Source organism: Bidens hawaiensis, unplaced genomic scaffold, assembly GCF_021521415.1.
Source record: "Bidens hawaiensis isolate Kalapana, Puna unplaced genomic scaffold, B.hawaiensis_p1.1 tig00007515_1, whole genome shotgun sequence".
Taxonomy (NCBI): Eukaryota; Viridiplantae; Streptophyta; class Magnoliopsida; order Asterales; family Asteraceae; genus Bidens; species Bidens hawaiensis.
Window position 1 is genome coordinate 451,359 of NW_027491526.1, and position 69,642 is coordinate 521,000.

At 35.2% G+C, this 69,642-nt stretch overlaps 9 protein-coding genes, 1 non-coding gene and 1 pseudogene across 11 annotated transcripts; 5 read left to right on the forward strand and 6 right to left on the reverse strand.

Annotated features, from left to right (window-relative positions):
* The first annotated feature begins 1,366 nt into the window (after nt 1-1,366).
* Nucleotides 1,367-7,468, forward strand: LOC143635485 (phospholipase A I-like). The gene is made up of 18 exons (XM_077103310.1): nt 1,367-2,060; nt 2,173-2,320; nt 2,397-2,475; nt 2,564-2,717; nt 2,787-2,996; nt 3,087-3,332; nt 3,416-3,578; nt 3,669-3,929; nt 4,017-4,138; nt 4,229-4,390; nt 4,472-4,664; nt 4,747-4,883; nt 4,962-5,100; nt 5,188-5,391; nt 5,475-5,958; nt 6,049-6,265; nt 6,358-6,447; nt 6,527-7,468. The coding sequence occupies exons 1-18, from the start codon at nt 1,530-1,532 to the stop codon at nt 6,974-6,976; spliced, it is 3,990 nt and encodes a 1,329-aa protein (XP_076959425.1). The 5' UTR covers nt 1,367-1,529; the 3' UTR covers nt 6,977-7,468.
* A 3,965-nt stretch (nt 7,469-11,433) lies between these two features.
* Nucleotides 11,434-11,505, reverse strand: TRNAW-CCA (transfer RNA tryptophan (anticodon CCA)). The gene has a single exon. It is a non-coding gene; the product is annotated as a tRNA-Trp (tRNA).
* Nucleotides 11,506-12,313: 808 nt separating this feature from the next.
* Nucleotides 12,314-13,939, reverse strand: LOC143635431 (scopoletin 8-hydroxylase-like). Its single transcript, XM_077103269.1, has 3 exons — nt 13,405-13,939; nt 12,721-13,063; nt 12,314-12,650 (listed from the first exon to the last, which is right to left on the reverse strand). Exons 1-3 carry the CDS (start codon nt 13,920-13,922, stop codon nt 12,408-12,410), a joined length of 1,104 nt encoding a protein of 367 aa, XP_076959384.1. The 5' UTR covers nt 13,923-13,939; the 3' UTR covers nt 12,314-12,407.
* A 459-nt stretch (nt 13,940-14,398) lies between these two features.
* LOC143635432 (scopoletin 8-hydroxylase-like) lies at nt 14,399-16,010 on the reverse strand. Its single transcript, XM_077103270.1, has 3 exons — nt 15,493-16,010; nt 14,883-15,225; nt 14,399-14,790 (listed from the first exon to the last, which is right to left on the reverse strand). Exons 1-3 carry the CDS (start codon nt 15,999-16,001, stop codon nt 14,548-14,550), a joined length of 1,095 nt encoding a protein of 364 aa, XP_076959385.1. The 5' UTR covers nt 16,002-16,010; the 3' UTR covers nt 14,399-14,547.
* Nucleotides 16,011-20,832: 4,822 nt separating this feature from the next.
* Nucleotides 20,833-23,697, forward strand: LOC143635487 (tobamovirus multiplication protein 1-like). The gene is made up of 10 exons (XM_077103312.1): nt 20,833-21,229; nt 21,915-22,005; nt 22,095-22,147; nt 22,240-22,404; nt 22,501-22,573; nt 22,661-22,706; nt 22,827-22,890; nt 22,987-23,040; nt 23,170-23,247; nt 23,353-23,697. The coding sequence occupies exons 1-10, from the start codon at nt 21,068-21,070 to the stop codon at nt 23,443-23,445; spliced, it is 879 nt and encodes a 292-aa protein (XP_076959427.1). The 5' UTR covers nt 20,833-21,067; the 3' UTR covers nt 23,446-23,697.
* Nucleotides 23,698-23,744: 47 nt separating this feature from the next.
* LOC143635489 (derlin-2.2-like) lies at nt 23,745-26,652 on the reverse strand. The gene is made up of 6 exons (XM_077103313.1): nt 26,455-26,652; nt 24,837-24,936; nt 24,470-24,684; nt 24,284-24,367; nt 24,126-24,179; nt 23,745-24,048 (listed from the first exon to the last, which is right to left on the reverse strand). Exons 1-6 carry the CDS (start codon nt 26,551-26,553, stop codon nt 23,869-23,871), a joined length of 732 nt encoding a protein of 243 aa, XP_076959428.1. The 5' UTR covers nt 26,554-26,652; the 3' UTR covers nt 23,745-23,868.
* A 1,658-nt stretch (nt 26,653-28,310) lies between these two features.
* On the reverse strand, nt 28,311-30,431 carry LOC143635486 (polyubiquitin-like). Its single transcript, XM_077103311.1, has one exon. It carries the CDS (start codon nt 30,054-30,056, stop codon nt 28,449-28,451), a length of 1,608 nt encoding a protein of 535 aa, XP_076959426.1. The 5' UTR covers nt 30,057-30,431; the 3' UTR covers nt 28,311-28,448.
* Nucleotides 30,432-49,603: 19,172 nt separating this feature from the next.
* LOC143635490 (uncharacterized) lies at nt 49,604-57,591 on the forward strand. The gene is made up of 21 exons (XM_077103314.1): nt 49,604-49,988; nt 50,879-51,206; nt 51,302-51,776; nt 51,860-51,945; nt 52,031-52,144; nt 52,271-52,459; nt 52,583-52,648; nt 52,763-52,813; nt 52,908-53,030; nt 53,113-53,226; nt 53,387-53,494; nt 53,596-53,719; nt 53,823-53,957; nt 54,103-54,279; nt 54,351-55,525; nt 55,823-56,000; nt 56,112-56,314; nt 56,384-56,573; nt 56,656-56,881; nt 56,976-57,131; nt 57,286-57,591. The coding sequence occupies exons 1-21, from the start codon at nt 49,627-49,629 to the stop codon at nt 57,395-57,397; spliced, it is 4,692 nt and encodes a 1,563-aa protein (XP_076959429.1). The 5' UTR covers nt 49,604-49,626; the 3' UTR covers nt 57,398-57,591.
* A 208-nt stretch (nt 57,592-57,799) lies between these two features.
* On the reverse strand, nt 57,800-59,709 carry LOC143635433 (uncharacterized). The gene has a single exon (XM_077103271.1). It carries the CDS (start codon nt 59,707-59,709, stop codon nt 57,832-57,834), a length of 1,878 nt encoding a protein of 625 aa, XP_076959386.1. The 3' UTR covers nt 57,800-57,831.
* A 1,471-nt stretch (nt 59,710-61,180) lies between these two features.
* On the forward strand, nt 61,181-65,954 carry LOC143635493 (polyadenylate-binding protein RBP45-like). Of its 2 annotated transcripts, none has more exons than XM_077103316.1 (7): nt 61,181-61,439; nt 63,025-63,499; nt 64,948-65,003; nt 65,082-65,212; nt 65,287-65,383; nt 65,476-65,655; nt 65,742-65,954. In XM_077103316.1, the coding sequence occupies exons 1-6, from the start codon at nt 61,224-61,226 to the stop codon at nt 65,653-65,655; spliced, it is 1,155 nt and encodes a 384-aa protein (XP_076959431.1). In that variant the 5' UTR covers nt 61,181-61,223; the 3' UTR covers nt 65,742-65,954. The 2 variants fall into 2 exon arrangements, with proteins under 2 accessions (XP_076959431.1, XP_076959430.1); XM_077103315.1 differs by having other exon boundaries at nt 61,182-61,439; nt 65,753-65,954.
* Nucleotides 65,955-67,283: 1,329 nt separating this feature from the next.
* LOC143635434 (heat shock 70 kDa protein 16 pseudogene) lies at nt 67,284-68,740 on the forward strand (annotated as a pseudogene).
* The last annotated feature ends 902 nt before the right edge of the window (nt 68,741-69,642 follow it).

Below are 69,642 nucleotides of genomic sequence, written 5' to 3' on the forward strand. Positions count from 1 at the left end.
CGCACTCCTCGAATTCACAAAGATGAACTCACGTGAAAGTTTGAATTGTGTTTACATGACTGTACGATAACAATAGTTTGAATTGTGTTTTCATGTGGAATGTAGTTGCTCAATGTTTGTGAAGTTCCCAAACATCCCGAAAGCTAAACATAAAGAAAGTAGGCAACTTACACCATTGAATAACTACACTCCACATGGTATGGGGTAGACCACACGAAACTAACAAATACTCATCTGACTCTTCCACGTCCCCGCATATTGGACAAAGTGATTAACTAATCGGAACGTTTCGTTTAGTCAAAGCATCGAAGGTTGGAAGCCCCAAACCCAACCTTTTTCGGCACTAACTTATTCCAATAAAAAATGAAACCTGGGACGGGAATCGAGTTACTTCGTAGCTTATCTCTCACCTCTTTAACCGATAATTCCCTCAAACCACTGAAATCACTCATCCTTCCCCGACGATAAACAGACCCTTCACAAACTTGGAGTAAACTCTTCAACACCTCTATTTTCAACTGTTCCATTAGGCTCCCTAACCCATTCCCTATACCCACAAATCCAACCATCTAGCATAAAGAGACGATCCGCTACCGAACATCCTTTTGCTTTCTCAAGACAAAACAGATATGGGAAACGAACTCGCATTCCCGACCCGTTCCATATATCCAACCAAAACCAAGTCTTCCTCAGTGCCTTTTACTTTTACTAATGCCTTGTTCTTGAGTTTTTTAACCAAGGAAAGAAAAGGAAAGGAGAGGAAAGGATAAGAAAGGGAAGGGAAGAGAAAGAATTTTTTTTTAATTAGGTGTGTTCTTGAGTTGGAAGGAAATTAGAGGAAAGAAAAGAATAACTATGTTAAAAAATAGTTATACTTAATAATCATCCATTTTTGGGAGGATAACTTATTGGAAAAATACATTAATTTAATCCTTCCTAACTCCTCATACTCCTTTCCTTTTCATCCTAAAAAACTCAAGAACACCAATTTTTTTAACTATCTTTAATTTTCCTTTCCTTTCTCTGCTTTAAAAAAACGTAAATGACAAAAACTCAAAGTTAGATCTCTCCCCCACGTCTTTTAGAACCGAGCTAACTTTTACAATCCGGCTCCAAGCTCCCACGCTCAAAAACTTTGCCGGAGTTGTTTCTAAACGTTACTATTATTATTATTATTATTATTTAATAAATAAAAGTCATGAAATGAAACAAGAAACCAAAGTCGGTAGGCAAAACGTCGTCGTATCACCCGTCATCTTCCTTGAACCAACCCCAAATTAAAAACCTCATTTTTATTTTATTTTCACAATAACATCGTCAACAATTCTCCAGATCCATGAATACATATTATAATTAATGTATATAATATATCCGTTTATTATTCTATACACGCAATCACCTCATTTAATTTCCCCCAATTTTGTTCCAATCGTATAACCCTACATTGCACCAATACCTTCCTTAAACCCTAATTCCTTCAATTCAACTTCCAATTCGTTTAAAAATCCGATGATCAACTGTTAATTGTAATGTCGTGGGGATTAGGCTGGAAACGCCCCTCTGATGTCTTTCATTTATCCCTCTATTACGGTTCCGATGAAGCACTAGATGATCAAGACACCAACAATAATAATAATAATAGTAATCATCACAATAATAAGAATGTGAATAATAATAATAATAATAATAATCCGGAGCTAGGGTTTCGGATTGATCTCGAATGGAACGCTGGCGACGATGAGGATCAGGTCACTCTGAGGCTGCAGTCTCAGGTTATGGTGGCGTTACCGTTGCCGCAGGACACGGTTGTGATTCGGTTGGTGTCGGTTGAGGAAAATGGGAATGGGAATGATGTGGCGGTGGAAATGAAGGTTGTGAAGCAGAGGGAGCCGCTTAAGGCGGTGGCGATGTCGAGGGTTGGGGTGTCGGGTCCCGGGAATGATGGGATGGGAGTGCTGGCGAAGCTGTTGAAGTCGGATTTTGCTGCGGAGTTGGGTCCCGGGGGTGGTGATCATTGGATGAATGTTACTGTTGTTAGTCTTAATAACTGTGGATTATTAGTAAGTTTTTTTTTATAATGTTGCTTGTGTTGAATACTTAAATGCCATAGGAATAGTTGTTGCAATACGTACGGTTGAATGAATCTATATGTAATATTGAACGTATGTGCAGACGCTTCCAGTAGAGTTAACCAAACTGCCATCTCTCGAAAAACTATATCTTGATAACAATAAGCTAACAGCCTTGCCGGCTGAGCTTGGTGCTTTGAAAAACCTGAAAGTGCTCACAGTTGACTACAACATGTTGGTTTCAGTACCAGGTATGAGACGACACTTGCTGTTTGATTATGTACAGCTTGTGCCTCATCTTTTGTGTCTTGTCTGAACATTACACAGTTGAACTGAAGCAGTGTGTTGGACTTGTGGAATTATCGCTTGAACATAATAAGCTAATTCGCCCTCTTCTTGATTTCAGGTTATTCACTTTTTACATAAATTGTAACTTATTTTCCTTGGTAGTTGGTTGTTATCAAAGTTATTGTTTTTTATAATCTTTCATGCAGGGCCATGGCTGAATTACGGATTCTTAGGCTATTTGGTAATCCGCTGGAGTTTCTTCCTGACATTTTGCCTTTGCATCAACTTCGCCATCTTTCTCTTGCAAATATCCGTATTGTGTCAGATGACCATCTTAGATCAGTCAATGTTCAGATTGAGGTACCGAGTAATGATGATATTCTTCATGTGTTACTCAATTTTTAACAACTCTTTTTCATGAAATTGCAGATGGAGAATAGTTCTTACTTTGTTGCATCTAGGCACAAGTTGAGTGCGTTTTTTTCTCTTATATTTCGTTTCTCTTCATGTCACCATCCTTTGCTAGCATCTGCTTTAGCAAAGATCATGCAGGATGAAGGAAACCGTGTAGTTATTGGTAAAGATGAAAACGCTGTCAGACAGCTCATAAGCATGATAAGCAGTGAAGACCAGCATGTGGTAAATGAGGCTTTTAATGATTTAATATATTTGCTTGTCTTGTTAAATTCTTATTCCATGTAGTTAAATTTTTTTATTTTTTTTATTAAGGTTGTGGAGGCTTGCTCTGCGCTCACTTCTCTTGGCTCAGATGTATCCGTGGCCCTTCAGTTGATGAAATGTGACATCATGCAGCCAATTAAAAGAGTACTTACTTCTGTTGGTCCTCAAGAACTAAAATCGGTTTTGCAAGTTGTGGGCAAGTTGGGTTTTGTCTCTGATACAGTGGCCCAAAAAATGCATAGCAAAGATGTGATGAAATCTTTAAAACTATTATGTGCCCATAAGGATCCAGAGGTATGTATGCCTGATATGTTCCAATTAACGTTACCTCTTTATCTATATAAAGGACATGACAAAATCATTACAATTATTATTAGGTACAAAGATTAGCTTTATTAGCAGTTGGGAATTTAGCCTTTTGTCTGGAGAATCGGCGAGTCCTTGTTACTTCTGAAAGTTTAAGAGATCTTCTTTTGAGGCTTACACTTTCGTCTGAGCAACGTGTGAGCAAAGCTGCAGCTCGTGCTCTAGCAATTCTTGGTTGGTTCTGAGTGATAAAAATTTCTAAAATAAAAAGGTTTTAAGTATATATAATTTGTTGAATACGGGCAAAACTTTGTTCTAATATAGGAGAGAATGAAAGTCTAAGGCGTGCTATCAAAGGAAGACAGGTCCCTAAACAAGGTTTAAGGATACTTGCAATGGATGGTGGTGGGATGAAAGGTCTTGCTACTGTTAGGATTCTTAAAGAAATTGAAAATGGTACGGGGAAACGGATACATGAGATGTTCGACTTAATATGTGGCACATCAACTGGCGGCATGCTGGCGGTTGCTCTTGGAATAAAGCTTATGTCTTTGGAACAATGTGAAGATATATACAAAAATCTTGGTAATTCAAATGTGTTGTATCTACAGAAATTTTATAAAAGATGTTTTAAAAGGTATTTGTGTAATATATTACTTTACAATTCTACAGGAAAACTTGTTTTTGCTGAACCTGTTCCTAAGGATAATGAAGCAGCGACTTGGAGAGAAAAGCTGGATCAGCTTTACAAGAGCTCGTCACAAAGCTTTAGAGTCGTTGTACATGGATCTAAAGTACTTTGTTTTACATTATTATATTCACTTTAAATTTACTAATTTTCAAAGAAAATAAACCCTAAAACTACCGGTTTTAAATTTGTCCAGCACAGCGCAGATCAGTTTGAGAGGTTGTTAAAGGAGATATGTGCTGACGAGGATGGAGATTTGTTAATAGATTCATCAGTAAAACGGATTCCCAAAGTTTTTGTGGTATCAACATTGGTCAATGTGGCACCAGCACAGCCGTTTATATTTCGTAATTATCAGGTTTGTGTTTCCCCTTGTTATTATTACATTCATGTGTTTTCTTTGTTAATGTGATTTATGATTTAAGTGTTCATATTATAGTATCCAGCAGGCACACCAGAAGTCCCTTTGATGATGTCAGAAAATATGACTATGAATGGACCAGGAACGGCAACTACCGGTGCTCAAATCGGGTATAAAAGGAGTGCTTATATGGGAAGTTGTAGACATGATTTATGGCAAGCTATAAGAGCATCATCTGCAGCTCCATATTATCTTGATGATTACTCTGATGGTACTATATAGTTATTTTTGGCACAATAAATTTGTACTTTTATTTATTTTTTTGTAATTAAACCTTATCTATCTCTATGCAGGTGTTCTTCGCTGGCAAGATGGTGCTATCGTTGCAAATAACCCTACTATATTTGCAATAAGAGAAGCTCAGCTTCTTTGGCCTGATGCAAAAATTGACACTTTGGTTTCAGTTGGTTGTTGTTCTGTTCCAACAAAGGTAAATTGCACGTGAATTGAAAATCTTTTAGTTATACAAGCATATGAAAACTTAAATATCATCTACTTTTGAATCTAGGCTCGTAAAGGTGGGTGGCGATATTTGGACACCGGTCAAGTGCTGATTGAGAGTGCATGCTCAGTTGAACGTGTTGAAGAAGCATTGAGCACATTGTTACCGATGGTTCCTGAAATACACTATTTTCGATTCAATCCAGGTGGAATATTAAATATTATTCTCATTCCTGATATCACAATTAGTTTATTTAAGTACTTTTAAAAAAAAATACAAATGACTTTTACAGTTGATGATCGGTGTGATATGGAGTTGGATGAAACGGACCCCACAGTCTGGCTAAAGTTAGAGGCAGCGACAGATGAATATATCCAAAATAATTCTCCTGCATTTAAAAAGGCCTGTGAGAGACTGCTGCTGAATCACATTGATGAAAAGCTACTAGATAATCTCAACTCTCAGCAATTTTTCAAGGCAAATGGGCCCAATACTGGTACAGTTTCTACTTTCTAAGTCTGATAAACTTCCATTTTTTAACCTCCATTTTTTATATTTCATTTCATATTAAATTCACAGGTGAAAACAGTCCATCGTTAGGGTGGAGACGTAATGTTTTATTAGTGGAAGCTTCTCAGAATCCAGATTCTGGAAGAGTTTATAACCATGCTCGTGCACTTCAAACATATTGTTCTGATCACAATATAAGATTATCACTTCTGAATGCTGCATCACGACCACTTAACAATAATAAGCCCGGCACAGGGGCATCATCTTTCCCAACACCCTTCACATCACCATTATTCACCGGAAGCTTTCCATCAAGCCCACTTCTTTACAGTCCCGATCTTGGGCTTCATAGGCCTGGCAGAATTGAATCAGTACCTCATTTAAGCCTTGATGGATTCCATTCCGGTAGAACTGCTTCCCCTCCAGAATCACCAACAGTACCCCGACAGCTGTCGGCTCCTGTTCGATTATTACACGAAAAGCTACAGAATTCGCCACAAGTTGGAGTCGTACACTTGTCTCTCCAAAACGATACCACCGGGTCTATTTTAAGGTCACTTTGATGAAAATGATTACTATAAGTATTTAAAAGTTAAAACCATGTCACCTGTTAATCTAAGTTGGTGTGTTTTTGTTTTTACAGTTGGCAAAATGATGTATTTGTAGTGGCGGAACCAGGAGAATTGGCTGAGAAGTTTCTACAGAATGTCAAATACAGTCTGCTATCATTATTAAAAGGCCGACGTAGAAAGTACACGTCAGCAATCACCAACATCTCTAGCGTTTCTGAATTGGTTGCGTGCCGGCCTTATTTCCAGATAGGTGGTGTTGTACATCGTTATATAGGACGCCAGACACAAGTATGTTTATATAATATATAGCTTTTGTTTGTTTATTTATTTATTCTATAATCTATATTCTGTTAAAATGATTTAATAACCGTTTTATGAAGGTGATGGAAGATGACCAAGAAATTGGGGCCTACATGTTTCGCAGGACAGTCCCTTCTTTGCACTTAACGCCTGAAGACGTGCGTTGGATGGTATGTTTTTAGATAATCATACTTGGTTTATAATTTTTTTCTAAAATTAGGTTTAATTTGATTGTAATAAATTTTGCAGGTTGGTGCTTGGAGGGATAGGATAATAATATGCACATGTTTATACGGTCCTTCACCGGCTCTAATAAAGGCATTCCTAGACTCGGGTGCTAAAGCCGTCATATGTCCATCGTCAGAACCTCAAGAAATGCAGTTGACTACATTTCACGGGTCAACTGAATTGAACGATTTGGGAAACGGGAAGTTTGAGATCGGGGTAGATGAAGGAGACGATGAGTATACAGAACAACCCATAAGCCCGGCAAGTGATTGGGAAGATAGTGAGACGGATAAAGGTACAGATAAAGGGATGTTAGTTTGGGATGATGACGAGGATGAGCTGTCAAGATTCGTGTGCCAGCTGTATGATTCGATATTTGCGAGTGGAGCTCGAGTTAATGTTGCGTTACAACAAGCTCTTGCATCTCACCCGAGCATAAGGTATTCGTGTCATTTGCCTCATGTACCTTAACCTTGTAACACAATTATACAAATACAAGACATAAGTTGAGAAAAGAACATTATAGAGGAAAAATAGATAAAAGGATTGCCCTTATAAAGAAGAGACTGTTTTTGTGGCTTGGGTATATAGAGAATAGAATAATAATAAAAAGGTACATTACAATTTTGAGGGTTGTACTGCAAATGTGAGTTGTAAACTTGTACTTATCTTGTTTATTTACACCTTCAAAGGTGTATTTTCTTAATGATAGTAATACCTCATGCATTATATTTTTTGTACTTAATATTTACATTATGGTCACTTGTCATCGACACACCTTTGTTTAAAAAGGAACGGTCAAGGCACGTGGCGTGGAAACCATGAAAGATTTCCTTGATAATCAGGTTGATACGTAAATATAAGATAAGCAGATTTTGGTTGTATAAACATGTGTCTTACGTACGTGAAAGGCGTCTTGAGCCTTGGCCATTCGGACCAAAACTCTCAGAAGCTCTCTAGCTTTCTTAAAACCAAGAAACTTAGATACACCTCTTCAGTTTCTTTCTTGTAGTTAATATCTAGGTTCTGATTGGAGTTTTGACATTAATAGTCAACTTGCTTTCTAAATGAGTAATTATTAGAACATGAGAAAAAGTATGAAAAAGAATTGATTGTCATGATTAAAAGCAGTTTCATGAGTGATAGGTTATATTTTTTTTATAGAAACATCACTTTTGGTAAACCTTAATTACCCTTCTATATCTTATTTGACTTTAGTATTATGAACATTAGTTTTATATGAATAATAGATTAATATAGATCATAGAGCATATTATTATCCACTTTTATTATCTTATTTAGAAGTTTTCATATTTTTATAAGAAGTTAGAAAGTGAAGGAATACTAGAACTTGCATAGACAAGAATATGACATCATACAAAAAGCATACTTTATGCCAAAAGGGAAAAACCATCCCATTATGCTCTTTATCAAGGGCATGTCTACTTTAATAGAGATGGAATAAATTGCATCTTATGTACAAAGCATACACCAAAAGCAACTTTTTTCCCACACCTACACAACCACCATGACCACCACAACCACCACCATCTTGCCAAAAAAGGCAGCCGGTGGCGATCATGTTCCAATTGAGATAGGCACACGAGGTACGGTGGGACACCTTGTGATGAAGGAGATAGAGTATTTCAAAAGACTCGAGACTAGCGGTGGTGATGCATATGGTGATCACAAGTGTTCTACAAAAAATTCTCCTGACAAGAAGCATCGCGGTGATGGAAATGGTTCGAACTTTTGGCATGGTTTTGGATTCTTGACCATTTCGTGGCGGAGGGGGAAGAGGAAAGGTGGCATTAGTGGTAGGTTTTTGCCTACCATGGTAGACGTTGCCGACAGCCGCCACCATAGGCTGACCAAGATTCCTAGCTTCAATTACCGGAACCTTAAAGATGACATTAACCAATTTGAGGTTTAAACAAAGGTTTAGAAAGAGATGGCATAATGTGACATGCCTCACATGTATTTTTGGTTTCAAAACCTATGTTTGCAAATATTCAACTTGTTTTTATATGTTTCAGTCTTTGCCTCAAAGGGAAACAAAAAGGTAAATTCTTCTTTTAACTAAACTATGCTACATTAAACTGTACTTTTTACGTCAAAAATTGTACATTTATATCGTTCATGGTTGGTTTAGCTCCCAATGACTATTCATTAACGTTACTTGGTTCTTAGTCATCTTGAACCATGGCTAGGTACTCAAGAGCCACCACGACGTCACTCATGTATGGCCTCGTGACTGGTTCTTCTTGTAGACACATTGATGCAATCGCAACGGCTTGATGTAAACACTTTATCGGGTAATTCCCCTTTAGCAACGGATCAGCCACCATTGGAATCTTACTATGTTCTTTAAACAAAGGTTTTGCCTACAATCGAGAAATATCATACGAGTCATATTATAGTTTTATTAGATATAAAACCGACAAATACAAAAACAAAACCCACTTTAGTGGACCCCACATGTATGCGCGTTTCCTATTATAACATATATAAAATTTACCCATGTAATGAGGTTTTGCTCTTCGGTGGGTCTTTTGTTATCAATCACTCTTCTCCCCGATATTAACTCCAGGAATACAACCCCGAAGCTATAAACATCTGACTTTGTTGTTAATTCTCCAGCCATTGCATACTCGGGAGAAGAATAACCATAAGCACCTATCACTCTAGTTGTGATATGACCATCCCCTTTGTTCCGACCAAACTTAGCTGGACCAAAATCTGATATCTTAGGATTCATATCATCGTCAAGTAATACATTTATCGATCTTAGATCTTGATAAATGATCGGAGGGTTGGCCACGTCATGCAAGTGTACGAGCCCTTTGGCTACCCCTTTAGCTATCGCCATCCTTGTATGCCAATCGAGAGGCGTTTTCTTCTCATCCAAATCTTCAGATAAATGATTATAAATCAAATGACACAAAAGTTACTTAGAAGACATACATTCTAAATGAAATTGAATATACCAAGCAAGTGTTCTTCCAATGAACCATTTTTCATGTATTCGTAGACCAATAACCTTTGATGACCATTCACACAATATCCGACAAGATTGACTAGGTTCGGGTGGTGAATGCGACCGAATGTTAGAACCTCGGCTAAGAATTCACGATTCCCTCCTTGTACTCCGATCATGTCTAGTTGTTTCACCGCAACAACCTACACAAAAAACCACATCATGAGCACGTGAGCCGCAATTTGGTACAAGCAAATTCCAAAAAAAAGTAAAGAAATTAAATTTTATAACTGGGTGACTTCGCTTCACATGCGAATGAAATTGGTGAAACTTGCATGAAATCGGTTGTAACATAAGCGAGTTGCCTAGTTTTACAAAAGGTATCAAAAAACTAAACCACATGGTCATAAAATAATAGGGATAATGACCAAAATGCACATTTGACCAGTTAATGCCAACAAAATATCCATTTGACCAACCAATTCTCATAATTAATATTCACCCTAAATTGTTAACTTGGTCGCTTTTTAAACATTAATCGACATACTTTTTAACCAGCTAGATTCTTCTACGCGTTTAAAAAAACTTGTCAGAGCCGACAAGTTTATTTAGGCGCATGGCGAGATTTTTATGGCTTTCGACGAGATTTTTAGGACAAACGGCATAATCTTATTGGTTAAAAATCCCGTCAAGTAACATTTAGAAAGTGACTAGGTTGACTTATTTTAGGAATTGGTTGGTCAAATGAACATTTTATCGACATTAACCGGTCAAATGGACATCTGGGTCATTTTCTGGAAACATATAAGATCTGCAAATGATCATTTAACGCTTACTTGGTTTTTGTTTCGGAGACTGCCCTTGTAGACTCTCCCAAACCCGCCTTTGCCCACAAGCAAGTCGGGGTTAAAGTTTTCGGTTGCGTGGGCGAGGTCCTGGAACGTGTAGACCTCGGCAACGATTTTTGAGTCACCGCGTTTGCGTGTCTCATCGGCCACCATCTTTAGTTTGCTATTATTTCCCGTTGGCATTTCATTCTGGACCTGTTGAGTCATCTTGTAATGTTGCTTATAATTAATCCGACACACATAATATCATCATGTCTTTGACGTTGTTAAAAACCAAGTTGGCACATTTGAATAATAAGGTTAATATTAATGATGAATGTTGTAAATTAATTATCAAATGGGAGGCACATTTGAATAATAAGGTTAATATTTGTTTATTGGATCGATAGATAGAGAGAAGAATTCGGGATAAAGGTTTAAACTTTCAACATCTATATATATTGATTCATGATTATATATTAACTTTGTTTCTTAGTTATATTGTATATCTTGAATTTTATGATAGCTGTTATCATTATTAGCTGGTTACCTTTAGTTAGTTTTACCGTTATAATCTATCTATATAAAGACATCTGGTTTTTAATTTTCTTAACATACAAAATATTATTTACATTATGGTTTTATTATTAGTTTCACATTTTTTTCAGCATGTGAAATCTAACCTGTAGTGAATCACCAACGTTAATGACCAAGGCACCATCCTTGGGTAAAAGACGATGTTTATGTGTTCATTTAGACTTATTTAAGTTATATGAACTTCGGTATAACACGTAATTTGTTAAGGTCACTATTATAAAACTTACAACAAAAATAAGCGAAAATGGATGAGCATCGACCACCTCCATCCTCTCCACCCGTTGTTGTCACGAGCTACCACAAAAATATATAGCAGCTGAACCTAACTTTTAATCCCCTTTGTTTTTCCTAAAGATAACTTAAATAACACTTGTTAAAACGACATGATTTGACAATAACTCAGTCTACCCACACATGTTTTGATACGTCACTAACTGGACCCCACTTGTTTAACTCTTGAGAAGAATATAAAAAAACAAAAAACCATTGTACCACAGATCATGTGTAAAAAAACAAAAAAAATATTATGAACCTGACGTGAATCGAAAACGCAACCTTCTGATCTGGAGTCAGACGCGCTACCATTGCGCCACAGATCCTTATGCTTAGAGTTTCGTGATCAAATTAATTAACCAAGCAATGACGCAGATTATTAATTTTAAATTTCTTTTAGTTTGTTTTTGATTCATAACTAGTTTGTTGTGTGATTGTTGATTTTGGTTTTATTGTTTGTAATAATAGCTAGGTGGATATATATATATATATATCAAAACTACTATTATCATATGATTTGCGAAGTGACGAGAAGTGGACTTGGCCCTTTCTATTTTTTTCCTTAGATGTGTGAGTATTACCTCATTAGGTTAAATAATAATAGTTATATTTGGTTGGGGCCTTTCTAATGACCTAATTCGAAAGACCAAACCTAACATATATTTTCAGACCCTAATTATTTAAATGTTTAAGTTTCGTCACTGCATAAGAAGAAGATTTTATCACTTGAACTCTTGAAGCAGCGAGCCAATGGCTGGTAATGGTGTATCAAGCGAGGAATTTAAATGTTGGATACTTATATATTTATATTTTTTTACATGGAATAAAGTAATTGTTGCCATGTTAAATGTCAACTGTTAGATCAATCTATAACGAAATTTGGACCATTTAAAGTCCATGAAAACTTTCAGAAAGTAGAAGTTATTTTTTTAGAGTAAACTACAAACTTGATCCTTTATGTGTATAGTGTATACCTAATACATGTTTAATTGGCTCTGTATTCTTAATAATTACTTAGTCATCCTTTATATAATTATTAGATATTAGAGGACCCAAATAAAAACCTTTTGTGGACCAACTTTAAAACACAAAACAATTAGTTTGGTCAATTTAAACTTTAAAGAAAGGGAAAGTTTATTCATTACACAAATTCTCAAACATCAATATTAATATAGATATACATAATAGATGGAAAAGTTTCATAACAATAAATTCACTTTGAATATCATCAAATAGAAGCACAATCAAGAGACCTCTTTCCATCAAGAGATTTTCCAAAGAAATTGTCCATGTATTCATGAAACGCTACGTCTCTATACAGAGACACCCCATCACGAGCCACTAGCTCAGGCAATGGTCCAATTTTTGCAATAGGTAACGGGGCGATGAATAATGGGATCGAGACCCTTGACTTGGTGCTTGTGGTCCGCACTCTGTGTTCCGCACTTTTGTACCTCCCATTGCTTAGAATCTGATATAGAAACACCAATGAATAAGACTTTATATTTTTTAGTCTAGCTAAAGGGATATTCCAATTTAACCTGTAATGAGTCACCAATGTTGATGACCAAAGCACCATGGATGGGTGGAATCTCAATCCACTCTTCATCTTCCAATGATGCACTTTCACCTTTCTTCACGAACAATCCACCAATGTCGTCTTGTAGGAGGACGGTTAGCATGCCCATATCCGAGTGACGGCCTGCACCAACAGTAAGCTCAGGGCTCGGACAAGTTGGGTAGTAGTTCACGTTAACTACCCTAAAACCTACAAGCTCATCAAGCCTTGAGTCGTCGGGTTTTACTCCAAGGCTCTTGATGAGTGTTTGTTGTAGCTTTTTCACCATCTCGGTTGATGTTTTTAGGTACTCGAGAGCAACATCCCTACAAAAATACAAAAAGATAAATTTAAGTATGATTACAACAAAAAGAACGTAATATTCAGCATCTCATACCAACCAATATTTTATGTTTTATTCACAATAAGGTACACGCATTGTTTTTACCAAGATTTTATGTTTATGTTTTATCCACTTGAGAACATGTACTAAACTATATACGGAGTTCTCCTCTTATCCATAACATTAAGCCCAAAACACGTTTGTGATATTTAAGATCCAGTATTCCTTATAAACCTAAGGGTCGATGTGAGATTTATTTAGGTTGTTACGTAAAGTCCAGAAAAAAAAAAATAATAAAAAGGACAAGTAACTTAGGATTCTTACTTGAATTCAGTAGGCCAATACTTAAAAGCATCATCATCATTTGTGTATGGCATGGTAACATAATCTCTCCACTCCAAAGCCTTTTCTTTCTCAGGAACAAAGCTAGTCCCATAATAAACCATGGGACTAGGACTAACCTCCTTAAGATACACAGCCTTCTTTTCAACCGGTTGAGCGAAAAAGCTATGTGCGGCTGCTTTAAGTGAGTCAAGGAGCTCCAACGGGACACCATGGTTCACCACTTGGAAGAACCCAAGAGTTTCAGCAGCATGGGTAATGACCTTGGCCACTTGGTCATGGCTAGGACCATCTAGCTCAGACAGATCAATGGTCATGTTTTCAAGTGACTCGGCTGCGTGTTCTTTGTTTATTCGATTGTGGGGTGGTTGGATGTATCGACTCGGTACCTCAGTTAGGCCTGAGTCCACCAGACCTTTGACCCCGTTACCGTCTTTCACTACAAAGTTGAGCAGTGAGGTCTCATCATTAAAGGTGAGAGTTGGAGCCATTTGAGTCATGTATCAATCTCTAGCTTGTATGTATACTTAAATAGTGTTCATGTTATTAATTTATAGATCGTGTTACAATATTTATTTATTTAGTTAAGGCTTGGTCCTGGCCTCATAACTTGACTTTGTCATTTTTAACATTTTATAGAATTAGAATATCATTAATTAAGTTAAACTAATACAAATCGGCATCTTTAATTACCAGAAAAACGGCGAGAATCTCAGATTCAGTCTTTGTTCATATATTAAATCTCATCAAATATCGAACGCCGGCTACAAACTTATTATTATTAATAAGTTTGTGAACTAATCACAACTAAAAATTATATATGCAGACGTACACACAAGATTAAGTATTGGTGGCGGTTGGATTCGGTATGATTTATGTTATATATAACAATAACCAAGTCACAAAATTCAGTTGTTTCAGGGGTCTCATGAAGTATAGCAATTCTCAACAAGTAACACTTAACCATAAATACATACATATTAAGTATTAACATGTATGCTGACAAAATAAGTATTACAAAAATGGTTGAGTTCATATAAAGTAATAGAAAAGTTTAAAGAAAACAACATGTTTTATTTGGCATAAAGTCTTTTATCACACACAAGAAACTCCATTTTGATCTCATCAAGTAGAAGCAAAATCAAGGGACTTCTTTCCATCATGAGAATTTGCAAAGAAATTGTTCATGTACTCTTGGAATATAACTTCTCTATATCGAGCCACCCCGTCACGAGCCACTAGCTCAGCCAACGGTCCAATTTTCACGACAGGCGTTGGGGCATTGAATATTGGGACTGAGACCCTTGACTCGGTGCTTGTGGTTCGCACTCTGTGTTCCGCACTTTTGTACCTCCCATTGCTTAAAATCTGACAAAAACACGCCAAGAATTAATAATATTTACGAGATGGTGCGCTTAACCAAAGGGGGCTCGATCAGTTTTTAAAAATTTTAATATAACCTGTAGAGTATCACCAACGTTGATGACCAAGGCACCGTCGATGGGTGGAATCTCAATCCACTCTTCGTCTTCTGGTGATGCATTTTCACCTTTCTTCACATATAATCCACCAATGCCGTCTTGTAGGAGCACGGTTAGTGTGCCCATATCCGAGTGACGACCCACGCCAACGGTTAGCTCGGGGTTTGGACAAGTTGGGTAGAAGTTCATGTTGACCATCCTAAAACCTACAAGTTCTTCGAGCCTTGAGTCGTCGACTTTTACTCCAAGATTCCCAATGAGTGTTTGTAGCAGTTTTTTCACCATCTCTGTTGCTGTCTTTAAGTACTCGAGCGCAACATCCCTACAAAATGATGGATAAAAGTATTATTATAGAAAATACAAGTAACATTCGGCATCTCATACCAAACTATATTGTTTGTTTTGTCCGGAATGAGCTAACAAATTTGTTTTTTGTTGTCCGAGTGAAAACTGCCTAAGAAGTCACCATCCTAGTACTATCCCACTCAATCACAATTAGCCTTTGAGTTCTTGATCCATAGTGACTGCGTCTAAAATGCGTTGGTGATATTTAATATTCAAAAATAAGTAAATAGTTTAAGATTCTTACTTGCATTCACTAGGCCAAAAATCAAGAGCATCATCATCATTTGTGTATGTCATGCTAACATAGTCTTTCCACTCCAAAGCCTTTTCTTTCTCAGGCACAAAGCTAGTCCCATACTTGACCATGGGACTAGGGCTAACCCCCTTAAGGTACACCGCCTTCTTTTCAGCCGGTTGAGCGAAAAACTTGTGAGCCGCAGCTTTAAGCGAGTCAAGGAGCTCCAATGGCACACCATGGTTCACCACCTGGAAGAACCCAAGGGTTTCAGCAGCATGGGTAATGGCCTTGGCCACTTGGTCATGGTTGGGACCATCTAGCTCAGATAGGTCAATGGTTATGTTTGCAAGTGACTCGGCTGCGAGTTCCTTGTTGATTCGATGCTGGGGTGGTTGGATGTAATGGCTAGGTACCTCGGTTAGGCCTGAGTCCACCAGACCTTTGACACCGTTACCGTCTTTAACGACGAAGTTGAACAATGAGTTTTCATCATTGGAGGTGAATGTTGAAGCCATTTGAGACCTGAAAATGTAGTGATCTCTTTAGTATCTATCTCTAGCATATATATAGTGTTCTTGCTATTCATTTGTAAATCATGTTGCAATATATATCTAACTAAGGCATGGTCCTGGCCTCATATGTTGACAATGGTAGTTAACATATTCTAGAATTAGAATTATCATTAAATTTATACAAATTGGCAGTCATTGTAGATATTAAATCTCATCAATTTTGGCCACAGCTCAGGGGTGTGCATGAAACCGAAAAACCTTTCAAAACCAGAAATCCAACTCGAAACAAGAACCGACCATTTGGTTTTATGTTTTTCTAAAAACTGAACCAAACCGGGTTTCTAGATTTTCATTTTTTACTTTTTATTATAGCTAATTCTTAATAATATAATTAATCTTTAACTAAAATATTTTAGCTCAAATTTATAATAATCAATTATTTATTTATTAACAAAATGATTGAGACTATTTTGGGCTAATTATTTTTTTCCGACCAAATTTTCAAGGTAAAAAAAAACAAAATAACAAATCTGAAAACCAAAACTGAGCAATTTCAAAAATCCAAAAACAAATTTTGGATTTTTGTTGCGGTTTTAGCCCAAAACCAATCCTAACTAAACCGTGACACCCTACCTTGACCACCAACTAATTACCAATTTTGCGAACTAATCACAACTAAAAATCTGAAAATGAAGAGCCACAACCTCCGATTTAATCATTCGATGATCAGACTCTTATATAGTAAGTAAGTTAATAAATTATTAGTTGAATCTTCATCAACCAAATGTTTTTTTACATCAAAACAAAACCACACAATAAAAATCAACAAAACAAAATAAAACATAAACATAACTTTCTTTGAAAACAACTTACTTGGTTTCACCGGAGGAAAGATGGACAAAGTGGACAGTCTGTTTGGTTTGCTGGAGATATATTCATATATAGCACATATATATACCATATATAGAATTAGATTACCATCTAGCATGATGTTATGTATCAAATATAGTAAATTAGATGCTTGTTATATAAGCGTATATAGAATTAGATTACCATTTCGTATGATATTATATATCGAATGTAGTACAGTATACTAGATATTTGTTATATAGCCTTATATATAGAATTTTATTAAGTATATTACCATTTTGTATGATATTATATATCGAATATGGTTATTTGTTATATAAGCATGTATATATAGGGGAGGTTCTGACGATAACTGATATTAATGTGAGAAATACAGAAATAGATCTTAAGTATAATCAATGCTTCAAAACAGAAAATGACAAATTTATAACTAGCAAGAAATTAATTGACTAGGATTTTAATGAAAATGGTAGTTTAATCTCTTGATTTTAAAATCAAGATGAGTAATTAATGTTATTTAATATGTATTTATTAGTAGTTAACTCAAAGTTACCAATCATTTTTTTTTATTTAATTTTTTTTAATCAAACGTATTATCAAATATCATTTTGATTATATACTGAGATTTTCATTCATAATTCGTTAGATGCGTCAATTATATAATCATTGTTTATGTATTAAAATGTTAAAGAGTTTATTTTATTATGGTTTATACATGTACCGTGTAGGTAGTATTATATATTGTCTACACAGATTGTTGGTTCTGTGTAGGCAATATGTGAATAAAACACATTTTTGTATTACAATTTTGAATAAAACACATTTTTGTATTTTAGTTTTGAAAGAGATAGATGAAAACTTCATAAACACATGGAGGTACGTTGAATGAATATATGAGAATGAAATTGTTATTTAATCATAATTTCTTCTTGTATTTATCATCTTAGACCTATAAATATCATTTATTGAATTTTACCATGTTCATCTCCTACATTCAAAAGTATATATAAGTTGATTTAATAGAAAAAAGGTATATCTGATTTCATTAAAGAGTTAAATATTTTGATTATATTGACATAATTACTCGCACATAAGATAATTAATTATTTGATTAAGGGATGAATTGATATGTTTTGATTTAATCCCTATAATTTAGGCAATTAATTATTTGATTAAGGGATGAATTGATATGTTTTGATTTAATCCCTATAATTTAGGTAATTAATTATTTGATTAAGGATTGAATTGATATGTTTTATTACCTGACATAAATACGTTTTCATTAAAAATAGAATAGTTTTGGGATGAAATTTAGGCAATGAATAAATCTACAAGTGACATGTATCTCCAGTTATTTTCTTTCATTAGAATAATTAGATAACATTTTTTTTATAACAGCTAATATTCAACTCTTAAATATTCCATCTAACAAGTAGGATGATGATGATTTAAAAACTCGACCTTTAAAATAAAAGAACACCTATTGGCTATTGCATCACCAAATATCATTGAGACAAATGCCCCTTTGATACTTAAATAATTTGTATACATTTCTCAATGTGTTATCACTTCACCCACACCTTAAATCATCAGTGTGTATATTTCATCAATAAATGAAGCAGAAGGTTGGTAGTGAGAAATAATAATAACCAAGCCAGGAGTCCATTATAAATGTCAAGGTCTCCCAACAACTTTTTGGCATGAATCACAACACTACTGCCTTTTAAAGTCAACAAGACCATTTGCTACATTTGTGCTTAATTGCATATTTCTTAATCTTCACCATATATGATAATACTTAACTCTCATTTCCATGTTTACAACCTCCATCAAAGTTTTGATCTTTTGACTACTTTGCCACCATGCATGTTCTAACATAATTACAACCCTTTCAAACCATCTCATCAATCACCGAATAACACGAGCCGGATACTTGGGTGCAAACGAGCCGAGCTGCTAGCGAGCTACTTGAGATCGACTCGTTAAAAGCTCGATTGAGCCGAGCTAAATCGAGCTTGAATGTGAGCCAAGCCTAAAAGTAAGCTTGTTTAAATAACGAGCCCGAGTCCGAGCTTGAGCTTCACTTATCGTGCTCGAACCGGCTTGCAAGCCTAAATGAGTCTGTCGTTTATATAATTGTTTAAAATGTATATTTAATAATTATTAATTAATATATATAACGTTGTGAAAAAATACATAAAAATAACTAAATAATAAATATTATTTTACATAAAATTATAACTGAAAAAAATATGTAAAAATAATTATAAATATATATAAAAATAATTAATAAATAGTAAACGAGCCGAACTCGAGCTTTGAAAATATAGCTCAAAACGAGCCAAGCTCAAGCCTAATCAAGCTCGGGCTCGGCTTGTTTGCACCCATACTGGACACACCCGACTCACAAAACGCCTTGATCACAGCTATCAAGATTAATTTTCATATTATACTTAACCGGAAACTCGAGATAAACACGCTTCACCTCATCGTATCTCTTCGCCAACATACACGAAAACCATAACGCGTTTAAAGATTTGCTATCATAGCCTCGAGTTGTTGATCACTTATTAGAATCATCATATGCCGATTATCATTTTCTACGGCTAGAGCAACCAACCAGCTATATATAACATTTTAATGATAAGTGTTTATCCTTGATTATTATAAATACTTACAAACGCCCGTAAACGTGCATGGTCACATGATATATTGCAAAATGCAAATTATCATCTTCCTTACAAACGTGCGATATAATTATCATCTTTTATATTTGTTTATACCAACGTGCGTTCAGATAGTACAATAATAAAAATATTAAAATTTAATTATCAAAATCTTGTAGAATGGTCAAGAAAGTTATGAAAAGGTAGTCAAATTCTATTTAAAGTTTTAACATAAGTACATAACTCAATTTTTATATACTTCAAGCACAACTTAGTTTGCTATAAGTTAATAAATTCATTATATAAGTTTAATAACCGCATACATTTATATACTTTTACAAACCCGGTTGTATATAAATATAAACTCGTAAGTGTACTTCGATTAATTTTTAAAAATGAAAAAAAAAGTAAAAAAAAAACACACGATCAAATAGAAAATTCTAATAGGACCCACCTTCGTGTTTTTTTGACCTTCCGTCCCCAAGCCACCAAAGACATAGCCACACGATGGGGCGATCTGTACATCCTCTTCCGTAATCGTTACATAAGCGTTCATGGATCTTCAAAAATCTCATTGTGTGTGGTCGAAGTCTAACCAGTAACCACATGCTCCAAAAATAAATAAATAAATAAAAATACTAGTACATATGATAATAAAAAATTGTAAATGATCAGTTACGTGTCTTTGTCATTCCTACTTTATTGATAGTTATAACCTATTAAGAAGGTAGGTTCAGTCTAGGAGGCTAGTTTGAAATGAAACCCGGACTCGCTGAGGTTCATACACCTTTCTTTATGAAATTACACAGCAAGCTTCCAGCTTGGTACTAATACCTCTAGAGTATAGAGGGGTTATGGAGAGGCGCGCAACTGTGCTTTCTCGCTTCGCCAAAAAAAGCACTTCTTCCTGATTGAAGGGCGCGCTACAGGCCTACGCTTGTACCTGCGCGAGCGCGTCCAATTTAAACTTTAAACTAGGATAAACTATTAAGCCAAAAAAATCAAACCAGTCAATTGTATTTAATTTTACATGATTAAGTTCTTTCTTTATAGCAAAACAATATCATCCTTTGCTAGATTTTTCTAAATAAATCAGGATATGTTACTTTATATATGAGATAAAATTATAAAAACTTTTACATTTATAGATTTCATTACAAAATTAAAACCAATCTTTGTTTTGAAAAACTTAACCTGAAAATTACAAAACTTTAGAACAATATTAATGATCACTTTATAATCACCATAAAGCTTGTCTTTAACTCTTTATTATTATTATTATTATTATTCAAGATTAATAATAATAATATTATTACAGAGTGAACAAACTCTTTCCTTCTATAATCTTCTTTCTTTCTTTCTTTCTTTCTTTCACTTATTATTAATCAACAAATCAACTTCACCTTTTGCCCCAATATGTACTCTTTCTTGCATCTCTAAAGCACCCATTTTTATTACAATTCTTGATCAAGATTTGCCTGTGCGATCGATCAATCAACAGATTTGTGATTGTGGGTTGAATTTGATCAAGATATGACGAGATTCCAGCTGGGTTTTCCGTTGTCTTCGATAAAGATGATTGATTTCTGGGTATCGGCTGATTGGTGGGATGAGATTAATGAATCAAGAAACTGGCAAGATGGAATCTTTTTCACTCTTTGTGCCTTGTACGGCGTCGTTTCGGCCATTGCTCTTGTAAGCTTATTCACCCAGATAATATACATCAAACCCAGTGATAAAGTTTGTTAATTTTGTGTATTTGTGTAGTTTTACCTCCATTTTTTTTTAGCTTTTGATAGATTAGGTTTATTAAACAATAGGGTGTTTGTTGGAAGAGTTAAATTTTAAGAAATTGTTGAAATGATTGATGTTTTTAAGGATTTAAGGGATTAGAATTATATAGGAATATTGATTTGTGCATGTTTTTTGTGAATATTGTGTGCCAAGTTTCGCCTTTTTGGAGTTAATCATTTTATCAATAAAAAGATGGATCATCATCATCGTCGTCATCGTACTCAGTAAATCCCACCAATAGAAAGCTATGGTAGGGTCTAAGGAGGGTAAGATGTAGACAGCCTTACCTCTAACCCCTAGGAATAGAGAGGCTGCTTCCGGTGAGACCCCAGGCTCGGAATAGGAAAAAGATGGATGATTTCTTATAATATAATCCCATTAGTTTCATAACAATATATAATGTTTACATCAAGACAGAAGGCAAACGAGCAACAAGTTGCGCCGCAAGCCGTTTTTGAATTGTAAAACTCAATCTTTTGAAAACTACATTGATAGATCTTGGAGTCATAACATTACTATGCGTGACTCGTTGGACTCGGCATGATTGTTTGTTTTGAATATGTGCTACTGCTCTACATGATTGCAGATTCAGTTAATTAGGATTCAGCTAAGAGTGCCCGAGTACGGTTGGACAACGCAAAAGGTTTTCCACCTCATGAATTTCATTGTGAATGGAGGTAGAACACTAAACTGTCTATGAACTGTTTTGTGTTTAACGATTCATAGTGGCACGTATAATATATATTACTCACTTGTTTTTTTGCAGTTCGTGCGGTTGTATTTGGGTTCCACTTACAAGTGTTCAATTTGCATCCAAAGGCGAGTATTTCACTTTCATATGTTTTTTTAATTAGTAATGAGTTTATAGATAAGAAAACAAATTTGAAGTCTCAGTCAAATTTTGTTATTAGGTTTTCATTTGGATGCTATTGGAAATACCGGGCCTGCTGTTTTTCTCGACGTATACTCTTCTAGTCCTATTTTGGGCTGAGATATATCACAAGGCTAAGAATTTACCGACGGGTAATCTCAGGATTATTTATGTGTCGGTTAATGCAGGGGTTTATTTAATACAAGTAAGCTGTTTGTGATCCCTTATGGTCAATAAGTCAACTGTTACCTGAGTGTTGTTTTGATCTTTATATGTATTTAACACAAGTTGTTTGCATTAGGGTTGTCTTTGGCTTTATCTATGGTTGGATGATAGCAGTTTGGTGCAACTCATCGGAAAGATATTTGTTGCAGGTTAACTTTTTTTTACTATTTGTTAAATGACCAAAATACCCCTTCTTTATTTTACTGAAATGTTCTTATTTTATGTTTATCCTTCAGTTATATCACTTATGGCTGCGGTAGGCTTCCTGCTTTATGGAGGAAGGTGAGACTTGTAAAACGTTTTGGTGATTTTATCGAGTATTTGTAATACGTTATGGCTTTATGCTACTAAATAATTTCGGATTATTTCAAGTTTGTAAATGTGTATATATAATGCTTTTAGGTTATTTATCATGTTGAGACGATTTCCTATCGAATCTAAGGGCAGACAGAAGAAACTTCACGAGGTTGGTGCTTAGCATGCTTGTCATAAACATGTTAATTCTTTGATTATACATGGTAAAATAAGTAGAGAAAAACTGATTCTGATTTACTTATTATAGGTCGGATCTGTGACGGGAATATGCTTTACCTGTTTTCTTGTAAGAGGCTTTGTGGTAAGATCCTATTTCTTGTATGACAATAGTATACTCTTTGGATTGACAAGTGTGTGCATATTAGTTATAAAGATTGTTGTCTGTCTGTGATTTTTTGTTTATTTGAACTCGATTTTTTTTAAAATGCAGGATGTTGTATCTGCTGTTGATTCACAAGCTTCATTGGACGTACTTGATCATCCGGTTTTGAACTTTATTTTCTACATGGTACTTATATTAACTATTCTTAAGTTTGGTTCGCTTAAATTTGACAGTTTTCATGTTTCTTTGTTGACCCGTCTTAATAATATTTCCCTTTTTGCCCTTGAACAGCTGGTTGAGATTCTGCCCTCGGCTCTTGTGCTCTACATTCTTCGAAAGCTGCCTCCCAAGAGAGTATCAGCTCAGTACCACCCTATTCGTTAGTAGCCGCCTGCGTCTATGCAGTATGCTGGTTACCATTGACTTTGACTTTCAACGGTCAATTCAGTGTTTATTGTTATTGGATTTGAGGTGACTCAAATATATGTTGCTAGTTCGATGTAGAATAATGGTAGCAATATTTCAATTGTCATTACAAGTTGCAACTTGGATCGGAGAAATCTTTTTGATCAATTTCTTCAAGAACCTAAATTGTCATTTGGCCACCATTGTATTGCTTGATTTGATGAACCTTAATTTTGGCTATTATTGTTTCAAGTGTCTTCAATAAATAGCAAAATCTTTCTTTATATCAAAGTTGTGACATTTATGAGCAAGAAGTACCCAAATGCTTTATTATACTAAATTCTGAAACATATTTTTTTACAAAACATCATCAGATTATATGCATTTCAACCAAAAATATTATCATTGTCTGATTTCATCAACTCCTGCGGCTGCAAATCTTACTTCGGCTGGTCGGGCTACTACAACGGGTTCATCAGCAAACAGGGCTTGGATAAATGACGGGGTTTTTAGGGGTCGACGTCCAGTCATTTTCGGATAAACTTCTTCTAGAAAATAGTAGGCGTGGCCCGCTATCATTCCCTGTATTTTCCAACAAATAAATTGCTTTTCATGTTGTATTCTTAACAAACATTAAGTAATATTTGTTTATGACTTACAAGTAGATCCACCCAAACACTAGCACCAACAAGAACAGAGAATCCCAATAAAACCTGCAAGTGGATAACAAGATTAAGTTAATGAGTTAATCTCAAAAAGCATATTTAGAAATTATAGGTACATGTATTGGCAAGATTAGTTAAGAGTTAAGACTCACCCATGGTAAGTATCCTGCTGTAAAAGTAAAGATGCCCAAGAAGCTCATATGTATTAATGGATTTTGTTTGCACCATACATAAACCTGTGAAGCAAACAAAAACAGAAAATGAAGAGCATTAAATTCAAGTAGCTCTATAGTCTATAATACTTGAAGATAAATATAAAGTATATGCAGAATACTTACCATCATAAAAGTTAGTGAATTGCTAAGAAAGAAAATATTAGCAAAAGATTCTGAAAGATAAGGTATCATTCCTCCAACGATTACAGAAGTGGTTAAGACAGTTGCGCCAAATAAGAGCATGTAAAAGAAATCCGCTGTCCTTCCCCGGAAGGAATTTTCTTCTAGGAGCTTGCAGTATCGAGAGAGAAAGAACATGTGAAACAGGAAGTTCAAATCTGTAAACAAATAAGTTATCATGTTAGGGACTTTCTTCATGAATATACGGTTTCTCATTTATAAGAATAGAACATACACAAAAGCACGTTGGGTCCTTGTTTCTATGACAACAAAAACCAAAACCGGTTGAAACATGTGCAAGAATGCTTACCCATCTTCCGGAAATAAAGGAAATTGGTGACCAGCCGCCAGATTTGATATTTCTCAACAACAAGCATCGGATTCAAGTACAAGTGCTTCGGGGAAATGATCTGCACAAAGTTACAAAATTTCAAGTTTTATACTTCTGTTTCCGTATTTACCTAAAATGTCACACATAACATATTTACTCATAGATGGTTGAACATATAGTTTTCACTTACTATATTATACTGTAACTACTTTAAACTTTAATTAATATCAGCATAGAAACCTTGAATTCTATTAGTTTTGCCTCCATGAAGAACAATCTATACTCAACTTGTAAACGTCACCCCCTTCTAGTGGTGTGCACGGTTCAGTTCGGGTCAGTTTTGGTCTAAAACTGAACCAAAAACCGAAACTTGGTTTTTGAATTTTTAAAAACCGTTTGGTTTCAGTTTTTTCAGTTTCGCCATTTAAGCCAAAATAAAGAATTTGGGCCTAAATCGTTTTGTTAATTAAAAACTAATCGATTATATTACATTTGAACTAAAATATCCACATTGCAAATTTATTAAACTCTTATAAATTACTTAAAATAAATAATAATAATGAAAATCTATAAATTTGGTTAAGTTTGATTTTCAGTTTCTAATTTCTATTACATGCAAAACCAAAACCAAATCAACCATAAATTCGGTTTTCCCTTTCGCAGAAACAGAAAACCAAAGCGTCGGTTTTTATTTGCTTCGATTTTTTCCGTTTTCTTATCAGTTTTTTTCGGTTTCACGCACGCCCATACCCCCTTCATAGTATCTTTATTTTAATAAACAATTTAGTTTTTCATCGAATTGTGAAATCAGGCATACAATATTACGATTCTTCCGTTTGGTTTCAGTTTTTCAGCCTTCGGTTTTGCCATTTGAACTTGAAAATTTTGATCCAAAATACTGAATTTTGGCTAAATCATTTTTTTTGGAAGGTAAATTTCTATTGTTTGTGGGACCCGAACCCAAAACCTCGCAACCTTGGTGTTTTCAAAGGCTTTGTCTTTGTCAACGGGCCACCAACCCCATTGGTGCCTAAATCATTTTGTTAATTAATAACTTATTGATTATTATACATTAGAGCTAAAATATTTCAGTTACAAATTTATTAAATTCGAATAAAATACTTCAAATAGAATACCTGCTATGTTGATGTAATATCTATGTTTCTACCATGAAAAGAAATTGTATTTGCTTTAAAAAAAAATAAAAATAGAATATTAAAATGAAAATCTATAATTTCAGTTATGTTCGGTTTTCATTGCATGCAAAACCAAAACCAAACCGTAAGTTCAGTTTCCATCATAGTTATTTTTTTAATAAACTTTTTTTTATTAGAATTTAGTTTTAAATCCAATTATGAAATCAAACATACAATATTACAATTAAACACTTTAATTTCACAAATCCTGTGTCTTGTACCACCAATGCAGAAACCCCCAAATTATTCTAAACATTTAAACCCTAAAACATTAATCATATTCAATCAACCCAAAATTAAACATTTTTATCACTTAATAACCAAATCCACACATAAATCAACAAGCAATCCAGCTCACTAACCACCAATTCATCATGCAACCAATTAATTAACGTGAATACCTCGAGCGAACAACCGATGGTGGTTACGACAGCTGCCGTGAGGTAGGATCGAGTGATAATCGGCATCTGTTTGTACCAGTCTTCCACAGCTTGAGCCATTGATTGATTAACTTGAAGAAGAAGAAGCAGCAGCAAATGAAATGAGTAAACCCTTGTGGTTTGTTTGTTTGATAATAACGATTTGATGAGGATGATATTATTATTATATATATAAGTAAGTATGTACTCTAAGGTACAAGTAGTGATAGCACAATAAATAAAAAGTATTCAAACAAGGTGTGTTTTTGAGTGGCACGTGCCAATGAGAGATGGTTGTGACATGTTGTAGCCAATCACATCTTCTCAATTTGGGACAAAACATGTACCATGTTGACTATGTGGCTTATCTTGAAAACATAGTATTTGAAATGTATAAAGATATCTACTTATAATAAGAATTTTGTTTTAAGTCAACGTGAACACATGGTTATTTAGTCCGTCACTTGAAGATTTACTGTAGTAAACCTTCGGCTTGTGTATGACATTTATCATAAAAGAGACTCGAATCCACTAACGTCTCATATAGAGAGTCATGGAGCTACCATAGAAAACCAATTGGTCAATGGTAATTATAATTGGAATTATTACTTGCTATCACACATGTTAAATAAATACCTATTTTAGAAATATATATTTTAAATAACGTATCATATAATATTTACCAAATTAAAGAAAAATCATTAACATTGCAATTTAGTAGGAGAAAAACAGAGAAAATCAAAATCTAGATTTTACAGTAAAGTAAGGCAACACATGACAACAGATATATAGTAAAAAAGAGAGTGAAAAATCAACTTTTAGGTGGCTTACAACAAAGCTGACGCGTCTTTTTTCATTATTTTTATTCATGTGATATATAATTCTTCTATTACCTTTCAAGTGTATTTACTTTTTTCAAAATAAATTATTTTATTAAAATATTGTCAAAATAAACAAAAACGCTTGTTTTTTATTAACACATTCACCCCATAAATTGGTCGAATTGGTGCGATTTTGAATTCATGTAATTTGTGTTCTTTTTTTTTAGGCTATCGTAGCTTCTCTCCGGGTTGTGGAGGTTGCTTGTTGTTGGTGTTTTTGTTGTTTGGTTGGTGTTGGTTGTTTATAAACGTTCACAGTTGGAAAAAAAATACACATTCACCCCATGAGTTGTCACATTGTATTGTTATATCATGAGACAAAGTAACAATGCAATAGTTTTAAGACTTGTGATTGCCGTCCCTGGTCTTGCATATCCGTGGCAATTAACTACAAACCTTCTAACTTCATCCACTTATTATGATAGTTTTGTGAGGAATGATCAAACTTAGGGGCAGTAAGCTAGGACCAAATTTGACACTTTTTTTCCATCCACCCTCACACCAACCTTCAACCCACTCCAACTTCCGGTACTCGCATTTGAACCCAATTTCACACCTAGGAAGAGAGGGACAGTGTACTCCTTGAAACCAATATTATTACTCACGCCCTGGTTATAGTCAGTCTTTTTAATTAAAGATAACACTAGTATGATGTGTAAAAGTGTGATATACATATAACCTTTTGGTACACACTTTGAAACCTTTACTTAGTTTTATCATCTACAATAACTTTATCATCTACAATGTTATTGTAGATGATAAAACTAAGTAAAGGTTTAGTAATCTTTACTTGACTGATCAATCTATAAGTTCCTTGAGCTTATTGTTAATGATAAACAGGTTTAATGCATCGAGTAATTATGTAAAGCACATAATGTTAAAAGTGACTTAAAATAAAGTTGGGGTAAACTACTAAACCATTAAACCAACACTAGCATTCAGATTAAGAACAGCAGAAGCACAACTCAAAAACCAAATTACAAATCTTTATTTAAAAGTACCAACATTGTCAAACACAAACCAAACATAACATTGTCAAACGAAACCAAACCACTGAAATCGTTCACAAACTGACAAATAACCAAAAGCTTCAATTTAGTTACCACCACGCAGACGAAGGACAAGGTGGAGGGTGGACTCCTTCTGGATATTGTAGTCCGCAAGAGTGCGTCCATCCTCGAGTTGTTTCCCTGCAAAGATCAGCCTCTGCTGGTCCGGTGGGATGCCTTCCTTGTCCTGAATTTTTGCCTTCACATTGTCAATAGTATCGGAACTCTCTACCTCCAGAGTTATTGTCTTCCCAGTCAAAGTCTTCACAAAGATCTGCATTCCACCTCTCAAACGAAGCACCAAATGGAGCGTTGACTCCTTTTGAATATTATAGTCTGCAAGAGTGCGACCATCCTCGAGCTGTTTCCCTGCAAAAATCAGCCGTTGTTGGTCTGGTGGGATGCCTTCCTTGTCCTGAATCTTGGCCTTGACATTGTCAATGGTATCAGAACTCTCAACCTCCAGCGTTATTGTCTTCCCAGTCAAAGTCTTCACGAATATCTGCATACCACCTCTGAGACGAAGCACCAGATGGAGAGTTGATTCCTTTTGAATATTATAGTCTGCAAGGGTGCGACCATCCTCAAGCTGTTTTCCTGCAAAGATCAACCTCTGTTGGTCTGGTGGAATCCCTTCTTTATCTTGAATCTTGGCCTTCACATTGTCAATGGTGTCAGAGCTCTCAACTTCCAGAGTGATGGTCTTGCCAGTAAGCGTCTTAACGAAGATCTGCATACCACCTCTGAGGCGGAGCACCAAGTGAAGGGTTGACTCTTTCTGAATATTATAGTCTGCAAGGGTGCGACCATCCTCTAGCTGTTTACCAGCGAAGATCAACCTCTGCTGGTCTGGCGGAATCCCTTCCTTGTCTTGGATTTTCGCTTTCACATTGTCGATTGTGTCAGAGCTCTCAACTTCCAGAGTGATGGTCTTGCCGGTGAGAGTCTTAACGAAGATCTGCATACCACCTCTGAGGCGGAGCACCAAGTGAAGAGTTGACTCTTTCTGAATGTTGTAATCAGCCAAAGTACGACCATCTTCAAGCTGTTTACCGGCAAAGATCAGTCTTTGCTGGTCTGGAGGAATCCCTTCTTTGTCCTGGATCTTCGCCTTGACGTTGTCGATGGTGTCAGAGCTCTCAACTTCCAAGGTTATGGTCTTCCCCGTCAAAGTCTTGACAAAGATCTGCATACCGCCTCTGAGGCGTAGCACCAAGTGAAGGGTGGATTCCTTCTGGATGTTGTAATCAGCCAAAGTATGACCATCTTCTAGCTGTTTACCAGCAAAGATCAATCTCTGCTGATCTGGAGGAATCCCTTCCTTGTCTTGGATTTTAGCCTTGACGTTGTCTATTGTGTCGGAACTCTCAACTTCCAAAGTGATGGTCTTTCCAGTGAGAGTCTTGACGAAGATCTGCATACCGCCTCTGAGACGAAGCACTAGATGAAGGGTGGATTCCTTCTGGATGTTGTAATCAGCCAAAGTACGGCCATCTTCTAGCTGTTTTCCAGCAAAGATCAATCTCTGCTGGTCTGGAGGAATCCCTTCCTTGTCTTGGATTTTGGCCTTAACGTTGTCTACTGTGTCAGAACTCTCGACCTCGAGAGTGATGGTCTTACCAGTGAGTGTCTTAACAAAGATCTGCATCGGCATCTGTAGATACACAAAAATAAACACAATTAATAATCAAAACAACAAACTCACTACCAACTAACAAAGATCAGATTTAATAGAACGTGCAAAAGAGAATTATCAAATCCACAATATACAACAGGATTCTATTCAATCAAAAATTGCAACCTATTTCATCCAATCATTAAACTGCAACCTAATCTTATTCGATCAAAATCATGTAACATAATTTATTCAATCATAAAACAACAATCATAAACCTGTAGCCTAGTTTTATTCAATCATATATAAGCATCAATCATTAACCAGTAACCTACTTTATTCAATCACAAGACTGCAACCTTTATTCAATCATAAACAAACAACAATCATTAACCTGTAGCCTAATTTATTCAATCATAAACAAACTACATTCATAAATCATAAACCTGTAGCCTAATTTATTCATTCATAAACAAACAACAACAATCATAAACCTGCAGCCTAATTCATTCATTCATAAATAAACAACAGCAATCATAAACCTATAGCCTAATTAATTCAATCATAAGCCTGCAACCTAAACTTATTGAATCATAAATAAAACAACAATCATAAACCAGTAGCCTAATTACATTGAACCATAAACCTGCAACCTAATTTTGAAAAAGCAATTGTTACCTACACATCTACAATTAACCAGATCTACAATAGAAAACAATAATATTATCCGGTCATTAAAAGCATACCTAGAGTTTGTATCAACTGTTTTACAAATCACAGATCTATCAATTAATCAAATCGTTTCCAATCTCGTAGCAAAAATACGAATCAACCTTAACATGTAATTAGTAATCTCATAAATTGAATCAACCGAATCACAGATCTATCTATTAATCAAAACGTTTACAATTAATTTTATAACAACAGCAAGCAGCGATCGTACGTGAAAGATAATTGATCTGAATAAAACGATTGAATGAATAACAGAAGAACGAAGCAAATAATTGATATTCAGAAGATAGATATATACCTTGAATGAAGGATTTGTTTTGTATTTGAGGTATGAATATAATATGAATGAGAAGATGTGTGGATATGAAGGCCAATTTATAGAACGATGGATCAAGGTTGAGTCGGTTTAGGGCTTCGTGGACGCGTGCACGTTATCATATTTGATTCCGTGTTGGTGGCAACTTGTGCACCACACGCTCGGTTAGAGCTACACAAACCATTTTAAAACTTAAAATCGGTTTGAGTTTAAACCAGTTTCTTGACTAGATTGTGATTGGTTTTGGTTTGGGATTTCATCGGTTTTGGTTCGGTTTTTGCCCGGTTTTCGCCAGTTTCGGTTCGGTTAACCGGTTTTGGGGGAGAAAATTACAAATTGGTTCCAAACTGACGGTTTCAATCGATTCCAAATCGGTTTCAAACCGGTTCGGTTCCGGTTCAGTTGTTCGGTCGGTTCGGTTAGCCGGTTTATTTGCCCACCTCTATGCTCGGTTGTGGTCTCTACAACGAGAACGTAGACACGTCCTTTATCTTGCTTTTTAAGTTAATTGTAATGTAATATACAAGTTACTCATGCATCAGTGTATAAGAGTTTCTTAAGAATACATACTTTTATAATTTCATTCAAAGTTTTACTAGTTGATTCTTGAGATATGTTTTTGTTAACTATGTTTTCAACACTTGTCATTTGAATTCCCACGCAAGTGTCAATATGGATTGTGTTCTATTCAATGATGTCTTATCAATTCTTTAACCATCAATGCTATATAATTCTGATTAAAATCTAGTTAAATTCCTGTTTGTTTGTTTGTTTAATTCATCGATTATTTTCTGCACGACCCATCTCCTACGTCTTGCTCTACCAAGGCGACGAATGCTACAAGGTTTTGTAATTGCAATTAATTGCTTCTTTCCCAACGATTTCATCAATTTCGTCTCACTTTTTATATGTGATTTGCATCCTTCTAAATGAATTTAAACTATAACCGGGAACTTGTAACCTTTTTAATTTAATGCAATTGATTGACATTTATATAAATAAATGAATTTAGTTTTGGTCAAAGTAAATTTAATAAATCAAATGGATTTAATATCATGAGTTATGGCCTTCAATGGTCGGTTTCTCTTAAAGCCTATAAAAGACCACCTTGTCTCTATAGTTCTCTTGGGTCTTCCTTGTTCATGGCCAGTCGCAGAATCATAGCTGTTTAGTAAAGGGTGGCTCGCTCGGTTTCGCTTGTTCGATCAACGCCCCCAAGGTAATATTGTATATTGCATTATGTTAAGACAAACGTGCTTATAATCACAAATATTCTATGCTGCTACGGCTATCATTATTATATATAGTTTATTTATAACTATTTTATCAAAATCGCGACGAATATAACACTTAATTCACGGAATACTAAAACCATAACTTTCAAGAAATAATTACATGAGTTTATCCTCGAATTACCTTATCTTTCAATATTTGATAGAAAGTGTTAGCCCAACCTGATTTGAGTTTTTAACGTTATGATCTCGATTCACAAGGGGTACAGGCTAGGCTCAGCTCGTGTACTTGTACTTGTGTGATCTTCACTTAATTAGATATAGTGTGCTTTCCCCAAAGGATATACATACCCAATAACATTGTTTTACCTTGTAACATTGCTTAAAGCAATTTACACAACCCGCCTAGATCAAAGCATGCTTAAATTTGCTCTGTTTTTAAGACTAACCCGAGCCAAGGGTGGCTCGCTCAGTTTGGCTTGAATTATTTTAGTTTTGACTTTGTTACACACGCATACTACCGACATATGTAATAAGAATTTTATTACGAGACAGCGATATGATTTATGGTTATAATATTTTTATCCTATCCCGCTTTACATTATATGCTCTATAAATTGCGGTTTGCACATTGTAAATGGGAGTTTAATATGCATTTTTTTTGTCTTTTCCCGCAGCTGGTGTATAAAAACCATGTCCAACTTTAAAAACCGGTGTACCTAAAGGTTAGTTAATTTGACAACATTTGTACGGTGGAAATACAACTCCAACAACCAGGTTCAGACTCGTTCATTACTCACACATTACTTTCAACACACATAATACTGATTCACACATCGAATGTTGGTCACAAAATACCCTATATCATGTGGCTAGCTAACGACATTGTTTTCTCTTAACCGACTCAGGTCTGAAGCTTCTCAAGTGGCAAGTCTCATGCTGATTTTGGATATCCAGCCATACCCGGTATGTTTTTTTTAATAAAGAGTTAATTATATATATACAATAACAATAAAACAACAACAATCATACTTAGTAAAATTCCACCAATAACAAACAATTAGCATAACATTAATAACTCGGTCGACAAATAAGCTAGCTCTAAGCTGCAAGCAGAACAATCATAACATGTTCTTAAAAGGGGTTGTTTCCTTCCGTGTACGACACTAGAATAATTACCATCGGCAAGGAACATCAAAAACCTTAAAATGGGGAAGATGAAAGCTAACATTTTAGCCAAAACATTTGCGTTAACGTATATTCATCGAAAACTAACTAGGGCATGCTAAACATGCATTTCTAGTCCTTTTGAATCTAATATGAGTAAATGCGACGCTCAAAAGAAATCATCTACAAAGGAACTTATTTAAATTTATAAAATATCAATCACTAGTTTGAGGCATGCGTATTACCCGGGTAATTGTTAAAAAATTTAAGTTTTGGTCATTAAGTGAAATACAGTCAACAAATTGATAATATATTGTTAATACAATTACAATTAAATTAAAATTACAGAAATTACATAACTAAGATTACACAAATATGTTACAAATAGGTAAAAACTTCCGTTTACACTACATTTGTGATTGTATTAGTAGGTATATTGTTGATCAAAAATCAAAATCTTTAGTCCATGTCTATTTGTAATTCTTAATAAAGTAACATATAGGCCTGCTTATAACTCTTGATATAGCCATATACAGTTGTCCGTGTAACAAAAAAGGTTCTCCAAGTACATACTAACTCTAGATAAATGATAATATATATTCATGATACTAATAAAAAAATATTCATACACATAAAATATCATAGATTTTAATCAATTATTATGATGTCACTTGAGAACATATGCTCGTGTCTATCCCAAAAAAAACATGATTATCCCAAAAACCATATACCTGAACTTTGTTGATATAAACATCCTTAGAATCTTTACAATTTGAAACTAATTGGTCATGATAAATTTGTTGTCATTAATATTCTGTGTATGACAAATTTTTAATTGACTTTATATTTTACAACTAAAAAATGTATAATCAAGCAACATAAAAACCGAAAATTTAAATATAACAAAATGATTTGTTTATTTCATTTTCATATGAATGTAACTGTCAGGAAAATAAAAAATACATACTAACATTAAAACCATGCTCAAACAATAATGATTATTCTGAGTTAGAAGAATATTAGAAGATTTAAAGTTGCATAAAGTGAATGCAGTGATTCTTATTTATAATAATTGAAAGTAGGGCTGTCAACCCGTAACATGAAACCCAACCCAAGAAATCCCGTACCTAACCCAAACTAACCCGACCCAAGAAACTCGAACCCAAGAAAATACTAACCCGAAACTGAACCGAAGTAATTCGGGTTGGTTCTTAGGTCCGAATTCTAGGTTTCGGGTTAACTCGAAAACTTTTAGTTTTAAAGTCATATGTATTTTTAGGTTTTTAAGGCTAAGCCTTAACCGCTGACATTATCAGGATTTAGTCCAAGTCGATTATTCTCATTCCATATATTATGAATCAAATGTTTATTATTTATTATTTTGTTGTTAAACCATAATAAACACTTTAATTAACACTTCAAAATTCACTAATCGTCTCTTGTCAATCCATATGGAAAATACTTATTATAAGTAGTAATGGATTTAGTTGGAATAAACCTATAGTTATAATGTCATATATTGTAATGATTTAAAAGATAAGGACCATATATGAAAATTGGTTGAAAAAAGGTGAGGATGGCTATAGGATTGACAAGTGGCAAAAATGGTAGGCTTTTATTAGAATAGATAGATAGTAGCCGATTATCGTTATTCGGTTATTTGATAAGATCATTTATATTAATAGCACATAATTTGCATATATTAAATTCTTTATTGAGCTCCTTTCCCTCAACCTTCTCACTCGCATCATCTTTCTTTATTCTAAAAAAAGACGATACATTATGCTACCGCGAATAATTAGGTCGACAAAAAGTTAACGTTGCACTGACACATGTATTCCTAACCCTTTTATTTCTAATGTGAGTATTCATGGAAAAAAAATTATTTCAATTTATAAATATGTTAGGTTTGTCTATCTTCAATTTAAATACATTTGGTATGACTTTAATACGATTGCTACAAAGTTGCCTATATTTTCTATGTGCATTTAGGTTATTGAAATATGATTGGGGTGATGAGGCCGACATAAAAGAATTTCATATGGATGCTAATATATACGAACCTTTAACACCAGTATTAAAGTCATACCAATTAAACTTATATAATGGAAAAAACTATTAGTATATATTTATAAACTAAAATAATTTCCCGTTTTTCCACTATTACTCGCAATAGAAATAAAAGGGTTGGAAATACATGTTTCACCTTAACTAACTTGTGAAATGTTTACCTTTAATCTTTCTAGATTAAGAATATTTTATGATTGTTTTTGGTTTGCAGTGCAACGTTAATTTTTGATCGACTTGTATATATGTGACGACATAACTTATTGTCCTTTTCTTTTATTTTAAAGAAAGATGATGTGAGTTAAAATGCGGAGGAAAGGACATAAAAAAAAATTAAGATATGCAAACTATGTAGTATTAGTATTAATAATTTTACCAAAATTTTAAATAATCATAATTGATTAAATGTGATGTTTATGAATTGAATTAAGGTAGCGTTTGGTATGCATGAATGGAGGATGAAATGGAATGACTCATTGTGAGGGAATGAAAAATAGTGTGTTTGGTTGATCAAATGAATGGAATGACCAATTACCTAGTCCATTTCATTCCCTCGAAAATACCCCAATTTCATTCAATCCATACCCCATGTTTTTTTTCATTCCATTCCCTCCTTCACCCTACATCACCTCCACCACCCTCCCACCACCACCACCACCACCACCACCACCACCACCCAACATCAACACCCACCACCACCACCAACTGCCGCCGCCACTGCCACCAGCCACCACCATCGCTGTCCGCCGCCGCCCACCGCCGCCACCACACACCTCCACCAACCATCGCCATCGGTGCCAGCCACCGAGCACCGCCAGCCACTCGCAACATATATCAACCATCGCCCCACCATCACACATGCTGCCCACCGTCACTGCTGCCACCACCGCCTCCACTGCCACCAATCACCACCATCGGCGTCCACCACCCACCTCCACAAACCATCGCCATAAGTGCCAGCCACCCACCACCGTTAGCCGCCCGCCGTATCCATCAATCATCGCCCCACCATCACACCCGCCGCCCACCGTCACCGCTGCGCACCACCACCTCCACTGTTACCGCCACCACCACCTCCATCGTTACTGCCACCGCTGTCACCACCACCACCACTCACTACCATTTTAATTTTATTTTTTTATTTTTTTCTTATCTACCAACAATGCAAAGTAATGATTCATTTTATTTCCATGTGGCAACCAAATATTTCATTGGAATGGTAATAACTCATTCCATTTCTTTGTCCTTTCCATTACCACATCCATTTCATTCCGTCGTCCATTCCATTATCACATACCAAACAAACCCTAAGTTCTTTTCTTGCTGATTTCCTTTCTATGTCTTGTTTACCCTCGTCGAATTCAAAAGGGTGTTGAAATGCATGTTTCATATGGTCTAATTTATTTGGATGAAGTGCAAAAAAAAATTTTTTGGCTAAAATGTCAACTTTGTTTTATTCAGCCCTTGAACATTAGCAAAGCTTTCGACAAAATCCGATTCAAATGTAAATTGACATTCGTGACTTTTACAAATACTAGAAATATAACAAATGTGCTAAGGAGGCCACCAAAATACACAAAAACGCCATGTGACCCCAACGTGCAAAGATTGCATAAGCCGAATCACGACGAAGACCTGCAACAACAAAGAAATGTTGGGCTACTGAAAAGAAACCGTACATGATAACACATGTAACGGATGACATGACAGTCTCATAGTGAGTATGGAAAGGAAATTGAGCATATCCTTGAGATTTGATTGCCACAAGAGCTAACAAAATAGTTATAACAAATGAAAAAGAAGACGGGGGCATGTCTTCCAAAAACACTCCATTTCGATGGTAATTATTCCATTGTTCACAAAAGGATATGTTAAGGTTATTTTCGGCCTGCAACGCGGAGTTACTACGCATTCTTTCTTAAATGCCAAAGAAAGATGATCGGGTGATGGGGTTGGCTTACAAGAATTTGATAGAGATGCTTATATAGGCAAAACGACTGTAACATCAGAACTAAAGTAATATCCAATATATCTATATTAATGAAGGGCAAAACTAATATACTTATAAATTGAAATACTTTCCTTTTTTACTTATTACTCTCAATTGAAATAATAGTGTTGAAAAATGCGTGTTTCATCTTGCCCAATTAGTTTGATGAAGACTTTAAGCTTAACGTTTTAGTGTTGGGGTTGTGACTATCAAAAACCTAATTTGGACAAGGTGAAACATGCATTTTTCAATCCTATTATTTCAACTGAAACAATAAGTTAAAAAAGAAAAGTATTTTAATTTATAAGTAGATTAGTTTTGCACGTCATCATTATAGATTTATATGGCATAACTTTAGTTTTGATATTATAATCGTCCCCGTCTATATAAACATCTCTATCAAATTCTTTTACGCCAACCTCATCACCTCAATCATCTTTCTTTGGCCTTTAAGAAAGAATCATGGCGCGTAACAACTTTGCGTTGCAGACCGAAAATCACCCTAACATATCCTTTTGTGAATGATGAAATAATTACCATTAATATGGAGCGTTTTTCATTTGTTATAACTATTTTGTTAGCTCTTGTGGCAATCAAATCTCAATGATATTCTCGATTTCCTTTCCATACCCACTACGAGACTATCATGATATCCGTTACCTGTGTTATCACGTACGATTTCTTTTAATTCCAAACCTAGTAAGAGTCTCAAAATAGGGGTTTCTATATGCACAAGTGAAACGAGAACAACATTTTTAATAAGGGTGTTTCCATATGCACCATATTCTATAACACCCAATCATATGTATTCATTAATCAGTACCTACGAATTAAAATATATAAAAAGACACTAATCATTCATTACTTATACCTCCCTTTTAACAACAAAAGAGATGACATAAACCAACAAAAACCAATCCATGTCATCTTTTTATTGCTTAAGTTGTGAACCATTCTAAATTAATTTTTATATAGCTAAGTTGTATATCAATATCTTTTTGCTCGTCTCAGTTACTTGCAATGGATACAAAAGTGTTAAAACGCATGTTTCACATGGCCCCATTTAGTTTGAATGAAGAATTGTTTATGTTGATGCTATTGACTGAAAAGTCAGCTTTTATCTTCACCGTTTTATGGTTTTTGTTAGTTGCAGTGACGGCGGATCTACATAGAGGGAGGGGGGGGGGGGGGGGGGGTGCACGGGAACCCTTGAGTTTCTATTAATAGTGTAATGTTATATATAAACCTAGAGTGCATCCCCCTTATAAAATTGGAGTGCACCACCTAATCAAACTAGAAAAGTGGTAGAGTGGTTGGGACGTTAGGTGTTAACTTCCATGTCTTGAGTTTGACTCTTGAAGATTCTGGTTGTTTATTTTTTGTTTATGTTTTCTAACATGAGGAGGGTTGTTAATGTGTTTAGGGCTTTCAAACAAAGTTCAAAACGCATAAACGGATGTCAAAACGCATAAACATAGATCAAAACGCATAAACGGAGGTCAAAACGTATAAACATAGATCAAAGCGCATAAACGGACGTCAAAACGCATAAACAGAGGCCAAAACGCATAAATGGACGTCCAGGCGCATAAACAAACGTCAAATTCGCAGAATCGGAGGTGAAAGCGCATAAACTGAGGTCAAATCTCATAAAGGAGATCAAAACACATAAACAGACATCAAATCGCATAAAAGGGCGTCAAAACGTATAAAGAAGTTCAAAACGCATAAACGGAAGTCAAAATGCATAAATAGAGGTCAAAAAGCATAAAAGAGGTCAAAACGCATAAACAAAGGTTAAAGCGCATAAATAGGTGTCAAGACGCATAAACAGATGTCAAAACGCATAAACGGACATCAAAACGCATATATGGACATCAAAATGTAGACATTCACGTATACAACTATAGTTTTTATATATATGATACAATACAACAACACTCCACCATATGTGATGTGACACCCGGCTAAAAATTAGTCTAAGCCGCGACTAATATAATCTCGATTAGCAATAAAATTTTGTCATTATGAGAAAAATCTCCTTTATTAGTGATCTAGACGTTTCAAAGTCAACAAAAAGTGCAAAAATTGCCACGTAACGAGCCTGGCGTGGAATAAACTCGGGTAACGAGCCAAAAAGTAAATAAATCCTTAAAGAGGCTAAATGATCTCGAAAAATTAAAATACATATTAAAGTAGTCGAGACAATGTATAAACTTAATTTTAGAAGGCTCGAATCGCAAAAATTGCAAAATAAGTAACCCGAGTGTCGGTGGACGACCCGGTAAGGACTCAACGTCAACTACTTCCAAAAATTAGTTTCTTAGACTTGTATCATCAAGAATCCAATTTCGTTCAAAGTCTGACAAAAATTATTAGGAACAGGATTCGTTTGATTAGCTAAAATTCGTTAGACGTTAAAACAGAAACTTAAGATTATTGTTTAAACACCTAGTTACTAAACCAAAACCATGTGCCATCACCCATTGTTTTCTCAAAACCAACACCCACACATGTCACTTGTAATGAATACCATAATCATTACCATAACACTTGGAAGGCTTCATTTGTTGACAACACACTCATCCAATGATTGCATCTTCTAGAAGCGTTGTAACATTCTCATCCACACACCTTTCACCCCAATGATTACCCTAATCATTACTCTTATGTGTTGGCATCCCCACCACCACACATCTTTCAACCCACTCACTCTCTTTCTCTCTATAAAAACCACAACACACACAAACTTTTAAACACACACAATCAAATTTTAAACATAAACACACACATACTAATCAAGAGTTATGAAGATCTAAGAACAAGAAAAGATTAAGCTACTAGGAAAGATTAAGCTAGGAGGCACACTACACCACTCACTCTTAACACCATTTTCATCTATCAAAATCTCAAGAAACAAGTAAGTATTATGATATGATTAATTGAGTATTAGATATGGATATACAATGTTTGATATTCTTGAGTTGATTAAAAGATTGAAAGTTTGATAATGTGAATAAGTATGTGTGTATGTATGAACCGTAGGTATGTATGTATGTGTTGGTGGAAGGATTAAACCCACTTACACATGCATACATTCACCTTAAAGATCATACATTGATTACTAAGCTTGATTTTAAGTGTTGTTGAATCTTTTGATTGTTTGTTATAAACTTGAATGAATTTGATGTTAGGGTTTGTTGTTAGAATGGAATTTGGATGGATTGTTGAATCAAGATATGATATGGAATAGTCTAATTGAAAATAGGATAAGATATATGCTAGAATTAATAGTTGAAACTTGAAAATTAACCAAGATTGGTAAAGATACTAAATAAGAAAACTTTAATTTAAGAAAAGTTGAAATTTGGATTTTGATGTGAATACTTGTGATGAATGTGATCAATATGTGATTAATAACAACTTTGAACTAAAATAGGGTGCATGATTAAAAGCATTGATTAGTTAACACCTTGGTTAAAATGGACAACAACTTACCAAATAAGGAAGCTTTGTTGAATGATAATTTGAAAGAACAAAATTGGATAAGACAATTAGGATGCATGAAACCCTATCAAACAAGTTGAATGAATTAAACTTATAATTGTACTTAATCAAAGTGGGAGGATTGAATTAGATATAATTATCAAAAATTAAAAGTTACTATAATAGGAAACTTTATTAGTTAAATACTTAGGAAATTCATAATTTGATTGATTAATTAACTACTTGAACTTATACATATATGATATGATGATTTGAACCTGGAAATTTAGGTATTAATATGATATTTGTTCATATAAAAATAACAAGCTTAACTAGTAACATTGTTAAGGTAATCTAAAATACGAACTAGAAACCGAAAACTCGATTAAAGTATCTTATGAACATATATAGTCAAAACTGCTATTTATGGCAAATTATATGTTATTATATGTGTGTTTAGTTCATATGATGATTAGTATAGACTTGTGTAATTTATTTGACACGTCGGTAACCTAAACGGTCGAAAAATCGGCTTTTTAAGCAAAATCGACACAACTATTAGGGACTGTTTTAGAACAGCCCCTAAAGTGTTAAAATACCCATGTATAACATAAGTTAATACATGAGAAAAGGACAAGATGTTAAAACTTAGTCCTAAACGGTTCGTGTCGTTCAAACCGACACGAAAACATTAAAAAGTTGCTATTTTAAGAAAATATTAACAAAAAAATGAAAATAATATATTTTCACAAGTTAACTTGTAAAACTTGACTAATATTTATGTAACAAGTATTTTTCATAATTTATAAGTTACATTTTAAACGAAAAACCGAATTAACGCATTTTAAGCATAAAACCGACGAAACCGTCAAGTTTTATAAAAAATAAAAGGTTAATATTTTTTTAAAACTTTCCAGCAACTAAAGCTTAAAATATTATTATATATTTGAAGTGTTTATTTATTTGACATAGTTATTTAAATAATATCTAACGAAAAGCCGAACTATGTGTACTCGCTTATTTGCTTATGTGCTTGTGTGAACACTAGATTAAGATTAATAAACTAAAAGGATGTTATAAAAACTAAAACCAAGTTTTTATTAACAAGAGGTGTACTAATATAGGACACGCATATTCTGGAATGAAAAGCTTCAAATAGTGAGTTTCTCCATCGAACCCCCTCGATATTTAACTGGAAATGTTTTTAAATCGATATTTAATTGTGTTTTGGGGAAAAGCATATTATTTATTACATATTGATTTCGTTGATGTTTTATAAAGGCATTTTATTTTACAAATTGGTGTATAATGCGGGATGAGTCTAGTTGGCTAAATAACTGTTAACCGAATTAGTAAGGGCACAAAAATATGGGTAGATCTATCGGGGTGACGCCCCCACTTCCAATCGCGTTGGGTTAAAAGTGGGTATATTTTGAGTATGGTATGTTTCGAGTTATCAACTGAGATAGTCATACGTAATGTTGTATTCTTTGCTCGTCTACAACAGCTCAATTTGTTTAAGAAATAAAATGCCTACTGTTTTGTGATGTAATGACGGTAGATCATTACACACGGTTGGTGATATAATGGCGGTAGACCATTATACACTGGATATTTTGGATATAATTCGGGGTATAGTGACGATTACACACGAATTGATATCGGGCTTGTTAATTAAATGGATTGTGTTTTCGACTCATATATAAATATATGGACTATTTTGATATAAAGGGAAACTCACCAACACATTGTGTTGATCGATATTTTAATATGCTTTTCAAGTAATTAAATGAAGTGTGGAAGCTTCGCGGAGAGCTCGGAAAATAGTGGCGTGTGTTTGAATGAAAAATGTTGACTTTATGTTGAACTTGTAATTTGAATAAAAATCGTGTAATATGACATGTGTAATAACTCTGATGGTCAAATAAAGTTCAACTTTCGTTTGAAATCTATTGTTAATTGTGATTGGCTGAGACGGCGTCTGTCACCCCGAAAGACTTGGTCAAAGTCTTCCGATGTTTAAATTAAGATTTTCTGGGTGTGACATGTGATATGTGACAACCTCGACAACTAAGGGCCGGAGTTCTAAAGTATTACCTCTACTTGTTTGCATGTTATTTGATGCATTGTTTGATTGAGCTTTAAGCTTAAAATTTAATTTGCTTGTGAGATTCTAAGGTAATCATAAACACTCTTCAATTTATGATACACCATTTATATGGCTTGTATAGGCTATAGAGCTGTATCAGTTTTCCGTACACTGCCATTGGCATTGTAACAACCATTTCTATACGACTTGTTGTTTGTACGAGTAGTATAGAGTCATACGACTTGTATAGGCAATATAATTATTTGGGTTGTACCGAGATTCTCATAGCGTCATGTTAAGAAAATTTTTGACATGATATAATATATTAGACCTACTTAAACCGCTCATGTACTTTAAATATAACTTTGTTGAATAATCTTTACAGGGTTGGTTTGTAACTTTATATTTATATACAGAATCATTATCCTTCACTTTTGGTAAAGAGAATCATTTTGATTTCGCATATAATATTCCGTCAATTATTTGATACGATGTAGAATCTTGTAATTATTTGACAGAAAACAAGATTTCACCCCTTATTATTTGACATGATATAATCTAACGAAACAAATAGATATAAGATTATACGCCTTTTCATTTGATGCATTAAACTAGTTATAGTGTCAAACTGAAATTTAAATTGATCTTGTATGAACCAACGCTTCTCGTATGGTGCCCAACCGTATAACATATATGACAATATGGATCTCGTGTGACCCAATACTTGCTTAATGGGGTCGAGTCTTATAATTCAAATGGATCTTGTACGACCAGATACTACTCAAATGGGGTTGATTCGTAAAGCCAATGTCGTATAAAGTGGTCAATGATCTCTTAACACAAAAGCCATCATCTATCAGACTGTATGAACCTATAGGATTCATATAGGTGAGGTCACACGTAAGGCTGTAAACGAACCGAACGAATACGAACAATGCCTTGTTCATGTCCATTTGTTAAGAAAATAGTGTGTTCAGGAACGATTCACGAACACTTACCGAACGAGAATTTATGTTTATGTTCATCTATTAAGGAAATGAGTACGTTCACAAACACAAATAAAATCAGCGAAGCTTAGAGATTGAGATCAGTGTATTAATCAATGTGTATAATGAAAAAGAAAACGAGAACAATGCAAAAACAATGTGAGAATATGGTTTCCTATTTTATCTTAGGAGTAATAAATTACAGAATATAAAATATTTAGATAATATAAATAAATGTACAAAAGCTTTCATGAACTGTCAAACTTGAGCAACACTCGAATACGTAGGGCGGTTCGGTTATGATCTCATGGGGTGGCTTGGAGGAGATCAAGATGATAATTAATTTAATTATTATCATTATCTATTTATTTGAATTTTATCAGTTTGTTTTAATAATTTAAATTTTATTGAGTCATGATTTAGAACTTATATTTGTTAGTAGTTGTAGTAGAATACAACTGGTGTAGTTGTTTCGTAGGGACCAAGTAAAGGGTTGGCTATATAACCCAGGTCATATTTCAAAGTTATTTGTACGTCTTGAGTTTTTAGTTTTATAATAAGAAAGAGTCGCTTGTCAAGCATACTGTAAGCGTGCATCTGTGTGTTCCCAATCCTTGATATTCACTTGTAAAGTTAACAAGTGGTATCAGAGCCACGTTTAAGGCTCGGAGAAGAATCCGTTCAACATCTGGAAGGTGCGATTGAAGCAGTAGCAGGTTAGAGGAAGGCTACGATTCGATTGCAAGAAGATAGTATGGCAGATCTTCAGGTTACCAGTGGGATAAGGAAGCTTAATCAGACGAACTACAACACATGGTCTACTTGTATGATGTCGTATCTACAAGGACAAGATCTATGGGAAGTTTTTAATGGTTCGGATACCGTCCTACCTAGAAACGATGTGAACGGGGCAATCGGAAAGTGGAGAATCAAGGCGGGTAAGGCGTTTTACATTCTCAAGACTACGATTGAAGAGGAGTTGTTAGAACACATACGAGACCTTCAAACACCTAAACATGCATGGGATGCCTTGGTAGCTTTGTTTTCCAAGAAGAATGATGCAAAATTGCAACTTCTTGAGAATGAATTGTTGTCCGTAAGCTAAAAAGAATTGACGATACCGCAATATTTTTATAAGGTGAAGACCTTGTGTAGAGAAATCGGGGAGTTGGATACGGATGCAAGAATCGGGGAACCGAGAATGAAGCGAATCATCATACATGGGTTAAAACCCGAGTATAGAACGTTTGTTGCTGCCATACAAGGATGGCCGACTCAACCATCATTGGTTGAATTTGAAAACTTGCTAGCCGGGCTAGAATCGTTAGCCAAGCAGATGTCGGAGACCACACTTGCTGGCCCGTCGAAAACTGAAGACACTGCCTTGTATGCAGATCGAGGTAAAAACAAATCCCGGTCAAATAAATGGGCATATCAAAAGAACTATAATGATCGATCAAAGAAGCAACAATGGCGAAAACCTAACCGGGAACAAGATAAGGAACAAAGTGAACCGAGCAACAACAAAAGAAACAAGAAGCCATGGAAGAATTTTCCGTTCAACTGTCACAAGTGTGGGCGTCGTGGCCATATGGCAAAATATTGTAGGCCACTGAAGAAGGAAACGCTGCTGAAACTCAACCCGAAGCAGTATGGGACGCTGAGGCCTATTGTGCCACCGTTGAACCGGTGCTTGCCCTAAACGCCACAACCGAAGAACAAAACAAAGAAAAATTCGAGTGGATAGTCGACTCAGGATGCTCGAATCACATGACAGGAGAGAAGGATCGTTTGAAGAATCCGGTAAGATATGAAGGGAATCAGGTGGTGGTAATCGCCGACAATTCTCGACATGGCATCCGCCATGTAGGTGATATACGTTTTCGTCCGGACAGCAGCCAGGAACTCGTGTTAAAGAATGCGTTTCATGTACCGGGAATGAAGAAAAACCTACTGTCGGTTCCACAGATTACTGCTTCGGGTAGGTATGTACTTTTCGGTCTGAATGACGTTAAAATATATGATAAATTTGAAACCTCCTCCAAAGCAGTTATACAAGGTAGGAGAGCCGATACTGTTTATGTGTTGTCGGCTGAAACCGCGTATGTAGAGAAAACCAAAACCAATCAAAATGCAGATTTATGGCATCAAAGAGTAAGCCACGTGGGATATGATCGACTCGAAATAATGATGAATAGAAGCCTAGCCGTCGGGTTGCCAAAGTTAAGTATCCATAAAGATGTAGTGTGTGGAGGATGCCAATATGGCAAAGCACACGAACAGCCTTTTGAAAATTCGAATCACAAGTCAACGAGGCCTTTGGAACTCATTCATACAGATGTGTTTGGGCCTGTTAAGCAGGCTTCATTCAAAGGTATGAAATACATGATAACATTTATTAATGATTTTTCTAGGTATCTGTGGGTATACTTCATGAAAGAGAAATCAGAGGCGTTCACAAAGTTCAAAGAATTCAAGTACGAGTCAGAACGAGATGTCAAGTATTCAGTTCAATGCTTAAGGTCGGATAATGGAGGAGAATATACGTCTAGAGAATTTAATGACTATCTTAAAGAACACAAGGTTAAGAGGCAACTCACATGTTCAAATACCCCACAACAAAATGGGGTTTCCGAACGTAAGAACCGACATCTTACGGAATTGTCGGGTTGTATGATCCATAGAAAAAACGTTCCTGGGCGTTTTTGGGCTGAGGCTATGAAAACGGCGGCATACATTAGTAATCGGCTTCCGCAACAAAACATGCAGTATGTGTCACCGTATGAACGAATGTTTAATCATAAGCCAAATATTAGCCATCTTCGGGTGTTCGGTTGTGTATGTTATGTGTTCATTCCAAGCCACTTAAGACATAAATTAGAGAAGAAGGCGATTAGATGTATCTTTGTTGGATATGATAACGAACGAAAAGGTTGGAGATGTTGCGACCCATCTACGGGTAAGTGCTATGTATCGAGGCATGTGATTTTCGATGAAGCTTCATCTTGGTGGTCGATAAATAGAGAGTCGTTACCTGATTCAAATGAATTAAAAGATGAACTTGAGTCCTATGCTACATTAAGGTTTGATGGCATAGATACTGTAGTAGAAGCCGACGAACCAGAGGAACCGAGTACTTTGACGCCACAGAATAATCCATCGCAAACTGGGGTTAACAACACCTCAGCAACAGAAGCTGATCAAATCAGCATGTCCAACGAAGAGTGTGAGTTCAGACGGTCAAACCGGGTTCGAAAACCGAATGCAAGATATGCAAACGTGGCTGTAACACAAGCAGAAAACGAAACCGAACCTGAGACGTTCGAACAGGCAAATAGAAGAGCTACATGGCAGAATGCAATGAGAGAGGAAATTGAAGCTTTGTTACATAATCAAACATGGGAGCTTGTTCCAAAACCGATTGAGTCGAGACCAATTTCGTGCAAATGGGTGTACAAGATTAAAAGAAAAACTGATGGCTCAATTGATAAATATAAAGCCCGATTGGTCGCAAGGGGTTTCTCGCAACAACTTGGTATAGACTATGAAGAAACTTTCAGTCCCCTAGCTAAACTCACAACTGTTCGGGTAATTTTGGCTATAGCGGCAAGTAAACGTTGGAACCTATGGCAGATGGATGTGAGCAATGCTTTCCTTTACGGGAATCTCGATCATGCGATCTATATGGACTAGCCCGAAGGATTCAGAAGTATGGAGCAGCCGGGGTACGTGTGTAAATTAAATAAAGCATTGTACGGGTTGAAACAATCACCTCGCGCTTGGTTTGGAAAAATGGGAGAGTTTCTAGAGCATAACGGGTTTACACCGACGACTGCTGATACGAGTTTATTCGTTCGAACAAAAGGAGAGAAAGTAGCGGTTGTTTTGGTGTATGTCGATGATTTAATTATTACAGGAGATATGCTAGAAGAAATTGACCAACTTAAAGAAAATTTATGTACTAGATTCAAGATGAAAGATCTTGGAAAATTAAAACATTTTCTTGGGTTGGAGTTGGAATATCAACCTGATGGGCTTTGTTTGCATCAGTACAGGTACACCATTGATTTACTAAGTAAATTTGGTTTGGAATGTTGTAAGCCATCAATGAATCCAATGGAGCCTAGTGACCAGTTTCGAGCAACCGAGGGTAAGGAATTACATGATTCCCCTATGTATCGAAAACTGGTTGGAAGTTTGATTTATCTAACTTTAACCCGACCCGATATTTTGTATGCGGTTGGCGTTCTAAGCCGGTTCATGCAAGATCCAAGAAAACCTCATCTAGAGGCGGTTAGACGAGTACTACGATACGTGAAAGCAACACCTAAGCACGGAATACAATTTAAGAGGGAGTCTCGGATGGAATTAGTTGGCTACTGTGATGCGGATTACGCTCGAGACCGAGACACCCGACGGTCGACTACAGGTTACGTGTTTATGATAGGATCAGGTACCGTGTCGTGGTGTAGTAAAAGGCAACCTACCGTGTCATTATCGACTACCGAAGCGGAGTACCAAGCAGCCGCAATGGCAGCTCAGGAGTGTATGTGGTTAAAAGAACTGATGCTAAATCTGAATCAACAAATTGATTCTAAAGTGGTAATGTTTTGTGATAATATGTCATCTATTGCTTTAGCGGAAAACCCGACGTTTCATGCGCGTACTAAGCATATCGAAGTGCATTATCATTTTATAAGGGAGAAAGTATTGAAAGGTGAAATCGATCTAAAGCATGTAGACACGGAGGATCAGGTAGTGGATATGTTTACTAAGCCGTTAACTAGAGTAAAGTTGATTAAATTTCGTGATGGTATTGGAATGAAGAAATCGAGTGTTGAGAGGGAGTGTCAAACTTGAGCAACACTCGAATACGTAGGGCGGTTCGGTTATGATCTCATGGGGTGGCTTGGAGGAGATCAAGATGATAATTAATTTAATTATTATCATTATCTATTTATTTGAATTTTATCAGTTTGTTTTAATAATTTAAATTTTATTGAGTCATGATTTAGAACTTATATTTGTTAGTAGTTGTAGTAGAATACAACTGGTGTAGTTGTTTCGTAGGGACCAAGTAAAGGGTTGGCTATATAACCCAGGTCATATTTCAAAGTTATTTGTACGTCTTGAGTTTTTAGTTTTATAATAAGAAAGAGTCGCTTGTCAAGCATACATTAAGCGTGCATCTGTGTGTTCCCAATCCTTGATATTCACTTGTAAAGTTAACATGAACAACATATACAAATGAACATGAACTAATATTCATGAACACATTATCAAACGTTCACGAATACAACTGAACGAACGGAGGCCCTGTTCGTATTCGTTTGCTTGAATAATTTTTGTTCATGTTCGTTCACTTATTAAACGAACTTCACGCCAAACGTTTAGTTTAACATGAAAGCCTATTTTAAAATGAGTTGATAAAAAAGGGATGTAACGTTACACTTTATTATTTCAAATTCAAATCATTTTACCCCCAATTCACCTTCAAACTCACCGGAACCCTAGATAGATCCGATCACATAACCACCGATTCCAATGGAATCAAAGCAACAAAAGCATCCAATTATTCCGTCATCTCCATCTTCTTCATTACTCCGAGACATTTCCAATTTCAAAACACCGAAACTGCAACGCCGGTTTCAACCAAGCCCTAGCTTCAAATTCGAATCACCGTGTCCTCAATTCTTCACGGCCTCTAAACAAACGCCTAAATCATCATCAACATGCTCGGTGGCTCGCCGCTGCCCTCGGTTCTCCCTTGCTGCTCAGAAATTTAAAGCGGTTGAGTTAGAGCATTCGAAGTCGTCGAGGAAGACGCAGACGGATAAAGAGAAGTCGTTGAAGTCGTTGGCGAAGTCGCTTACAGTTTGGCTCAATTTCCTGTTTGAAAACCCGAGGTTGTGCCATTTGCTTTCAGTTAATTTAGTTTGTAGTACTAATATTTATAGGTTTATATGCTGTATTATTGTATACTCTGGTTAGTTAATTTAGTTTTTTTTTTTAATTTATTCGGTTTGTAGTACTAAATTTTGTTGATTTATATGGAATGCTTATGTACACTTTGGTTAGTTAAGTTAGTTTTCTTAGTTAATTTAGTTTGTAAGACTAATGTCTATAGATTTGTGTGATTTTTTTAAATAAACTCTGGTTAGTTAATTTAGTTTCCTTAGTTGATTTAGTGTGTAGTACTTATTTCTGTAGATTTATGTTGTATTTGTGTATACTCTGGTTAATTAATTTAGTTTTTTTACGTTTATTTGGTCTGTAGAACTAATATCATAGATTTATGTTGTGTTTTTGTACACTCTGGTTGAGTAGTTTAATTACTTTAGCTGATTTAGTTTGTAGTAGCAATATTTATTCTTTAATGTGGTATTTTTTGAACTACACTTTGGTTAGTTAATTTAGTTTGTAGTACTAATATATATAGGTTTATGTGGTATTGCTAATAAACTCTGGTTAGTTGTATTTTCATAGATTATCTTATCATACAGGCATATATTATCAGTTTTACTATTGATTGTATATTACTTCCTTTAACCTCAATTTTTCAAACATTAATCTCTATCAGAAGTGATTTTTACAATTGTAAGATGCACATCCAAAACCGTATTATATGTATAACCTATTAGTGGAAGTGATTCGCTTATTATTATTATTATTATTATTATTATTATTATTATTATTATTATTATATCATCATTCAATATCACATAACACTCTCAAAATGCTAAAAGTGTGTTTTCTTTGGCATTAGTTTGTTTTGACTCATTTTCTAAAAATTTAGGTCTTGTGGAGTTGATGTATCAAGATTTACGGGTGAAGAGTCGTCTGATGTGTCATCAGATGTGGTGTTTTTGGGTTCCAAGAGGGAAAGTGTGTCTCATGGTGGAGTGGACATTGATCGAGAGTGGCGTGGGCCGAAGCGTAGGAAGGATATTTTATGGGTTGATAAGGGTAAAACGGGAAACAAAGTCTCGAGTCCATTGCATTCCCGTTTGCGGGCTTCGCTTGAGGATGTTTGTAGCTTGGATGACTTGAAAGAAAGAATGGCGGTTTACTTGAGCCAAACTAGTTGCCATGAGATTCTTGATGTCATGACTCATGTTACAAAGGTTTGTTTTCTTGTTTTTGTGGGCTTGTGTTAGTTATTGGTCTAAATCTATGGTCACAAACTCACAATAATGTTTCTAATTATTTAACTTTTCAGAATATTGATGAAGGAAGACTAAAGATGAAGGCTCACTGTCCAATAGTTACTGATGTTGGATTGAAGGAGAATGCCTTGAAGATTCTAATGAGCTATAACCCTGTTTGGCTAAGGATTGGACTTTACATCATATTTGGCGTTGAATCCTTGTTACCAAAGCCAAACACAGACACAAATTCAGAGCAAGAGTCTTCTTTTCTAAAAATGGTTTCTGAAAAGTTGTTTTTCTCACATTCTGGACTAGCAAAAGCCTACATTTACAACAAACTGGTTGACGGTTTGTACAGACCGGGTTATTATGAAAAGTTAGGGAATGTTATATTGAAGAGAATTTTATTGCTAGTACTCATACTTGATCGAGCTAAATCACAGAGCAGTTTGCCTATTTGTTATGGTATAGATGGGATCGATGGTGGGTCCCCTTTATTGTTCACATCTCAAGCTACTATCAACTCAAGTTCTGATGTGATTTCCGGTAAATAGAAGAATCTTTATCATTATTTTATTATTCAAGAAACTTTAATGTTCACAAATTAATGCTTGCGTTTTTTTGTCTAGGTTTTTTATCACCTGAGGTGATGCATGGAGTTGGTAATCTTCTTACACAACTCACAATTATTGGATACAAGCTTTCTTACCACCAAGTATGATGAAATTTCTTTAATTTATGACTTTATGCCACTTTATTGTGTTTATATACAATGATTATGATCATGCTACATATTGCAGAATCCTCTTGTCAAGTATGTGTTTAAGGTGACTGATCTTTTTAATGATTTACAAGATGGAGTTCTTCTCTGCAGAGTCATTCAACTCTTACAACATGACCCATCTATTCTTAAGGTCGGCTTATTAAAAAATGAATCTTCTAAAAGATTTTGGTTTCTATTAAACTACATAACAATAGTCAATACGTTCTTTAAGCTTCCTTCTGTTATTATAATTATTTTCCCTTTTTTTTTTTTGCAGAAAGTGGTTGTTCCATCAGATGATCGAAAGAAAAATCTGGTTAATTGTGAGATTTCCCTAAAATATCTGAAGCAGATTGGAGTTCCATTAATTGACGAAGATGGAACCGAGATAATAACGGAAGATATTGTTAATGGAGATAAGGAGCTCATAATCTCATTGCTATGGAACATGTTTGTTCATCTACAGGTTTAGTTGAATATTTATACTTTAATCTAAATGTTACTCATGTTAAATTGTTGATTTATAAATTTTAGCAAAGATTTATGTTTGATCCTTATAATTAATCTGATTTTTGTGCTTTATCTGCAGTTGCCACTTTTGATCAAAAATGAGCTTATATCTGATGAAATCACTAAAATCCGTGGACCTGAAGTGGTATGCATTCCACACATACATATAACATGATTGCCAATTTACTAATGATAATTTGACTTTTATAAAGTAGAAATTTGTTTTAAATCTATAACTCTTCTCTCTTGATCTTAGCAGGCGCTTCCAAACACCTCAAGTCAATTGGAGATGCTTCTTGAGTGGATTAAGGTAATTTTCTTTCTAATTACTATCCATGCATAAAATAGTTGTATTGTGTGAAGTTGAATTATGCAATGATGCTTACTGCTACTCATCTATCCAGGCAATTTGTGATAATTATGATTTGAAGGTTGAGAACTTCACTTCCTTGGTTGATGGTAAAGCCATGTGGTGCTTGCTTGATTATTATTTCAAAAAAGAACATTGTGATGCTAGTTCTAACATGGTATGCATTCTTACCCTGTTAAAGTTGTTTCATTTGGATTCATGATCATGTTGTTCATTGTTATATGTTTATGAATTTCAAGGATCCAAAAGAAACAAATGGAACGTCGATCATGTCAGCTTCAGATTATGTTGATGCAGTGCATAACTTCTTGTTGTCACAGAAGTTAACAACACTATTGGGGAATTTCCCAGAGGTATGCTATTGCTATATAACCTTATTTTATCTTTTTACCTTTCAGATAATCAGAACTTCACCAAATACTCGACACCATCACAAGTGATTATTACAAATTCAGTTGCATGTTATATTTAAATTGGTTTATAGTTGTCCTAATTTACATCATCAATGTTTAGGTTTTACAAGTTAGTGATATACTTGAGTATAAAGGAGCCTGCAGTGACCGGGGAGTGATCATTTTGTTGGTTTTCCTCTCATCCCAGCTAGTTGTCAAGAGAAATTTGGTAATGAATTAATGACCAAACTACCCTTATGAGGTGTAACTTGAAATACATTTTATCAACTGGTCTTTAACATGAATGTACAATATTCTTTTGTATGGCAGCGACAAATTAATTTTCATAAACTTTTGGGTCATAATCAAAATCTCGAGATAAAATGTATCAGGCGAGATCAACTCATTGGATCTCAAGAAAATGAAGTAGAAACTTGTCAGAATGAGAGTGAAGGTTTCCACTTTGCACTGATTTATTTTTTCTTCTCGAAGTTGGAACCTTTTGGTTTCCCGTACTTATCAAGAAATTTTATTTAATTATTATTTTTTTCATGTAGATAATGGGAGAAATTTTAAGGCAATAATGGCTTGGTGGAAAGAAATGGCTCAGCACAACAGCAAGGCTAATGTGAATCCGGTTTACACGGTTTTAAATAGCTTTTCTGGCAAACAATCAAATGTTAACCAACGAGGTTATCAGTCTAAAACTTTCTATATCTAGTAATCTTGATAATATTTTTCGTTAGTTGCCTGATAACATTATCGTAACCTTCGTATAATGTTATGCATTTGTTAGATGTTTCTTCTGTCTGATGTATGCTTTCGTGTCTGTTTCAGAGAATGCTGCAACAATCATACAATCTCATTTCAGGAGGTTTGTTAAATACCAAAACTTCAAACGAATTAAGAATACAATTTCTTTTCTTCAAGCTGTTATTCGTGTTTGGGTAATGGTGAAGAATACATCAGTCACTGCAAAATTCAATACAATCAAGATTCAAGAAGAATCATACGGTATTAAGCTAATATTCTTTATTTGCATCATTTCATGTTTTGTTAATTTCTTCATTTTTGATTTTTTACAGATGGAAGGAAACCATCAAAAAGTTTTTCTAGATATTTGATTGACAGATATGCTTTTATCAAGCTCAAACGTTCTGTAGTAGCCATCCAACGTGCGATACGACATTGGATTGCCCAAAAGCATCAAACTGATGCTGCGATTATGATTCAAAAATGCATTCGTGGGCATGCAGCAAGGTCTGCATATGTTCAACAATCAACTGCAACCCGAATTCAAGCTTGTTATCGTGGTTGGATATTAAGGAAAAGTTTCTTGCATCAGAAGCAAGCAGCAGTAAAAATCCAAAATCACTATCGTGGACACAAATCAAGGAACAGTTTCTTGTATAAGAAGCAAGCAGCAACAGTAATTCAAAATTATTATTGTGGATTGGTTGTTAGGAAGAATTTCTTAAATCAGAAACAAGCAGCAACGAAGATTCAAAGTCGTTATCGTGGATTTCTATTGAGAAAGAGTTTCTTGAATCAGAAGCAAGCAGCAACAAAAATTCAAAGTTGTTTTCAGGGATTTCTATTGAGGAAGAGTTACTTGAATCAGAAACAAGCAGCAACTAAAATTCAAAGTTCTATTCGTGGATTTCTATTGAGGAAGAGTTTCTTGAATCAGAAACAAGCAGTAACAAAGATTCAGAGTTATTATCGTGGATTTCTATTGAGAGAGAGTTTCTTGAATCAGAAGCAAGCAGCAACAAAAATTCAAAGTTCTTTTCAGGGATTTCTATTGAGGAAGAGTTACTTGAATCAGAAACAAGCAGCAACTAAAATTCAAAGTTCTATTCGTGGAAGTCTATTGAGGAAGACTTTCTTGAATCAGAAACAAGCAGTAACAAAGATTCAGAGTTATTATCGTGGATTTCTATTGAGAGAGAGTTTCTTGAGTCAGAAGCAAGCAGCAACAATAATTCAAAGTTCTTTTCGTGGATTTCTATCGAGGAAGAGTTTCTTGAATCAGAAGCAAGCAGCAACAAAAATTCAACGTTTGTCAAGAAACAATTTCTTGAGAAAGAAGCAAGCAGCTATAAAACTACAAAGGTCATATCAGGCCTTAAAGTGTTTGAGAAGCTTTAAGCAGTCTAAACTTGAAATCAAGGCAGCGATTACCATTCAATCGCATACAAGAAGATGGATTGCTTGTAGAGTAGCATGTAACTATAAGCACTCCATCGTGTTGATCCAAGTAAGATATTTTTATATATGCACTAGAAAAGTGTATAAATTATTCTTTTCACTATGAAAACTGTAAATAGTATTTGCCACACTGACTTAAGAACATATAAAAAAGTGTATCAAATAGTCTAAACTTATAAATGTGTAGATTTTGCCAATTCTCCATTCAAGTTTAGCTTTATAATTTTTTGACTTTTTAAGTGTATAAGTATGTCAATAAAATATGCAGAATAGCTAATTTGTTGTAGTTATACTATTCCTCTGATATTGCTTTTTCATTATGAGTTTGATGATTTTCTTGAAACAGAGATTTTGGCATAGTCAGTTGATGAGGAGGGAGTTTTTGTTGCAAAAGGAAGCTGCAACGAGGATACAAAGTGCTTTTCGGTGTTTAAAATGCTTCAAGGATTTCAATTGTCATAAAAATGCTGCTACCAAAATTCAGAAATTTGTCAAGAGGTGGATTATTAGAAAGAGGCTTTTAGGTAAGTCTTAATGGCTAATCGTGTTTTGTGTTACTCTTCACATCGCTTGTTCTTTCTGTCAGATATATACTTATTTTGATGTTACTGACATCGACTCACTGGATTGTATAGAAATTGGAGCAATATCAGGCTGCAACCATGAAGTTAAGATGTACGAGAGTTCTGCTTTGAAGTTGCAGAGGTGGTGGCGGGGTATATTACTAACCCAATCCCAGAAAAGAACAGCATCAGCAGTTTTGATTCAGTCAAACGTTAAAGGATGGATCGTTAGGAAACGGGCAGCTCAGAACAAACAACGTGTCGCAGTGATCCAAGTGAGTAACAAAACTTTTGTCCTTAAGTTCATTATGTGCCAGAATAAATGTAATAACTTGTTTTTACAGTCATACTGGAAAGGATATATTGAGAGAAAACATTCAAGAGAAAAGGTAATCGATATACGATTAAGGGTGCAAAAGGCTGCTGAAAATGTGGATGATGGTATGAGAATTATAAACAGGCTTATTGCAGCACTTTCTGATCTGAAAAACATGAAGAGTGTTACTGGCATCCTTCATACTTGTGCAACACTTGGTAACGAGCTAGTTTACTTATTCTGGTTATTTAAGAAGTTTACTTTTGGGATATTTTAATTTACAGTTATTATTTTATACAGACATGGCTACAAAACACTCTCAAAAATGCTGTGAGAAGCTTGTGGCTGCAGGGGCCATTAATACACTACTTGAATTAATTCGTTCAATTAGTCGGAGCATTGTTGATCAAGAGGTTTTAAGACACACACTTTCTGTTTTTAGAAACCTCACACGTTATCCCCATTTGACTGAAGCACTCATTGACACTAGTGGATCGGGTCAAATAATTCTTTGGGAATTCATACGGTTCGTAAAGATGTTTCTTGGCAACTTTTCATGTTCATTTGTCACAGTTCTTGTTCTGTTATAATCTTATTTGTCTTACTTTTATGGGATGCAGAAACAAAGAAGATGCATACTTCATTGCAGCTGATGTTTTAAGAAAAATATGTTTGAATAAAAAAGGAGTTGAAGGACTACGTAATATACATGCTCTAGTGAAGAGATTGCATAATCTTGTTGAAGATCTTAAAAGGAAAGCAGGCAATGAGAAGAGGTACGCATAAGTAATATCAGTTTCAATTATTTCTTAATTGCTAAAAACCAGCATTTTCAGATTTCTATGTTATTGGTTATATTTTAATTTAGTCATCAGGGCTCTAATTTTCTTTTATTTAATTCACATTCATGGAAACATTTTGTATATGCAGGAATCAACGAACTGCAGCACCAAAGGAACAAACTGACCGAAGATTGAAGGAACAGACTGACCGAAGACTGAAAGAAGCTGTTCAAATCTTGAAACTGATAACCAATAGTTAAGATCGATTCCAGCTCGGAACCACTTATGGTTTTTGTGTTCAGTTCTCAAGAAGTCTTCTAGTTTGATTGTATGAACTAAATGATTGGTGTTAATTAAGGCTCTAGTGTTTTCTGGATTATTGTGTAGATTGGAGATTTGATGTGTTGGTTTTAAGGTTACAAAATAACCTTGAAAAATATCAAATTTTAATGTTCTGAGCATATTTAAACTTTCGGTATGTCGTGGCAGATAAAAGAAATGCATCAGCTGATTCGATACGAATAATATGTTACTAACCATATAGAAAATAGCTATATAACAAACTCCAGTTTAAATTGAAAAAAAACTATTCCTTAATATGGCTTGCACTGAGAAGCTTAAAGATATGACATGCAAAAAAGACGCGAAAACGATTTTAAAATAAACGATAAAACACCATTCCTGAATCTGAGTTTTATGTATTAACTCCAAGCACAAATCCATTGCTATAAGAAGGAAGATTGGTAGATAAACTGTAATTCCTCACTGGAGAACGAAAAGGGTTCGGTGTAACAGGATGAGTAATATGCAATCCCGCACCACGAATAACTTGTTTCGCTTTTGCACATAATATTTCAGATTGCTCAGTAAAGAAAGCCGGGAATTCCTTTGACTTAATAAACTCAAGAGCTCCGTTCCAACTAGAATAACTGTCAAATCCACAGTTCAAACTGACAACAACATGCGGAGGCGGCAAATAAGGTGCTTCCTCTTGGTAAATCCCCCTTACAATGTTCACACGCACTCGGCTACCAATTCCGAAAGTTGAACCAGATAAGTTTGTCGGGACCCCAGGACCCACCATCACTATTTGCACGTTTCCCATCCCGTTAAGCATATGACTTATCTCTGCGAATGCTGGCATCCAATCTAGCTCCTCTTCGGGTCCAATGTAGTGTAAAATGACTTCTTTACCCTTGAGTAAAAGATTCTTGGAAACAACACTTAGTGTCGTTAGTATGTAATAAACGGTCAACGGGTGTGAAAGGATGTCGGCAACCGGGCTAGACAAGGGCAGTGCTCTGAGGTTGTAGTATTCGGGCCAGCTGGCAAGAAGGGTCGGGTTTGAAAGCCCGTTTTTCTGCATGACAAACTCGTGTGGGAATTCATCATCATCTAAACCACCCCAAGATTCAGATAATTTGTCGGTCGTAGGGAGTAAACCAAACGGACAGTGAGAATAACAAGGGCATTTTCGTCTCCACATACCCTTTTTATGAACACCGTACATTTCAAGATATTTACACGGATGCTCGTTGGAACACGGAAATGTAAAGATACTAATCGCTAACTCGTCTTCACGATCCATCATTGCTTTATAAAGCCCACAAACGCCTTTATGCGACTCTTTCCAATGTTGTTTTTGGCACAAAGCGGTACAATAGATTATACCGTTACAATTGTCACAAAACACGATATTTTCTCCAAAAACTTGTTTTTCACATTTAGCACATTGTCTTAAACTGACTGATTTTAAATCAAAAAAAGTTTCGTCCTTTTTGAAGTCCGAAACTTTAGTAGGGGTCGACGAGGCACTCGAGTTGACTTTTTCGGTATATCCTTGACCAGGCGGATGAGAGACCGTAACAGCAACAAGATCATTGCCTTTTGACATTTCAGCAGGCCACTGCACATCAACGGTTTCAATAAACGGGTCAAACGAAACGAACTTTGACCATCTTGGACTATCGTAATTCTCTTGAAGCAGCGGGTGGACTAAAGTAACGGCTTTCATGACACCATAAACAAACCTAAGCTCTTCGATCGTAGGATTTCTACACCTGAGCTCACCAGACGAGTTGCACCGACACACGTCAAAAACAGGAAACCGATCACCACCCGAAACCTCCAAGACCAAAGACTTAATCATCTTCTTATGTGAAATAAACATCAACGATTCCACCTCATACGTGGCCCTCAAAACCTCAACGTTCGGAGCACGAACCGTCTCTCTTGACCCCATCATTTTCTTCGCATCATTTTCTGATCTAAACATATACAACGCGACATCTCCACCGTCTCCACCAACAAACTGCGCACACGGGAAAAGTTGTTTCTTTCCGGTCCAATCCGAATCTTTCCCGACTTTAAGCCCGAAAAGATGATTCGGTCTTATTCGTTTCCATGGATCAGTCCTGTACAGAGCAGCTGCAGCACTATAAAGAGACTTTATAATAGAAACCGAAATGGTTTCGACATTTGTTAGACAAGTTCCGGATCCCGGACCGAGTCCGGGCCCGGAACCGAACTGTTGGCGGTATCTTATGAATAGTTTCTTCAGATGGGTATCCATCATATATGTGTGTTCAAAACCTAATAATGGGGAAAAAAGTTATTATAATGTAATGTAGTGAATGTAAAACCCTAAAACATGAATTAATAATATATAATGTGGCAGCAGAGTTATGAACATAGAGCCAATTGCATAACACTTTTAACATAATAATAATAAGTATTAAGAATATGAAACAAGAACAATAGAATTGTATGAAACATGAAGTTGTATTAATGGAGATAAAGAGACGGGTGTACAGTTGTTTGATGAATGAATGTAGATCTGCTTGAATGGTTAAAGACAGATCCGACCGACACAATAATATTGGGTTCAAATGCAAGACAGACAGAGAGACTGCTGTTGTGTTCTCTTATGTTATGTTACGTTACGTTGATGTGGTTGCTTGGGTACTATAATATTAATAAGTGTTTTAGGACAACATCCTTTGGTCGGATTTTTTGTTTTCTACTTTGGTCGAATTTTGAGTTGGAAAAACATTTTTTTTAAAGAAATAGTTACAAACATTTTTTTAGAGCAATCAAGTTGTATCACGGGTTAGACTAGTCGGTTAAGAATGCTAAGCTTTAGCTGTCTCTTTTTGAGCTTTAAATTTGATAAAATAAGGTCTTTTTTTCTAACTAACTAGGAGTTGACACGTGTTATTTGTGTATTTTCTTAGTTGTACGTGTTCAGTTTGTTTTTCTGTTCAAATAAAGGTCAATGTCGTCTTTTCACATGTATATACAAACACTATTTTCTTCTTCCATCTACCTGGTTCTTCAAACTAGTTAGTTCTTCTAAGTGGAATCATCGTTGATTCTATCAAAATTTGTTGATTTCAACTTTAATTGAACAAATTCAAATTCGTGTGTGTTTACTATCCAATTGTGTTATAGATCCTAGCGAATTTTGTTAAGTATGGTGTCAAATAAGTCGTTTAAAGCCACTCGATCTAATCTTTCAATAAGCTCTGATGCGACGAGTGTGCAACATAACAAACCTTCATTGGCGCCGACACTATCGTTGTTTAGTAGATACGCCAATTATTGACGTGATGATCCGGATATGTGTAGAAATTGTTAGCTTGATGCTCTCTATCAAAGCCATATATGACGAGGTGGTGGTGTTAGGTTGCTCTTTCCATTGCCGTCACCGACGGAGATATCAAAAATGAAGGGAGATAGACTAGGGACGCAAACTAAAGCACATAGACGTCTTTTCAGTTGCTTTTTTGAGCGGAAAATAGACTGGGTTGCGCGTTATAGTTAGATGAACGGATCAACAAACACATGATTTAACAAGGGTCGATAAGTAAAATAATAATCATAAAAATAATAATAATAATCATAAAAATAATAATAATAATTGAAATGAATTCTTATTATTATTTAGTTGAACGACTGACTATCATTCATTCATATTCATATTCATATTCATATTCATATTCAGATTGATATTCCGTTTGTGGTTTTAAATTAGGGTTCGTTTTCATTCCCAATTTCAATTCGATTAATAATCTATTTAATTACGGAATGCAACCTGCAACGATGGACCCTCAGCAGCAGCAACAATGGATGGCGATGAATCAACAACAGCTGCAGCTCCAGCAGCAAATGTATACTTATAATAATAATAATCAGCAGCCACCGGCTGCTGCTGGTGATGAGATCCGTACTCTGTGGATCGGAGATCTGCAGTATTGGATGGATGAACACTATCTCCTTACCTCTTTCGCTCAAACCGGAGAGGTGCATTTATTATTATTATTATTATTATTATTATTATTATTATTATTATTATATATTTGTAATTGAATTATGTTATTTTGTTACATTTTTATTTGTTGCATTCTGGTAATTATAGAAATTACAGTGATGGAGTATGCATAATTGAGTCTGTGTTTAATTGCTGCAATACAACACGTGTGATATTCGTTATGTATTACGTCATTTTTGTTCATCTAAATTGCAGACATGACATGAATTTCTCTGTAATCACTAAAAGGAAACTGCTTTTTAACTGTTTTTTTATTTTTTTCAACAAACTGTACTTTATGGAATACTTTTACTGCTTCACAAATTGAGCACTTTATGTATATGTTTAAGTGTAACCAGGGCCGTCTTCAAGAATCGTTCAAAATTTTTGAGCCGAAAGCGACAAAAAGTTTGGGCCTTTAGTAAAAACAGTTTTTTTTATTGGGCTTAAACAGTTAAATTTTTAAATAGGCTTATTGGTTATGATTTGTGTTGTGCAATTTTTTTTTGTAATAATGAGCTTTAATGAATTAAGTAATAGAGTTTAAACATTAAGAATATATATATATATATATATATATATATATATATATATATATATATATAGGGTTGATATCATTTAAGAACTCTAAAAAGATTAAGAACTCTTAGGAACCCTTAACAAACCAATAATTTTTTAACTTTTTTTATATATTAACATTATTTAAGAGTAGTTTTATCATATTTTATATAAAAAATTTTGATTACATATAATAATCACAAGTTTACATATATGTAAAATTTATGTACTAACAAATTTACATAGGTATAAAACAAAACATAGATATGTATAAAAACTAATTTTCAAAACTGTAATCGTAGATATAGATATACATAATAATAAAACTACTCTCAAAGAACATTAACATACAAAATTTTTTATAAAAACGTTAGTTTTCAATGGTTCCTTCAAGTTCTTAAATAATTTAACAGTTCTGTAATGATACTCATCCTATATATATATATATATATATATAGGGAAATGTTAACATACAAATGAAATTAACGTGCTAAATGTGAGAATCAAGTAGAGTAATTATATATACAAGTAGATTAATTATGTAATTACATTATAGAGTAATTATCATAGAGTAATTACATAATTACTCTACTTGATTCTCACGTTTAGCACGCTAATTTCATTTGTATTTGATCCAAACCCTATATATATATATCTATATATATTGTTATATATTTCTAAAAAGGTATATAAATTTTTTAAAGTTTTTGGGCCTAGCGGGGTGAACGGACCAGGGACGGTCGCCCTCAAAGCCAGCCTTGAGTGTAACTTGGCTGTGACACTTTTCTTGAGAAGAACTAGAATTGTATATATGATAAATTCCAAGTAGGAAAGTGCTGCAATGTGCTAATCCAACTTTGCTAGGTTCTTGCACTTGGTTGCTGCTTATTTAGTATAATAGGAATATGTTAATATCGTTTAATGATTTTTGTGCTGACTAGTTTGGTTGTATATCTATGTGAAACTGGAGTGTGTTGTTGTTTGTTATTATAAAGCTATTTAAAAATCCTGTGTTTACAGGTGGTTTCTGCAAAAGTCATACCGAACAAGCAATCTGGGCAATCTGAGGGTTATGGTTTCATTGAGTTTGTTAACCGAGCAGCTGCAGAAAGGCATCTACAGGCATATAATGGTACTTTGATGCCCAATGTTGAGCAGCTTTTCAGGTTGAACTGGGCCTCGTTTGGTGCTGGTGAACGAAAACAAGATGATACACCCGATTACACTATCTTTGTTGGGGATGTGGCAGCTGATGTTACGGACTATGCCTTGCAGGAGACGTTTAGGGCTCATTATCAATCTGTTAAGGGTGCTAAGGTTGTAACTGATAGGCTAACAGGACGTACCAAAGGTTATGGTTTTGTGAAATTTGGAGATGAAAGTGAGCAAGTGCGTGCCATGACTGAAATGAATGGAAGATTATGCTCAAGCAGACCTATGCGAATTGGACCAGCTGCTAACAAAAAGAATGTTGGCGGTCAACAATATCCAAAAGGTACGTGCTTTTGCTCTTACCGGCTCTCAAAATGCAGTTTGCTTATGTTATCTGCTTGGATTATAGTAGCCTGTGAAATGATTCTTGTATCTGTTTGTTTAATTCATTTCTTGGAATCTTGTTATCAGATATTTTATGTTTGGTTTTCTTACGAAGCTTCTTATGATTTTTCCGTTCGCGATTTTGGTCGGTTCTTGTAGATTAACACCAGCTTAACATCGTAATTACTTTCCCGTGCTTTGAGAATTACCGGCATTAATGCTATTAACACATTGAGCATGCAAAAACTTATAAAACTCCTATTGTCTCAAAGCAGGGCATCGAGAGGTTCTATCATATAAGGGTCTGGCAATGATTTCAGCAGAAATTGTTACCCTTAGGTCAGTTTTTCAATTTATGTCATTAATTTCCCCTGCCGTTTATTTAAGTTCCTCAACGCAAAGTTATGTTGTGTTGCTTTTTTTTTTCTCAAGTTCTTTTAATATTGAACCTTCCTTTCAGTCAAGTTACTTTATTCATTGTCATTCAACGCATTTGTTGTTATTATTTCTATTAAAAGCCAATAATTACTTTTATTCTATTAAGCATCCTTTCTTTTACTTTCTTGCTTGGATCTGTACCCCTCTTCCTTATCATTAATGTTAACTTTCTTTTCTTTTAAGTAAAATTCACCGATACCATATTTAAATTTCTCTTTCGGCTGATAGTATACAAGCTTGTCTGTATTTACTTCCCATGATCTGTGCTTAAGTTTCTTATTTGGATATTTAATATCACGCCAGCCAGGCATAGCTAACATGTATTTCACATGATCTTAGAATTAAGAAGTCTAACCTTTGGTCTACATAAGACTTAATTCTAGCTTTATGTAATTTAACACTTGACAAAGTTTGATTAACCCAAAATAAGGGCATGTGGATGAAGGGATTGTGGAATCCTTTGCTGGCGCCTGGCAGTTTTTAGTGAATACTAACCTTTGTATATGGAGAAATGAACATCTTTCATTAACAAGGTAAAGATGAGTTTTTTGTTTTTAAATTCCCATGTAGTCTCAAAAGCACTAGTAAGTTGGAGTTCACTATGCAAGGAAATAAAATGGTGCCAGTAATTTTTGTTTTTAAAGGTGTGCTAGTTACAACATTGATCTTTATCAGCTGACTTGAAGGAATCATGCATGGTTCAATATGATTGGTCGTTCTGTTTGCCTTTGTTTTGCTTGATTATAATAAAATATCATGGATATTTTAACCATTTGGGATTTATTGTTTTGTATCCGTATATTACAATTTCTTGATCTCATTCACAATCACTTGGTGCATTCATTCACTCTTGGTTCCCGCCTCCGTATTTGCACTTACTGATCTCCGGGATTATGTGACATTAAACTGGGGGCTACAACATTTTACTGCCCTTTGAACATCTTTCATTTATATTTTCTTTATTTGCAGCTTCTTACCCAAACACTCAAGTAACACAGAATGATGATGATCCAAATAATACAACTGTCAGTAATTTCTTTCATTATTGTTGGTGGGCTGGATCCAAATTATACAACTGAATGTTTGAATAAAACGCATTGCAGATATTTGTTGGTGGGTTGGATCCTAATGTTAGCGATGAACACCTTAAGCAGGTTTTCAGCCAATATGGACAGTTAGTCCATGTGAAGATCCCGGTGGGCAAGCGGTGTGGGTTCGTTCAATTTGTTGATAGGTGTGTGATATATTCAGGCTTCTTTCGATTCAGGAACACAAATCTATTTCTTGCTGTTAACTCTATATTTTCAGAAGCTGTGCTGAGGAAGCATTAAGAGTGCTACAAGGAACTCAGTTTGGTGGACAAACCGTGAGACTTTCATGGGGCCGTAGTCCTTCCAACAAGCAGGTTTTGTTTGAAACTTTGAATATGTCATGAATATTTGATGCATAGATATTTGCTTCCTAAAAATTGTGATTCATGTGTGTGAATGTGTTCAGCCTCAGGTAGAACAAAGTCAGTGCAGCGGTGGATACTATGGGTATGGACAGGGATATGAAACTTATGGCTACGCACCGGTTGCTCAAGATCCTAGTATGTACTATGGAGGCTATGCAGCAGGATACGGTGGCTTCCCACAGGCACAACCGCAGCTACAACCACAACAACCACAGCCATAGGTAAGATTAACATACAGTTTTAATCATTGAGGTGACGGTTTCCGTATTTACTTAACGTTTAACTAAATTGAGGTTTCGTTGTGCAGTGATATGGTGCTGAATGGGAGGCTGAGCTGTACCGGATCCTGCGAATGAAGACTTCTTAAAATTATTGAGTACATTATCTGCTGCTTTGTTTTATTCTGAATTTTTGTTTTTTCTGCTGAGATGATCCTGATGCTACTTGTCATGTTATGTAGCCACTTGGCTGTATTTAAATTTTCACATTCAGGATATCTTTTTTACTTTGGTGTGTTATATAAGGTGCTCCCTCTCTGGAGGTTGAGATTAGTTCGATTCCTGTTGTGGATTATCGAGTTGAATTAAGATTTAGGAGTTAGGTTAAATCAGTGTCAGTTCTGGAAAAATAATGCGATATGCCCGGTTTTCATGTTGAAAGACATTTTTTTTACTCCGACATCATAATCGGAATATCAAGTTATTGTGAAAACATTACACTGTAACTAAACCGTTAAATTTTTTTATATCAAAGGCTCATGCTTTTATAAATGTTTTACTTATATACAATTGCAAACGCGTAAGGTATAAGTTATATAACCTACACATACCATGCACATGTGTAAGTTTACTTAATGGACGAATAATTTTGGGTTTCAAAATATAGATGAACTAGAGTTTTACCCGGCGCGTCGCGCCAGGGCTATATGAATTTGGTCGGTTTTGGTTACAAGCGTTATGATGTTGGAACTAGAACCGCAAATAAAACTAAAAAAAAATAGTAAAATTGAGTGGACCAATGAGGTAACATCCGTTGGTAAAACTCGAACTTTGTCAATCTCGACCATCGAGGTGGTGAATCTACGTAAGTTCGGTTGGTTTGCGACACTTTCGTTGCGGTACCAAAACTAAAAAGAAAACAATAAAAAAATTGATTTCGGTGGGTTTTTGTTACCTTCGTTATCGTAACATAACTAAAACGAAGGGCAAAACGTCTACGTGAACTAAAACAAAAAAAATTACCTTACCGTAACTAAAACAAATTTTTTTATGACATTCGTTCGGTTTTGTTACGTTCATCCAAGACTAAAAAACAAAAAGAAAAAAAAAAACAAACTTCTGAGAATTAATATGGTGTCGCAAAGTGACCCAATAACAACTTTTCAGCACCAAAGATCTCATTTGTTATTATTATTATAATTAGTATTGTAACAAAGTGTGTTTCTCCTAGAGTCTCCCTCCATTCAAATAAATGATTATCAGGCTATAATTAGGCTGTGATTCTGAATTGAAATAATTAAATTGAAAACAAATTACTATGTAAATAAAAATATTCTACGTCGCAATAATAGCTCCAATCACTAGGCATGATCTTATAATTATTTAATTTTAATCATCCGAATAAATTAAGAATACAAAATCTTATGTATTTATAAAAGATCATTTATTTTTTGCTTCAAATATTTTAGAAAGAAAATGAAACATCACAATAATATCTTAATTAAGTTTGAAAACCACGTACTCTTCGCCTTCAACCGTTTTAAACGATAAACCTAAATTTGCATGTTATCATCTTCATATACATTCTATACATATATATATATATTATATTCATTCATAACTATTAACTAACTCATCTAGCTTAGCTTCTTCATTATCATTATTATTATGAGTGTGATCGGATTCGACATCGGAAACGAAAGCTGCGTCATCGCCATCGCCAAGCACGGCGGCATCGACGTAATATTAAACCACGAGTCCAAGCGCGAGACACCTGCCGTCGTCTCATTCGGCGACAACCAACGCTTTACTGGCGACACAGCCGCCGCATTTGCCACGTCAAATCCTAAATCAACCGTCGCTAATATCAAACACTTAATCGGTAAACAATACAAAGAACTAACACATCACCTTAACTCACTCCCATTCACCACCACTGAAGGTCCACGTGGCAGCATATTAATCGAGTTAAGTTATTTAAAAACTAAATGGATGTTTACTCCTGTTGAGATTTTGGCTATGGTGTTTAACCATTTGAAAGTATTAACCGAGAAGAGTTTAGAAGCTAATGTTAATGACTGCGTGATTGGGATTCCGGCGTACTTTACGGACTCACAAAGGCGTGAGTACCTTGAAGCGGTGTGTATAGCCGGATTAAACCCTTTGAAGTTATTGCATGATGGTGTACATTACCGATTTTGGCATCCGTCCGACGGTTGTGACGTTCGTGGATATCGGGCATTGCGACACGCAGGTGACCGTTGTGGCTTTTCAAGAAGGGAATATGAAGGTGTTGGCGAATTCTTTTGATCCAGATTTAGGTGGTCGAGATTTCGATGAGGTGTTGTTTAGGCATTTTGTGAAAGAGTTTGATAAGAAGTATAAGATTGACATTTGTTCGAATATGCATGCTTGTGTGAGGCTTCGGGCGTCGTGTGAGAAGGTGAAGAGGGTTTTGAGTGTCTGGTTGGTGATACGGATGTTAGAGGGGTTATAACGAGGGATGAGTTCGAGAATCTGTCGGTTAAACTGTTGGAAAGAGTTAGTATTCCTTGTGTTAAGGCTTTGAAAGATTGTGGTTTGAGTGATGATACAGTGGATACAGTTGAGCTTGTTGGTTCTGGGTCACGGATACCGGCTATAACTAGAGTTTTAGCCTCGGTTTTTAAGAAAGAACCGTCGAGGACATTAAACGCTAGTGAATGTGTTGCGAGAGGGTGTGCTCTTATGTGTGCAATGATGAGCCCGAGTCTTCAAGTTCGTAAATATAAGGTTGATCAATCCGTGTTTCGTTATGTTTGTTATGTTGTTGAAATGTTAAGGATTTGTGTAATGTTTTTTGTATTGTTTGTAGGTTGAGGATTCGTTTCCTTAATCGATAGTACTCCCTTTACCAAACCGTGACATCGTTCTGTTTCCAAAAGGCAGTCCATTTCCGAATGAGAAGATTGTCACAAAAACCGGAAGCAATATATTTCATTTTGATGTCAAATACAGCAAGGAGACGGAGTTCCCTGCAGGAATATCACCTGTAGTTGGTCGTTTCGAGGTAAGTTGCATTAGCTATACTTTGTCCATTCATATCTTGAGATAAGTGTTAATTATCTTTTCAGTTTGGTCTGTCTGAACCCGCTGGTGCAGAAGATGTGAAGGTCGAATGTACACTGATGCTAAACAGCCATGGAATTGTTCAAATTCGCCATGTAAAAGTAAGTGACATGTATTAACTTAAAGCATATTATGATATTGTTCTTATTTGTTTGTGTGTTCAGATGTTAGAATCTAATACTTACCTAGCAAAGATGATGGCCAACAGCCGCTCGTTAAATCTTCCGTTTTCTGATAATTTATATGTCACGACAACGAATGACGAGTTACATGAAGCTCGAAAGAAAGAAAAGATTCTGGCGGAGCAAGATTTAAAGGTGGAGCAAATTAAGGACCAAAGAAACACACTCGAGTCTTTTGTCTATGACACTCGTAGCAAGGTACTTGTTTTGTTATAATTAACTTCATAAAGTTGTCGTTTTTGTTCTCGGGTTGCATATAAATTGACATTGTGTGTTTGATTTAGCTTTCGGGTGCCTACAAGACCTTTGCCACAGATTCAGAGAAGGAGGTAATTATTAACAGTCTGAAAGAGACCGAAGACTGGCTATATGAAGACAGTGATGACGAGTCTGAACAAGACTATACCGGAAAACTTAAAGATCTCAAAAAGGTATCTACAAAATGCTATTTTTAAGCTACAAAATGTAACATTGTGTGTACATTTAATCATGTTTTTTTTTATATAGTTATTAGAGTCAGTTGAATACAAATACCAGGAAAATATCAGAGCAAAAGCGGAAAAAGCTCTGCGAGATTGTATTGTAAAATATCGTTTGCTTGCTGATTCATTGCCAGCTAGCAACAAAGAGATGGTAGAACTATAATCTTGATTAAATTGTTTCGAGTTATAATTATGAAATTGGCTTCTTACCGCCAAAG

What these genes read in the sequence shown, in the direction of transcription:
- LOC143635485 (XM_077103310.1), top strand. Translation starts at nt 1,530, where the DNA reads ATGTCGTGGGGATTAGGCTGGAAACGCCCCTCTGATGTCTTTCATTTA. An exon ending in GCAGTGAAGACCAGCATGTG is followed by an intron (nt 2,997 to 3,086) that starts GTAAATGAGGCT and finishes TTTTTTATTAAG; the next exon opens with GTTGTGGAGGCTTGCTCTGC. An exon ending in TCTTGATGATTACTCTGATG is followed by an intron (nt 4,665 to 4,746) that starts GTACTATATAGT and finishes ATCTCTATGCAG; the next exon opens with GTGTTCTTCGCTGGCAAGAT.
- LOC143635431 (XM_077103269.1), bottom strand. Translation starts at nt 13,922, where the DNA reads ATGACTCAAATGGCTCCAACTCTCACCTTTAATGATGAGACCTCACTG. An exon ending in TATTGGCCTACTGAATTCAA is followed by an intron (nt 13,064 to 13,404) that starts GTAAGAATCCTA and finishes GTATTTTTGTAG; the next exon opens with GGATGTTGCTCTCGAGTACC. An exon ending in ACATTGGTGACTCATTACAG is followed by an intron (nt 12,651 to 12,720) that starts GTTAAATTGGAA and finishes TTTCTATATCAG; the next exon opens with ATTCTAAGCAATGGGAGGTA.
- LOC143635432 (XM_077103270.1), bottom strand. Translation starts at nt 16,001, where the DNA reads ATGGCTTCAACATTCACCTCCAATGATGAAAACTCATTGTTCAACTTC. An exon ending in TTTTGGCCTAGTGAATGCAA is followed by an intron (nt 15,226 to 15,492) that starts GTAAGAATCTTA and finishes ATCATTTTGTAG; the next exon opens with GGATGTTGCGCTCGAGTACT. An exon ending in ACGTTGGTGATACTCTACAG is followed by an intron (nt 14,791 to 14,882) that starts GTTATATTAAAA and finishes TGTTTTTGTCAG; the next exon opens with ATTTTAAGCAATGGGAGGTA.
- LOC143635487 (XM_077103312.1), top strand. Translation starts at nt 21,068, where the DNA reads ATGACGAGATTCCAGCTGGGTTTTCCGTTGTCTTCGATAAAGATGATT. An exon ending in TCGTTTCGGCCATTGCTCTT is followed by an intron (nt 21,230 to 21,914) that starts GTAAGCTTATTC and finishes ACATGATTGCAG; the next exon opens with ATTCAGTTAATTAGGATTCA. An exon ending in CGGAAAGATATTTGTTGCAG is followed by an intron (nt 22,574 to 22,660) that starts GTTAACTTTTTT and finishes TTTATCCTTCAG; the next exon opens with TTATATCACTTATGGCTGCG.
- LOC143635489 (XM_077103313.1), bottom strand. Translation starts at nt 26,553, where the DNA reads ATGGCTCAAGCTGTGGAAGACTGGTACAAACAGATGCCGATTATCACT. An exon ending in CCTTTATTTCCGGAAGATGG is followed by an intron (nt 24,685 to 24,836) that starts GTAAGCATTCTT and finishes ATTTGTTTACAG; the next exon opens with ATTTGAACTTCCTGTTTCAC. An exon ending in GTGTTTGGGTGGATCTACTT is followed by an intron (nt 24,049 to 24,125) that starts GTAAGTCATAAA and finishes TGGAAAATACAG; the next exon opens with GGAATGATAGCGGGCCACGC.
- LOC143635486 (XM_077103311.1), bottom strand. Translation starts at nt 30,056, where the DNA reads ATGCCGATGCAGATCTTTGTTAAGACACTCACTGGTAAGACCATCACT.
- LOC143635490 (XM_077103314.1), top strand. Translation starts at nt 49,627, where the DNA reads ATGGAATCAAAGCAACAAAAGCATCCAATTATTCCGTCATCTCCATCT. An exon ending in GATTCAAGAAGAATCATACG is followed by an intron (nt 54,280 to 54,350) that starts GTATTAAGCTAA and finishes GATTTTTTACAG; the next exon opens with ATGGAAGGAAACCATCAAAA. An exon ending in AAAGCAGGCAATGAGAAGAG is followed by an intron (nt 57,132 to 57,285) that starts GTACGCATAAGT and finishes TTGTATATGCAG; the next exon opens with GAATCAACGAACTGCAGCAC.
- LOC143635433 (XM_077103271.1), bottom strand. Translation starts at nt 59,709, where the DNA reads ATGGATACCCATCTGAAGAAACTATTCATAAGATACCGCCAACAGTTC.
- LOC143635493 (XM_077103316.1), top strand. Translation starts at nt 61,224, where the DNA reads ATGCAACCTGCAACGATGGACCCTCAGCAGCAGCAACAATGGATGGCG. An exon ending in CGGTCAACAATATCCAAAAG is followed by an intron (nt 63,500 to 64,947) that starts GTACGTGCTTTT and finishes CTTTATTTGCAG; the next exon opens with CTTCTTACCCAAACACTCAA. An exon ending in GTAGTCCTTCCAACAAGCAG is followed by an intron (nt 65,384 to 65,475) that starts GTTTTGTTTGAA and finishes GAATGTGTTCAG; the next exon opens with CCTCAGGTAGAACAAAGTCA.